This window comes from Lutra lutra, chromosome 11, assembly GCF_902655055.1.
Source record: "Lutra lutra chromosome 11, mLutLut1.2, whole genome shotgun sequence".
Taxonomy (NCBI): Eukaryota; Metazoa; Chordata; class Mammalia; order Carnivora; family Mustelidae; genus Lutra; species Lutra lutra.
Window position 1 is genome coordinate 90304620 of NC_062288.1, and position 72089 is coordinate 90376708.

The 72089-nt window shown below is 41.6% G+C and overlaps 1 protein-coding gene and 1 long non-coding RNA gene across 7 annotated transcripts; one reads left to right on the forward strand and one right to left on the reverse strand.

The window, feature by feature from the left end:
- Positions 1-11679: 11679 nt before the first annotated feature.
- Positions 11680-25009, reverse strand: LOC125081182 (uncharacterized). 4 transcript variants are annotated; one of them, XR_007121603.1, is made up of 3 exons: positions 24874-25009; positions 22146-22319; positions 11680-12103 (listed from the first exon to the last, which is right to left on the reverse strand). It is a non-coding gene; the product is annotated as an uncharacterized LOC125081182 (long non-coding RNA). The 4 variants fall into 4 exon arrangements; XR_007121604.1 differs by having other exon boundaries at positions 22146-22322; XR_007121602.1 differs by lacking the exon at positions 22146-22319.
- Positions 25010-25216: 207 nt separating this feature from the next.
- On the forward strand, positions 25217-58686 carry BPGM (bisphosphoglycerate mutase). 3 transcript variants are annotated; one of them, XM_047695480.1, is made up of 4 exons: positions 25277-25365; positions 32481-32648; positions 38663-39324; positions 51245-58685. In XM_047695480.1, the coding sequence occupies exons 3-4, from the start codon at positions 38724-38726 to the stop codon at positions 51424-51426; spliced, it is 783 nt and encodes a 260-aa protein (XP_047551436.1). In that variant the 5' UTR covers positions 25277-25365; positions 32481-32648; positions 38663-38723; the 3' UTR covers positions 51427-58685. The 3 variants fall into 3 exon arrangements, with proteins under 3 accessions (XP_047551435.1, XP_047551436.1, XP_047551437.1); XM_047695479.1 differs by lacking the exon at positions 32481-32648 and having other exon boundaries at positions 25217-25365; XM_047695481.1 differs by lacking the exons at positions 25277-25365; positions 32481-32648 and having other exon boundaries at positions 38703-39324; positions 51245-58686.
- The last annotated feature ends 13403 nt before the right edge of the window (positions 58687-72089 follow it).

Below are 72089 nucleotides of genomic sequence, written 5' to 3' on the forward strand. Positions count from 1 at the left end.
TATCAGAGCCCAGTTGAGAACTAGCTAAAGTCAGAGGAACTGACTGGCCCATGGCAGCTACAGTTTGGTGATGAGGCTATAGACAAAAAGTGAAGCAGTGGGTGGGAGGGAACAAATGCCCTGGCATCTCTTTCCTCCCACATTCTGAACTCCTGCTGGTGACTCCTACTTGCTAGAGGGTGACACAGTCCATAGAGGTCAGCTTCCCAGGGCAAAGAACACAACAGAGGAAAACAGAGCTGATCTGGGGGAGAATCAAAGAATAAGGAGAAAACAGACATACCTCAGATGTTGCAGATTCAGTTCCAGACCACCCCAATAAAGGGAATACTTCAACAATGTGAGTTAAGTGAGTTTTTTGGTTTCCTAGTGCATATAAAAGTTATGTTTACACTTGTCTATTAAGTGTACACTAATAGCCTTATGTCTAAAAAATGTACATACCTTCATTAAAAATACTTTATTGCTGAAAAGTGCTAACGACCAACTGAGCTTTCAGTGAGTCATCATCTTTTTGATGGTGGAGGGTCTTGCCTCAGTGCTGATGGCTGCTCACTGATTGGGATGGGGCTTGCTTAAGGCTGGGGTGGGTGTCACGATTTCTTAAAATGACACAACAGAGTTAGCCACAGCGACTGCCTCTTCCTTTTACAAATGCTTTCTCTGTAGCATGCAATGCTATTTGATGCTATTTTGCCCTTGATAGAACTTCTTCCAAAACTGGCAGTCATGCCTCCGTAACCCTGCCGTTGCTTTATCAGCTAAGCATGTGTCATATTCTACATCCTCTGTTGTCATCTCGACAGTCTTCACACCATCTTCATCGGGAGTAAATTCCATCTCAAGAAACCACTTTTTTTTTTTATTAACATATAATGTATTATTAGCCCCAGGGGTACAGGTCTGTGAATCGCCAGGTTTACACTTCACAGCACTCACCATAGCACATACCCTCCCCAATGTCCATAACCCAACCACCCTCTCCCTCTCCCCCTCCCCCCAGCAACCCTCAGTTTGTTTTGTGAGATTAAAAGTCTCTTATGGTTGGTCTCCCTCCCGATCCCATCTTGTTTCATTTATTCCTTTCCTACCCCCCAAATTCCCCCACATTGCCTCTCAACTTCCTCATATCAGGGAGATCAAATGATAATTGTCTTTCTCTGATTGACTTATTTTGCTAAGCATAATACCCTCTAGTTCCATTCACATTGTCACAAATGGCAAGATTTCATTTCTTTTGATGGCTGCATAGTATTCCATTGTGTATTTATATCACATGTTCTTTATCCATTCATCTGTTGATGGGCATCTAGGTTCTTTCCATAGTTTGGCTATTGTGGACATTGCTGCTATAAACATTCGGGTGCACGTGCCCCTTGGGATCACTACATTTGTATCTTTAGGGTAAATACCCGGTAGTGCAATTGCTGGGTCGTAGGGCAGCTCTATTTTCAACTTTTTGAGGAATCTCCATGCTGTTTTCCAGAGTGGCTGCACCAGCTTGCATTCCCACTAACAGTGTAGGAGGGTTCCCCTTTCTCCACATCCTCGCCAGCATCTGTCATTCCCTGACTTGTTAATTTTAGCCATTCTGACTGGTGTGAGGTGGTATCTCATTGTAAGAAACCACTTTCTTTGCTCATCCACGAGGAGCAACTTATCTGTTAAAGTTTTATCACGAGTTTACAGCAATTCAAATACAAGAATAATGAAAAAGTTTGAAATATTCCAAAGGACTATCAAAATGTTAAGTCAGAGACCTCAAACTGAACAAACATTGGGAAAATGGTGCCGATGACCTCATGTCACTCAGGGTTGCCACAAACCTTCAAACTGTAAAATAAATAAATTAATAAAAATGCAGTACCTGTGAATCACTTAAACCCAAGCATGATTGCGGAGGTTTACGAATGCTTGACCCAGTTTCCTCAGGGAAGAAAACATGGCAGGGAGGGAGGGCAAGAAAGGTGTGATGTTTATAAGGATATTGGTTAGGGAAAGTGTACAGTCTTTCATTGTTAATTGATCAGCAAAAAGATGGAGAATTAAAGAATCTGTGATCAGACCAGTAGGTTTCTTGACCCTGCTCTATGTTGACTTCAAGACTTTCTGTAAAGGCATCATGAGGTAAGCCTATGGCACTGGAGGGGATCAGTGAAATTAATAATAATTATTTTGAGGAGTGCTAGGCTACTTGAATTTATGGATTTGGAATTGGGATTTTAGAAGAAATATTTTAATGGATAGTGAAGCAAAACATACCTTGGTGCCAGAAGATTTCTAACACCTTGAGCCATAAAACTCTGACACTGTTTCAATTTTGTGATACTCTTCTGATTCTTGGCCTATAAAAATATTATGTGGAGCTATTTACCAAACTTAACTCATGACAGATCCATAAACCCAACCTTGCCAAAATATTTTAGGTGAGAGTGGAAGGCAAGGGATGCTGAGGACTCCTGGGTCCATATACATTCATGCCTACACATACACCAGCATTGGCGATCTTTCTTCAGCAAAATTATACTTCCTTTCCATTTTTGTTTCCAAAAATGGGCTAAAGTGAGTAAAACCCAAATATCCATGTGTTGAGGGTATCTCCTATTATACACAGAAGTATCTTAATATGCTGGGAAACAATACTATATATTATACCAATTTACTTTGAAAAATCAAGTAGCTGACTCTTCATCTGAGCTCGAATATGTGAGACACACTTCCCTGGTTTTGAGATTATCCCTTAAACCAGATCTTTTCCTAAGAAGAATTCTCAAACAATACTATTTTGGGGCTAACGCTAGGTAAACTCAATGGAAATGAATTCTAGGTCTTTAGGAATGCTGGATGTGAACCATTTCAAGTTATCAGAAGATTTACTAACAATATGTTCACACCAGTATTTTATTAGTGAGTTTGCTTGATATTAAGCTAGCCTACATTGGGTCTCTTTAGAACAGACCCTGAGACTAGGACGGAGGCTAGGAGTTTATCTAGAAGGTGATCTCAGGAAACATTGGGTGCGGGATTGGCAATGAGCCAGGGAAGGGAAGGAAGCCAGTAGATGAATTCATGAGTATGTTATAGCTGTGGGGAACTTGGGTTCATTTCTGCTTCTACTGTGCAACTCTGGGAAGTGGTGTAGAGCAGACCCAAGAGTTGTCTCACCTAAAGGATGAGAAAGATGGAGGACTTAGCCACTAACTCCCCATCTGTCATGAGTTTGAGGCTGCTCCCAGAGATGTCAACTCCAGGGCACTTCCGGCCCGCCTGGCCCCCAGAATGCTCCTGTAGTCAGATAACACTCTCAGCCTAAGGGATGCAGGTATGGGCAATAGAAAGCTTATCAGTATGCATAGGAATGTTGAGTGACAGGGGGATATGAATGGTGTGCCCAAGTACCCGCTCAGAGGCATAACTGATTATCAACGCATTACTAAAGCTTCCTCTTAATGGGAGGAAACCAAAGGCCAGCTACCGAGACTGCCAAGAGATGAGAAGCACAAACTGTAACCCTTCTGCTATCACTTTCCTACTTTGCTCCCACACAGGATCCTTGCATGCTTCTCCTCCACCCCCAGGCAGTCCCTAGAGGTCAGACCAAGGGAGGCCTGAGAAAATTTTTTGCTTATCTTCTCAGAAGACACTGGGAGAAGGTCAGGGAAGAAGCTTTACAGAGCACAGCAAAAGCATCCAATGCTTTTCTAATCAATGGTAACTTAGATTCCATATTCCAAAGAAATAATATTTCTTGCTCATGCTATAAAATTCTAACCACCCTATTTTTCTACAGGCTTGAAAGCCATGGGATTATCGCTTCAAAGGGAAATACTGAAGACAAGATGTTCACTGTTCTTCAACAAGATTTCCAGTCTTACTGGTAATTGGAAATTTGGTTTCCTCCCATTAAGGGGAAGCTTTAGTAGTGTGTTGATAATCAGTTATGCCTCTGAGTATGTACCTCGCCACACCATTTACATCTCCTTATCACTTCACATCTGATAAGCTTTCTGTTGCCAATAATTGTACTTTCCTTTTAGATGTTATGGTACGTCCCTGTCTTCACATGAGTCCCAGCCTTGCAAGCTTCTTGTACCTGGTAATGTCAAACTGAATGAGCAACTATGACTAGGGCTGTTTGTATTTCTGAAATTGGGACTTAGAGGAGGGTGCAGGAAAGGAGAGTTTCCCCTGCCCTAAGGTTCCAGGGTGCTGCAAAATGACAGTGGTTGATGCTGATTCTAGAAAACTGGCTCTCATGGAGCTTTTAGGCTGATATCCTCATCTCATTTATGGAAGGAAGGATTTATCCTCATTTATGGAAGGAAGGATTCCTTTCAATAAAGAGAGGACTAGATAAGGAGTAAGTAGTTAACTAGGAAGTCGTGGTAGGTAGTAAGTGTTCTGGGCAAGGGAACCACCCGTGAAAAATACATTATAAAGTTAAACGTATACCTACCTTAAGAGCCAGCAATTGTAGGTCTAGGTCATTGTCCAAGATAAGTGGAAATATATGTTCACAAAATGACTTGTATAAAGAGTGTTCAAAGCAGTTTTATTCACAATAGCCCAAAACTGAAAATAACCCAAATGTCCACCAACAAGAGCTGGGTAAACAAGTGGTGGTATTATATTATCACTCTGTATTAAAAGGATGATTTATTGTACTGATACCTGCAACATGACCAAATCTCACAAGCCTAATGCTGAGAAAAAAAGCCAGACACAAAAGGGAATATAAATACGGTATGTTTCCACTTAGATGAAGTTCTACAGTAGGCAAAAACTCACCTAGGGTGAAAAAAAAATACTGGTTGCTTTTGGGGGATTTGGGAAGTCACCTGGGAAGGGAGGTGGACTCTTTCTCATGAGATGGAACTCTGGTGAGGTCATACGCACACAGGTGTATCTGGTTGTGAAAACGGTTCAATTAACTGTGCATTTCAATGTATGTAAATTTTATCATAAAAACTCCAAAAAGTAATGATAATCAAATAGAGGGGCTGGAGAGTGGGTGGTACAGATAAAATAAGAGTGATAGAATATTCATAGTTGAAGTTGAGTGATGAGTAAGTGGGGTTCATTACACAATTCAGTTTATCTATGTTTGAAATTTTCCACACACACACACACACACACACACACACACACACACACACAGGTAAAAAAACAAACAACAAAAACTCAATAAGAAAACAACATCAAAAAGCTTTCAGGCAACTAAAAACAGTGCAGAATGGCTGAAGTGGAGAGTGTCTTTTCTACTCGTTCATCTAGCAGGAAGCTTCCAGACGGCGGTGGACTGAAGACACCCGTCTCTTAGTCACATCTCACTTGAGAGCACGGATGGTTACAATGCTTAGCTAACATGAACCAAAAGGTGTGGTGGGAAAAACAGACATTTATATCTCACGTGTAAACATAACTCACCAAATATTGTTCCTTGAGGTATCTTGCAGCAGCTGGAACCAGCATTTAAACATGAGCCATTTAGCTACCATGGAATATGGGCATATTTACTGGTACAGGCTCAGACCAGTATAATCCCCTTTCTTAACCTGGTAAAACTCCTGAAATTGCAGTAACTAAAATACACCACACCCAATCAACAACTAATTTTTCAAAAGCTATACGTGTCTTATAAATCAAAAATCATGTCTGGAAATATACACTATGCTCAATAAATCACCACCTCTCATCACTTCCTACTTTAAAAGATTAATGCCAATGTTGTGAATGTTTCATAAGAGTCTATGTTAAATTTCCTTCATCTTGATGCAGTGTGGTTGTGTGTGTGTGTGTGTGTGTGTGTGAGAGAGAGAGAGAGAGAGAGAGAGAGGGAGGGAGAGGGAGAGAGAGAAATCAGGGGTTTGTGTAGACTTGTTAGATGAATTACAGATTTCCTTTTTAGGAAAAACTTAAAGTTCACTTTAATTATGCAGATGAGGGACTTGAAACCAGGACAAATGAAGTCACTTGTCCAAGATAACAAGAGTAAGACCATCAATCAGATCTTCCGATTTCTTCAAACTGAGACACACTATTCTGCCTATGAATATGAATTTGAAATGAATATGAAATTCTTTCCATTAGCTGCATCCATACTGAGTAACTCAAGAGAACTTTATCTTGGCAATTTACAGAACACTATACAAATTCAGAATTGTTCAAAATGTTTCCAGTGCATTAGTAGAAACACACTTTTGCCCCATGGAGATTACCATACTGGAATATGGCGACATCGTCAAAAGATTGTGGAAAATACTGCCAATTCACCATTTGCATTTGCTTGCTGACCCAGAATCCCAGCAGATACTGAACAACTCAAGACTTTTTCTTTTTTTTTTTTTTTTTCTGGCCCACATCTTTACATGGGTGTCATCACACCCTCTTTATACCAGTTTTTTTTTTAAAGTAGCACTTTATAATACATTATTGGTTTATGAAATAAACTTAATGGGACACAATTAACATTTTTAAAATGAAATTAATTAGAATAGAAATTGGTGTACAACATACATAGTTAGGGCAAGGACTATTTTGTGAAATTTCGGTTTCGGTCATATACAAAGTGTGTACACTGGGTGACAACAGAAGACACTTGCTACTGTCAATCACAGTCAAAAGCATTTGAGAGCCAATGGCTCTCATAGGGTCTCTCTTCAGGACTTTAATTCTCTGATTACTCCTTTCTCAACTCACATGTTTGTGTTGTCTACAATTTTAATTTTAATTTTTGGAACCACAGAAATGAGACATTATTGTCATCATCACTTATATTACACAATGTCTGGATTTACCTTCATGTTTGCTAATTTCTGTGTGTCTGCAAAAAAAAATTTTTTTTTTGTAGTGAAGGGGAGAGAGAGAAAGCACATACATGTGGGTGGGGTGGGGTGAGAGTCAGAGGGACAGAGGGACAATCTTAAGGACCGTCTGTGCCTAGGCATGGAGCCTCATACAGGGCTTGATCCCACAACCCTGAGATCATGACCTGAGCTGAAATCCAGAGCCAGATGCTTAACCAACTGAGCTGCACATGCGCCCCTGATTTTTGTATTGTGGTAAAATTCACATAACATAAAATTCACAATTTCAGCCATTTTAATGGGTATTATTCAGTGACAGTGCATTTACAACACTGTGCAACCATCACTTCTATCTGGTTCCAGAACAGTTTTATGATCCCAAATGAAGCTTCATACCAATTAAGCAATCACTTCACATTCCTTCCTCTCCCCAGCCGTTGGCAATCAGCAATCTTCTGTCTCTATGGCTCTGCCTATTCTGGATATTTCCAATGGACTCATATAATATGTGACTTTCTGTGTCTGGCTTCTTTAGCTCAGCATAATGTGGTTATTGTAAATAGTGCTGCTATGGACATTTGTGTACAAGTATTTGTTTGAATACCTGCTTTCAATTTGGGGGTTTATAACTAGATGAGGACTTACTGGTTCATATGGTAATGCTATGTTTAACCTTTGAAGGAACCACCAAAATTTTTTCCATAGCAGCTGCACCATTTAAAATTCCCACAAGCAATGTACAAGGGTTCTAATTTCTCTACATTCTCCCCAACACTTGTTATTTTCCATTAAAAAAATTATAGCCATCCCACTGAGCATGAAGTGGGCATCTCATTGCAGTTTTGATTTGCATTTCTCTAATGAACATCTTTTCATATGTTTGTTGGCCATTTGTGTCTCTTCTTTGGAAAATGTGTATTTGATTATTTGCCTGCACTTTTTAACTGGGTTGTCTTTTTATTGTTGAGTTGTAGAAATTCTTCCAAATTCTGAATACTAGACACATGATTTACATGATTTACAAATAATAGTTCCCAATTGTTCTTTCATTTTTGATCATGTCCTTTGATGCACAAATCTTCAATTTTGAAGGCCAGCATGTTTTTTTTTTTTTCTTTTGCTGCTTGTGCTCTTGGTGTCATATCTAGGAAACCATCCCCAAATCCAAGATCATGGAGATTTACTCCTATGTTTTCTTTCAAGGGTATTACAGTTTTAGCTCTCACATTGTGGTTTTTCATCTATTTTGGGCTAATTTTTGTATACTTCATTCTTTTGCATGTGGGTATCTGAGCTTGCTTTTAGAACCATTCTTCTTTTTAAAGCACATTCATTTTTAAAAAATATTTATTTATTATTTGAAAGAGAGAGAAAGAAAGGAGGGGGGGGCAAAGAGAAAAAGAGAGTCTTAAACAGACCCAAGGCTCAGCATGGAGTTCGATCTCACAACCCTGAGATTATGACCTGAGCCAAAACCAAGAATCAGATGCTTAGCTGACTGTGCCAGCCAGGTGCCTCAAAGAACATTCTTTAAAAATTCCTTTACATAAGGTTTCTTGGTTGCAAATGCAATCTATCCTTATCTGAAAGTGTCTTTATTGCCTTTGTCCTTGAAAAACAGTTTTGCTAAATCCAAGAATCTAGCTCAAAAGTCATCTTCTCTTCAGAACTCTGAAGATATTATTCTGCTGTGTTCTGGTTTCCACTGTTGCTATTGAGAAATTGATATCTACATGTCCTCCTTTGTAAATTATCTACTTTCTTCCCCTCTGTCTACTTTTAAGATCTTCTCTTTGTCTTTGGTATTCTTTGGTTTTACTAACATATATTTGGGTGGGAGTTTCTTTTTTTTAAATTTTTTATAAACATATATTTTTATCCCCAGGGGTACAGGTCTGTGAATCACCAGGTTTACACACTTCACAGCACTCACCATAGCACATATCCTCCCCAATGTCCATAACCCCACCCCCCCTCCCAACCCCCCCTCCCCCCATCAACCCTCACTTTGTTTTGTGAGATTAAGAGTCACTTATGGGGGGCGCCTGGGTGGCTCAGTGGGTTAAGCCTCTGCCTTCGGCTCAGGTCATGGTCTCAGGGTCCTGGGATCGAGCCCCACATCAGGCTCTCTGCTCAGCAGGGTGCCTGCTTCCCTTCCTCTCTCTCTCTCTGCCTGCCTCTCTGCCTACTTGTGATCTCTGTCAAATAAAATAAATCTTAAAAAAAAAAAAAGTCACTTATGGTTTGTCTCCCTCCCAATCCCATCTTGTTTCATTTACTCTTCTCCTACCCCCTTGTTGCATGTTGCATCACCTCTCCCATGTTGCACCTCCCATGTTGCATCTCCTCTCCCTCATATCAGGGAGATCATATGATAGTTGTCTTTCTCTGATTGACTTATTTCACTAAGCATGATACCCTCTAGTTCCATCCCCGTCATCCCAAATGGCAAGATTTCATTTCTTTTTATTTATTACTTCTGTTTTGGACCCCTGTTCCCTCTATCTGTGGATTCATGTCCTTTCAATAGTTTTGGGAAAATCTCAGCCTTTATGTCTTCAAATACTGCCTTTTTTCTATTTCCTCCTCCTGGAACTCAAATTAGATATGTTATACTTATTCATTATACTCTCCATGTAGTTTAACATCTCCTCCATATCTATTTATCTATGTGTTAAAGCATATTTCCTTCAGATTTAACTCTCTTCAGCTGCATATATCCTGCTGTTCAACTCGTCCACTGATAATTATATGATATCCATAAATGTTCTAAGTGTTTTTTCAAATGTGCCTGGTATTTTTATTAGATTTATATTTTGACCCTTTTTCAGTTTTCATTCCATCTTTAATTTCCTGAAAGACTTGATCCACAATTATTTTACACTCTGATAGTTTCAATATCTAAATTCTCAGTTATTGTTTTCTCCTGATTCTCATTCATGGTAGGTTTGTTAATTTTTTTATTATATTTGATTGTTTTTAATTTTAACAAATCAGGAGGTTTCAACGGAGGATTTATATTTATTCTCTCATGGATCCGGGACAGGGAGGAGACTGATCTGGGACCACTCTAGACCCATTCAAAGACTCTGGCTTAGGGGAAGAGTTTCACTCTCCACGTCAGAGAAAGCCTACAACTTTAAAGGTCAGATAGTTAACATCTTAAATTTACAGACAAATAACCTACATTAGTTTTAAGCAATTTATCCCAAGGTCACACAGCTAGTTTAGTAAATCGTGGAAGTAGACCCAAAGTCTCCTAACTCCAAGCCATGCTTATGTATTACACCACACTCTACCATTGAATTGACTTGATACGAAGTATTCAAGAATGTGACATTGCATACCAAAAAGAAGGGGGGGGGAATGCCCTCTTTGAACTAGTTGTTTTCTTCCTTGCCTTTTACAGAACTGATGACTTCATACATAACCTTGCTTGCTGAAAGAAGCACATTTTCTTGATGAAAATAAATCCTCTATTGTGTATTTAAAAGAAAATAATTTCTGCTATAAGGACAAAAATCTTTTCTTTTTTTCCTTCTTCTTCTTTTTTTTATTTTGGTGATAGTTCAACTCCTAACTTCAGTAGATAAGGAATGATACTACCCAAGATTAAATGAGAAATGCAGTTCTAGTTAGAGCCCAGAAAAAAGCTCATTTGTGCATTACAGTCAAGGTGTTTCAGAGATATAAACAGAAAATATATGATGAGGGAGGTTAAGAGGGAAAGGAGGAAATGTACATGTATGGAGTGGGGCAGGGTGAGATCTGAAATTCCAGAAGTTGTGTATGCTTAGCTGATTTGGAGTAGATTTTTTTTCCCCCCAAGATTTTATTTATTTATTTGACAGATAGAAAAAGAGATCACAAGCAGGCAGGCAGAGAGAGAGGGGAAAGCAGCCCCCCCCCCCCCGCCCCGCCAAGCAGAGCCCAACACGGTGCTCTATCCCAGGACCCCAAGATCATGACCTGAGCTGAAGGCAGAGGCTTAACCCACTGAGCCACCCAGGCGCCCCGGGGTAGGTTTTAAAGGGGTAAAGACTCAATGTACATGAACATTGTCTACTCTTCTACCTTCCTTCAGGCTGAGTAGAACCAGATTGCAGTTTCTTTAGTGATTTATCATGACCTGAACCTAAGGCCGACGCTTAATGCACTGAGCCACTCAGGCGTCCCAATTTTTTTCTTTTATGTTTTTGAAGACTTCGCTACTTTTTTGAAGTATTATTCTATCGGTACAAGTATTTCATTCTGTCCTCACAATAACACAGGGAAACACAGAGGGCAAAGTACATCGTTCCCATTTAACTGGTGTGAAAACCGAGTCTCAGAGAAGTATAGTGATTCGTCCAAAGCCAAACAGATATTTTATGTCAGAATTTGAACTACCACTAACTAGATCTTAAGATACCACATACAGGAATGCTTTTTTGTTTTTCTTTCCTTCCCTCCATCTTTCCATCCTTTCTTTTCCTCCTCTCTTCTTTTTCCTTCCTTACCTCCAGATCCTCCCCACCTTCATTATGCAATATTTCACACATATATGCCTGCCTAAATGCAATGAGTATCCAATAACCCATCTTTCAGCTTAAGAAATATCACCAATACCTCTGAAGGCCACTGCCTCCCACCCCCTACCTGTAACCACTTTCCTGGATTTTGTAGTTATCATTCCCTTTTCTTTTCAGCTTTATCATCTGATCATTTGTGCATCCCTACAAATGCCCACATTGTGTCATTTTGCATGTGGATAGATTTTAAGTAAATGGAGTCATACTGCAGATACTCATTTTGGGGCAGTATTATGTGTCTGAGAGTCACTCATGTTGGTGTGTGTAGCTGTATTTCATTTCCACTGCTTTAAAGGAATCTGCTTGAAGAATATAACACACTTTATTCATCTTTCTTCTGACTGATGGCCATTGGATTATCTCAGTTTTGTGCTGTTCTGAGCAAAGTTGTGCGCACTCCTGTTGCACACGGGCGAGAGTTTTTCCAGTGGAATTACTGGTATTTAGCTAATGCTAAATTGTTTTCCAAACCAACTGTACAAATTCCCATAGGCATATGAATTCCAATTACTCTGAATTTTCATCAACTTGTAATTGTCAGAAATTTTAGCCAGTGTCACATCTCGTGCTCAGATCTTGGTTTCCAAACACCACTCTAAGTAAGACAGGAATCAGAGCTCCTTGCAGAAATAGTTGATTCCAGGGCCTGGACGGGTAACATGTGAGATGAACCTGGAATGTCTTGTAGCACCAGAAAGTAAGAACATGTGTCAAAGCTGGAACAATCTGGACAGCAAGATAAATCACCACAGTGTTAGAGTTTAATCCATAAACATAATAAATATCCATGAGTCCATACTGATAAAAGTAATTAATTAAGTAAGTGGGGGAGATGGGGTAGCTCTTCCTTACAGTAGAATGTGAGTGAATAAGTATAAAAGGAAAGAGAAAAATATAAAATTACCATGAAACACCCACAATAATAATGCTTGCAGACAAGCTCCATCCATAGATGACAAAGTTAGTGGGTCAGAGTTTGTGGAGAAATAAAGTTTGCATCATTTCAAAATATCTGCCCCAAGATATTTACCAATTACAAAGGGAAATTCAGTAACTTTAAGTGGAGAAACTTGGCAGAAACCACCTTAAAGCAAGTGATCAAGGTTAATACCACTGATAAGATACATCAACATCCCGAACCCCGTATGAGAAGAACACAGTACTCCATGGTATTCTCACCGAACGTGCATCACCCCAGGTCAGTTGTAAGTAAACATCAGGCAACTCAAACTGAGAGACATTTGACAAAATCATCTGTACTCTTCAAACACATCAAGGTTGTGAAAGACAAGGAATGACTAACGAGGGATTACATACTGCAGGGCACTCAGGCCAACTGCCAACTTCTTTGCTCCCCCAGAGCCTGCTCTACACACACGTAAGCATCCCCTAGCCTTCCACCAAAACACCTCAGTAATTGCACTGGCATTTATATTTGTTGGGCTATAATTTAAAATGCATGAATTGGGTCTCTCTCCTATTGGGCATGCTCCTTAAGGACAAGGAAAATGCTTCATTTAGATTTAAACCTCTTGCTCCTACCACAGTTCATGGTAGGCACTAAAAGCACTGTTAACTCAATTTATTCAAAATTCTTACCACAATTTCTTTTTTTTCCTAACTTTTAAAAAAATTTTAATTAATTTATTTTTGACAAAGAGAGAGAGAGAGAGAGAGAGAGAGAGAGTGTGTGTGAGTGCACACAAGCAGGGCAAGGGGCAGAGGGAGAAGCAGACTCCCTGCTGAGCAGGGAACCTGACAGGGGACTCCATCCTTGGACTCTGAGATCATGACCTGAGCCGAAGGCAGACGCTTAATCCTGGGTGCCACCTAGGCACCCCCTACCACAATTTCTTTTTTTTTTTCTTTAATATTTTATTTATTTATTTGACAGACAGAGATCACAAGTAGGCAGAGAGGCAGGCAGAGAGAGAGAGGGGGGGAAGCAGGGTCCCCACTGAGCAGACAGCCCAAGGGGGGCTCAATCTCGGGACCTGAGCCAAAAGCAGAGGCTTAACCCACTGAGCCACCCAGGAGCCCCCCTACCACAATTTCCCAAACATTAGGAGACATTTAATGAATAATTGGTTACTTTTGGCTTTGATTAGCAGGTTGAGAACAAATCCTGTGCATTTCTAAAGTTTTTACTGTTTTTTCATTTTTCCTTTTCCTTTTTTGCACTTCTTTCTCCTCTATTTTTAGAGAAGGCAGAGAGATAGCATAAGGAAATATAGGAGTTTAAGTAAAGAGGAATATATATATTTATATATTATATACCTAATATAATAAAGTATGCATATATTTGTTAAATTTACCCTTTGGGGGACTAAAAAATATAACTTTTCTACAATACTTTGTTAAAAGTTGGTCTGTTATTAATATTTTGCCTAATATTATTGGGGTTGGAGCTGAGAACACAGGATCTTTCCTATTAGACTTAAAAATACTTTTCAGGGCAACACCTGCGTAGCTCAGTTGGTTAAGCATCCCATTCTTGATTTTGGCTCAGCTCATGATCTCAGGGTTGTGGATGGAGCCCAGGTCAAGCTCCGCACTGGGTGTGGAACTTGCTTGGGATTCTCTCTCTCCCTCTCCCTCTGTCCCTCTCCCCTCCCACCCTGCTCTTGCATGAGTGCTCTCTCTCTCTAGAAAAAAAAACAACAACCAATAATTTAAAAAACAAGATCCTAAAATTTGTATGGAACCAGAAGAGACCCTGACTTGCTAAAGAAATGTTGAAAAAGAAAAACAAAAGTGGGGGCATCATGTTGCCTGATTTTAAGCTTTACTACAAAGTTGTCATCACGAAAACAGCATGGCACTGGCACAAACAGACACATAGACCAGTGGAACAGAGTAGAGAGCCCAGATATGAACCCTCAACTTTATGGTCAAATAATCTTCGACAAAGGAGGAAAAAATAAACAGTGGAAAAAAGACAGTCTCTTCAATAAATGGTGCTGGAAAAATTGGACAGCTATGTATAGAAGAATGAAACTCGACTCTTCTCTTACACCATACACAAAGATAAACTCAAAATGGATAAAAGACCTCAACAGGAGGCAGGAATCTATCAAAATCCTAGAGAAGAACATAGGCAGTAACCTCTTCAACACCGGCCACAGCAACTTCTTTCAAGATATGTCTCCAAAGGCAAAGGAAACAAAAGCAAAAATGAACTTTTGGGACTTCATCAAGATCAAAAGCTTCTGCACAGCAAAGGAAACAGTTGACAAAACAAAGAGGCAACCCATGGAATGGGAGAAGATATTCACAAATGACAAAGTGCTGATATCCAAGATCTATAAAGAACAGACAAAGGGCTGATATCCAAGATCTATAAAGAACTCCTCAAACTCAACACACACAAAACAGATAATCACATCAAAAAATGGGCAGAAGACATGAACAGACACTTCTCCAAAGAAGACATATAAATGGCTAACAGACACATGAAAAAATGTTCATCATCATTAGCCATCAGGGAGATTCAAATCAAAACCACACTGAGATGCCACCTTACACCAGTAAGAATGGCCAAAATTAACAAGACAGGAAACAACATGTGTTGGAGAAGATGTGGAGAAAGGGGAACCCTCTTACACTGTTGGTGGGAATGTGAGTTGGTGCAGCCACTTTGGAAAACAGTGTGGAGATTCCTTAAGAAACTAAAAATAGAGCTACTCTATGAGCCTGCAATTGCACTATTGGGTATTTACCCCAAAGATACAGATGTAGAGAAAAGAAGGGCCATCTGTACCCCAGTGTTCATAGCAGCAATGGCCACAGTCGCCAAACTGTGGAAAGAACCAAGATGCCCTTCAACGGACGAATGGATAAGGAAGATGTGGTACATATACACTATGGAGTATTATGCCTCCATCAAAAGGATGAATAGCCAACTTTTGTAGCAACATGGACAGGACTGGAAGAGATTATGCTGAGTGACATAAGTCAAGCAGCGAGAGTCAATTATCATATGATTCCGCTTATTTGTGGAGCATAAGGAATAAAACAGAGGACATGGGGTGATAGAGAGGAGAAGTGAGTTGGGGGAAATTGGAGCAGGAGATGAACCATGAGAGACTGTGGACTCAGAAACAAACTGAGGGTTTTGGGGGGGGGGGGTTGGGTGAGACTGGTGGTGGGTATTATGCATGTACTACACGGAGCACTGGGTGTAGTGCATAAACAATGAATTCTGGAACATTGAAAAGAAATTTTAAAAATTTTTTAAAAGATTGAAAAGACAAAAAATAATAAAAGAAATAAAATTTAAAAACATAATTTTCAACACAAGGGAAATTTTAGCAGATATAGATGCCTGGTCTTTACACACTTGCTTAGAGTTTCAAAGATGAAGACATGTAGGTCATTCGGCATTGCAATTCTCTGCTTCCACTGGCACTGAGTAATCATGGATCACAGTAATCCCATGTTTCAGCATGTCAAAAATCATCAGCATTGGTGCCTTTGCCATTATTCACCTTATAAATCATAACTAGTTTACAGAATAACCTTTTTTGCAAACTTTTACATCCTGTGGTTAGCAACAGGTGATTTCCCTGTTTCTCTTATCTGACAGCTCACTAAGAGATGATGTCAGGGACTAGTTATGGTACTCAACTGGCATAAAAAGACCAATGCTCAGTTGCTGGTACTGACTGATGGTCACAAGACTGATAACGAATTGCTTAGTCTCATTATTCCATACTTGAAAACTCATGATAAACAAAGCCAGTCAAGCTATTTTCTAAATTTAAGTAGTAATGATTCTATGAAGATTCAGATGGGGAATATGAAGAGCTTTGTCTCACTCACATTGGAGTCACAGAGCTATAGGTAAAGTAGCTTTTCTCTGGACACAAAACAGCACTTAGAAGTAGCTACAGAGGGTCACCTGGGTGCCTCAGTGGTAAGCATCTGCCTTCAGCTCGGGTCATGATCCCAGGGTCTTGGGATCAAGCCCCACATCAGGCTCCCTGCTCAGTGGGGAGTCTGCTTCTCCCTCCTCCTCTGCTCCACCCCCTGCTCCTGCTCTCTCCCTCCAATAAATTATAAATAAAATCTTAAAAAAAAAAAAAAAGAAGTAGCTATAGAAATGACAGCTCTGGAAGCCACCAGAAAACATTCTGTTAAAAAATTCTAGGACCTCAGGTAGCCTCAAAAATGTCTGCTACATTTCACAAAATACAGCATCCTTTCCTGATTAAAACTCTTCAGAGTATAGGGATAAAGGGAACATTCCTCAATTTCATAAAAACCATCTATGAAAAGCCAACAGTGAAAATCATTCTTAATGGGGAAAAGCTGAGGACTTTTCCCTTAAGATCAGGAACACAACAAGGATGCCCACTCTTGGCACTATTGTTCAACATAGTACTAGAAGTCCTAGCATCAGCAATCAGGCAACAAAAAGAAATAAAAGTATTCAAATTGGCAAAGAAGAAGTCAAATTCTCTCTCTCTCTTCACAGATGACATGATACTTTATGTGGAAAACCCAAATTACTAGAACTCATACAGCAATTCAGTAATGTGGCAGGATACAAAATCAATGCATAGAAATCAGTTGCTTTTCTATATACTAATAATGTAACTGTAGAAAGAGAAATTGGGGAATTGATTCCATTTACAATAGCACCCAAATCATAAGATACCTAGGAATAAACCTAACCAAAGAGGTAAAGGATCTATACTCTAGAAACTACAGTACACTGATCAAAGAAATTGAGGAAGACACAAAAAGATGGAAAAACATCCCATGCTCATAGATTGAAAGAATAAACATTGTTAAAATGTCTATGCTGCCCAGAGGAATTTATGCTTTCAATGCCATCCCAATCAACATATCAATGGCATTTTTCAAAGTGCTGGAACAAACAATCCTAACATTTGTATGGACCCAGAAAAGAACCTGAATAGCTAGAGGAATGCTGAAAAACAAAAACAAAGCTGGGGGCAACATGTTGCCTGATTTCATGCTATATTACAAATGCTGTGATCACCAAGACAGCATGGTATTGGCACAAAAACAGATACATAGATCGATGGAACAGAATAGAGTCTCCAGAAATGGCCCGTCAACTCTATGGTCAACTAATCTTCAACAAATCAAGAAAAAATATCCAATGGAAAAAGACAGTCTCTTCAGTAAATGGTGCTGGGAAAACTGAACAGCTATGTATAGAAGAATGAAACACGACCATTCTCTTACACTGTACACAAAGATAAAATGGATGAAAGACCTCAATGTGAGACAGGAATCCATCAAAATCTTAGAGGAGAACATAGGCAGTAATCTCTTTGACACTGGCCACAGCAACTTCTTTCATGACACATCTCCAAAGGCAAGTGAAACAAAAGCAAAAATGAACTTTTGGGACTTCATCAAGATAAATAGCTTCGCACAGCAAAGGTGTGGCAAACCACAGAATGGGAGAAGATATCTGCAAATGACATTACAGATAAAGGGCTGGTATCCAAGATCAATAAAGAACTCAGACTCAACACCCAAAGAACAAATAATCAAGTCAAAAAATGGACAGAAAACATGAACAGACATTTCTCCAAAGAAGACATACAAATGGCTAACAGATATGTGAAAAAATATTCAACATCATTAGCCATCAAGGAAATTCAAATCCAAAGCACCTTGAGATACCACCTTACACCAGTTAGAACAGCAAAAATTAACGACTCAGGTAACAACAAATGTTGGAGAGGATGTGGAGAAAGGGGAACCCTCTTACACTGTTGGTGGGAATACAAGTTGGTACAGCCTCTTTGGAAAACAGTGTGGAGGTTCCTCAAAAAGTTAAAAGTAGAGCTACCCTGTGACCTGGCAACTACACTACTGGGTATTTATCCCAAAGATACAGATGTAGTGAAAAGAAAGGCCACATGCTCCCCAATGTTCATTACAGCAATGTCCACAATAGCCAAACTGTAAAAGGAGCTGAGACGCTCTTCAACAGATGGATAAAGAAGATATGGTTCATATATACAATGGAATATTACTCAGCCATCAGAAAGGATGAATATCCACCATTTGCGTCAACATGGATGGAACTGGAGGGGATTATGCTAAGGGAAATAAGTCAAGCAGAGAAAGACAATTATCACATGGTTTCACTATTATGTGGAACATAAGCAATAGCATGGAGGACATTAGGGGAAGGAAGGGAAAACTGAAGGGGGCTAGAAATCAGAGGGGGAGATGTACCATGAGAGACTATGGACTCTGGGAAACAATCTGAGGATTTCAGAGGAGAGGGGGGTAGGGGTAAGGGGTAGGTCAGTGATGGGTTTTAAGGAGGGTACATGTTATAATGAGTACTGGGTATTATACGCAAATAATGAATCATGGAACACTACATCAAATACTAATGATGTACTGTATAGTGACTAACATAACAATAAAAAACAGTCTGTTACACAGGGAAAAGATACTTTACATAACAAGGTTTGGTTTAGAAGCTTATGATAATTTCACTTGTAAACAGACTTGTTTACAAGTGAAATTATCATAAGCTTCTATGTTTGCTGTTGTGATTTCTTTATACCATTTTAGATTTCTTTAGTAATTCCCCCCCTCTGTATTTTTAAAAACCCCTAGCTTCATGTTATCTCAATACACTGGCATCTGTGGCCTGGCACTTGTTTTCATAAGTAATCATATGCCTTACTCTCCGTAGTGTGGCCCCTGCAACGTTATCTGCTAGGACCAGCCTTCACCTTCCCAAGGAGGGCCTCCCAGTTGCTTGCTCTGTCTGTTTTTCTCCAGAAGAAAACAAGAGAATATCAGCAAGGTTGATTTTACTTTATACATAAGAAATAATATTGGGTCTTTAATGTATCGTGGAGACTTTTTAAAGTGAAAATTTATTGGGCTCCTTTCCATGTGTTAACTTACATAAATAATACAGCTTTATAAGGTGGGAACTTTTACTGTGCTCATTATACAACAGAAGAAATGAGGCCAGGATGCTCAACAAGTTGCCCAAGTTTGCATGGTTAGTACAGAACAGAGCCAGGATTGGAACGCAGGCAGACTGGCTCCAAGCCCACACTCTTACACTTCTTTTGAACCTCCAAATCATATTGTCTTCCTGATGGATAATTATTAGTCCCCAGTAATATACTTGCATTAGAGAGTCAGCCTGGGAGTTAGGAAACTTGGATTATTGTTCTGTGCTTTAAGTTGGGAGGGAACAGCGTTCTACAAGTACACATACGAAGGCCTAGTGGTCCTAGGGACAAAGAAGGCAGGCCAACGTTAGGAACAATGGAAAACCAGTGCAGTGTTTTTTGTTTTGTTTTGTTTTAAAGATTTATTTATTTGCAAGGGGGTTAAGGGGCAAAGGACAGGGAAAGAGGGAATCTCAAGCAGACTCCTTGTTGAGTGTGGAGCCTGAAAGGGGCTGGGGTTCCATCTGACAACCCCAAGATCATGACCTGAACTGAAATCAAGAGCCAGAGGCTTAATGGACTGAGCCATCCAGGCTCCTTCCTCCAATGAGAAGATTTATTTACTAATGCAGTGTTTTAAACTAGACAGGCTGTGAGGTTAGTTGTCATATGACTACAAAGATACTCTACCCATATCACCTTGGCTGCCTAAAAGAGAGCAACAGTGGAATCAGGAAAATTTGGTTAGGAGTCTACTGAGAAACTCCAGGCAGGAGGTAATGGTAGCTTGGGTTAGGGTGTTGATAGTGTAGGGGTGGTGGTGGGGAAGAGGAGGAATGGAAAAAAGGTTATTTTAAAACATGTATCCTTGATTGAAACTGATTTAGGTAAGACTGTATAAAGAGACTGTAACAAAACGTTCTAGAAATTACACTTCCAAATAAGCATTATTGGCTTAAAAGTGTCAGATTGGGATGTTATACACCCATTTCAAGAATGCTTCATGGCTCCAAATAATTCTGAAAACCCTTTTTCAGAATTTCCTCCAGAAACAGTTTATGAGCCAAACCAGAAAAACAGACTCATTGTTATACACATGCTTCATGTCATATATATCATACTTCAAGTCACATTTCATATTAAGTATATACGTATATGCATACACACACACACACACACACACACACTTATCCACATGCACAGTCATACTTCAGAACTCCCAAAAGCTAAGGGAACTATGTATAATGTTAAATTGTTGCAGGGTTTTAAGACCTTCCTTTTATGACTCTGACCTTCCAATGTATACAGTAAGGTCACTTATGTAAGAAAATAAGCAATATGTGGAAAAAGCTAAGTCATCTGACTATTCATCAAACATTGAAGACTGGGGCTCCTGGATGGCTCAGTTGGTTAAGCATCTGACTCTTGGTGTTCGATCAGGTCATGCTCTCAGGGTTGTGGGATTGAGTCCCACATCGGACTCTGCACTCTGCACAGAGTCTGCATGTCCCTCTCCCTCTGCTCCTCCTCCCTTCCCCCTGCTTGAGCTCTTTCTCTTTCTCCAGTAAATAAATAAACTCTTTAAAAAACCCTGAAGATATATTCTTCAGGCAAAGAGTGAGCCAACTCAGAAAATCCACAGATGGAAGGAATTCTTGGACAGTAGGGGATTTTGTTTTGTTTTGTTTTTAGGGAGTAGATAACAAATATATCCTAGAAGATTGACAACAAATTCCTCACAGAGAAAGAAAAGAAGGAAGTTGTATTCATCAGTTTTCAGAAAGAGTGGGAAGCTGGATGGGGAGAGAGTCCAAATTTCAGAACCAAGCATGGGAGGCAACCTCTGGTTCGCTAACGAGCTCTGTGGGCTTGGACAAATTCTCTGAGCCTTAGTCTCCTCATCTATAGAAAGGACATATCAACGCCAGGAGTCTGGCAAGGTTCTATTAATGGAGACCTGACTCCCACCCCCTCCCCAACTTTTCTGCCACTTAAACTCCTTTTCTTCAGGTTAAAGAACTGGAAACCCTGAGGGAAGCAGGGGTCAAAGGGCAACCCTCCTTCCTGGAACTTTCAGACTTACATGGCCTCAGTGTTCAGGTTCTGCAACACCTGGCAGAGAGAAAAAAAATTCCTGGCCACCTTTATCGTTAGCCTTGTTGAAAAAGAACTGTGGCCAGTAGGCAGTCCCTTCAGTTCACCAGACATTCCCAGAGCACCTTGTCACCGGGGGACAGAAGCAGCCCATTTAAATCCCTGAATCTTTTCAAGAAAGTGAAAACTCCTCAATGTCCAAGAGTAGCAGATGAGCTGAAGAGTGAGACATAATACTGGAAGGCACATGTACATGATGGAATTACATATTGAAAAGGAGTATTAAATGACAGGGAGACATGTTCATGATAAATGAACTAAATGTGACTATAAAATAGTATATATATTATAGATTCCCTTTTTTAAAATAATTGATTTATAGGGGAAAACAGAAGGAAATAATAATTATCAATGATAAATTCTGAGTGGTAGAGTTACAGGGGTTTTAAATATTTTCTTTTCTAAACCTTATATGATAAATGTAGTATTTTTTCAACATAGATTTATAATATATAAATATGACACAGCTATTAAACAACGATTCCACTGGGCAGAAATTGTGACTTTTTGCTCATCCCCACAGAAAAACAAGTGTTTTAAAGAAATGTGGCCTTTTCCTCAGCAGTGAGGTAAAGAATTTGTGTAGGGCAAGGTGCCTCTTGATTATCTACAAGTTTCCTCCCTTTCTCCCTTGTCCCACCTTTTAAAGAGTTTTGGGCTCCCACCCACCCTGAATGGAGAATGGAATAAAAAGAAAAATCAACCTGGCTCTCTTCCTGCCTGATGATGTTCTATGTCAAGACTTAGAATAGGGAAATTGCACATTGTTCAAGCTTCCCAATACTGGTGGCTCCTGGCTAAGCCAGTAGATCTGTGTGTACTTCTCCACTTTGCCTCCTGACAGTCACCTCCTGTATCCTCTGCAGGAGTTCAGGTCTCTGCTTGAGAGCAGGAAAGGGGGAGAAAGCACAAGGCCCAAACTTAATCTTGAGTTTTTAAAATAAGAGTCTTTCTGAGTAGTTAGAACACTTTACACTTATCATTTCCTGTGACTGTTCAGGATAACTACCATTTATTGAGCCCCTTCTATGTACCAGGTAGACACTGTATTATGGCATTGAATCTTCACATTAGTCACTTAGGGCTTCTCCCCATTTCACAGATAAAGACGTAGGCTGCGGTCAAGCGTCATGCCCAAGTTCCCAGTGCTCGAAAATGGCTGACGTCAGGCGCTTCACAGATTACAAAACTGTTTCAAAATTGCCTCTGTTGTTCCTCACAGTACTCTGTGAGAGGAGGATTCTGTGTTTTCACTTGTGAAATGAAGGGACAGACGGCTTTAAAGTCCCTTTGGTGGGTCTACACGACTGATTCATGAGAGCATTTTCAGCTTTAGGTTTCACTAGAGGCCACCTGTACTTAATAGGGCAATGGTGGGAGCCAAACATAAGCCTACTATCCTATTTAGATTTTAATCTGAATCTGAAGAAGGTAGGCTGTGGTGGGACACTAGATACTAGTAGCAAACAAGACTATGATGTGACCTGATAGCCATGAAGACGAAGAGACAGTTGTACATTGGCTACGGGGCCAAAGAATTCTGGAGTTTGCTAGTAGGAGGGTGTAGAGGAGGGAACCAATAGCTCTGCCAAGATAGAAAAAGGCAGAATAGCCTAGGTCAGTAGATGCTTTGATGCTTGGTGGACCAGCTCAACCCCACCTCAAAGGCCAGGGCCTCTGTACAAATAGCTGTGAAATTATTTGGGCCAGGTATGTGTGCTATCACAAAAGTATTTTATTCAGGTTCTGAATAAGACAATCCACTACCAATCTTTAATTACCACATGTGTTAACACTGACTAACACACACACACATAACAGAAAAACAAAGAGACAACATAGCTATAATAATTTACTGCATTTTCATTCCTTGCTTGGATGAAAGTAGGATTACACCAAAAGTTGCTGAAAGTAAAGTAATGAACTGAGACACAGTTATTTTCCTATCTACGCTGTTTGCTATATCAGAATTAAATTCCTCCTGATTGGCCTTAATGGAAGCTAATTTTAACACTAGTAATCTTGAGTAAACAAACAAACAAAAAACTATTGCTTTTTTGGGGGAGGGGGTGGAGGCAGTGGAAGAGAAGACATTTTCTCAGAATTATGAATTGGTAACCTTGGGTTCTTGTCACAGCTCTGCCCCCAACCAGCTATGTAACTGTGAATAAATCTCTTAAACTTCAAATTGCTCACCTGTACAATGAGATTCTAAAAGGCAGGTGATGTCTGATATTGTTAATGTTCTATGTGACAAACTAGCATTCTGTGGGTATCCACAACAAAACCAAATCCAGTGGCAGGTGCCCTTAAGTCCTATGTAAGTATCCCTAAATGTCAAATGCTCCTAAGACTCTGACACATGTATGGTTGTCTTTACCTCCAGAGTAGGGATGGTGGGCACCGAGAAGGGACCTCTGATGTGACACTACGGTAGAAAAGTTTTCCCCTCACTTTGTCCCCATCTGATAGGGAGAAGAGGAAAAACAAATGAGTAAGAGTATAGGATTTGGAAGCCACATTCCTGGGCATTGAGACTGGAGGCTGCCTCCTCCAGTTGCTCTGACCTGACTCTAGTTGATCTTGTGCAAGTTAAAAATTCCAACTATCACAAGGTGGGACCCATCACCTGCTGGAACCTGTCGGGCCTTGGATCTGTGCTCTTCCAGAATCGAAGATATGTTCTTTGAGATCCCAGGAGGAACTGTTATACTCTAAGACAGATAAATGAGATGAACTAACAACAAACACTTAAGCACTAATGAATTCAATACACAGTATGTCACAGAGTTTAAAACGTGGAAAGATTATCTTTTCAAACTTATGCTTATGCTTATGGTTGGTGGTCACAAACCTACTGAACTTGTTGTGGGGATGAAACAGGAAAAGCTCAAAAGACACTAAACACTAGGTAGGACAGCTTCTAGAAATCAAGAAGGGCGATCTCCCACGTGGCCAGACAAACATACAATTCCTTTTCTCACCCAACCAAGAGTTCCGACACTTGCTTCAGAGTCTTGTGGGATAAGAGTTCAAGCCTACTTAGATGCGCTTTAAGGGCCTTGTGCCAGGCTTTGGGTATTTTCATGGGTTTCTCTGGTTCAGTAATTGTGGCCTCCAAGTTTTTACAATTCTCCTCCTCATTCCATTCCATTCTCCTTTCAATTGTTCTATAAGCTTTAAGTGCAATCCACTTATCACTTTTCTTTCCCAACCAAAACAGTGTCAGGGAATTGCCTAAGGTGAGTCCCTATAAAAGTACTAAGAGAAGGGGGGGCGAGTGACTGCCCATAAATCGGGCACTTTAAAAAGCCTTTCGCTTTAATGACGATTTAAGACTGACAACCACAAGGAAAGCAAGAGCTTTCATCTGCGCGAACTCCCGCCTACATCCCCGGGTTGAAATTTCCCAGGAGTAAAAGAAGGTATCACCTCATCACTTCCTGGATTCCGCGGACGTTTCTCTACACTGGCAGGGATCTCCTCCGCGACCCGAAACTTTTGCTTTCTAGCACTTCAACGACTTAAACTCTCCCAACGCCTGAGGTTCCTCTATGGACCCGGCAAGGCTCCTGGCTTTGTTTTTTTCTACTTCCCCAGGCCCAAGCCCGCCCACCGGCGTCGAAGTCAGCTTCTTACTGGTCGAAGAATGTGCTCGTCTCCTCAGAAAGCCAATCAGAGCCTGGCCGCCCACCCCGGGGATTTGGGAAACGGAAAAGACCTCGACCTGTTCCCGGGAGTGGGGCGGGGCCTTAAGGGAGTGACAGCTGGACCTTCCAATACGCAGAGGGCTAGGACCTCCCCTTTGGGCTCCCGAGCTAGAAAAGAGCGTCGATGCCGGCGGCAGTGATGAGTTGTAGGAGGAGCTGGCTCCTCGGCGGCTCTGAGGAGCGGCTGCTGCTGCTGCTGCTGGCCTCCTTGCAGGTGAGTGGTTTTGTTTTAGAATTTTGCGGTTGCGAACCTTTCTGTTTTTAAGTGATGTGGTGTTTTAATTTGGAGTGCAGGAAGGCCAGTTCTTGACGCCCCCGATTCCGTCTTTGGAGGGAATCTGGTGCTCACTCGTCCGCCGCTTGAGCCCCCACCCTCACGGACTCCCCAGGTCCCTCTCAGGTCCCTTCCTCAGAATAAGCCTTTCTGGGACGTACAGATCTGTCAGCTGAAAGGAGGACTGCGCTTTGGTCGTGGTGTCTTGACAGCGAGAACAAACAGGAGTTGGAGGGAATGATGAACTGATCTCTCCCGGACGTATGAGGCACAGGGTGACGGAGCAGGGGTCCTGGAAGCAAACTCGGGTGTTTTCAGGGCCACCGCCACTCTATTTAGGGCGATGGCAGACCTGGCCCTAAACGTCTAAGTAGACAGAAAAAGCCTGCATGTCAGGGAAGGAGAAGGAGGCCAGTAACTGCAGTGGTTTCACGTAGCTCTCAAATCGAGCTAAATCACAGGTTCTTAGAATCACTAAAAATTAAAAAAAAAGAAAAAGAAAAAGAAAAAAGTAAGTCTATTTCTCCTCCATTCAAAGGGATGAGGGTTGTATGAGTAGAGAAGGACAAGAGAAATGCATCATGGAAGTACAGTTCACAGTTACTTTGAAAAAGTAAAGTTAAAGGGTAATTAGTTGTTTGCTAACTTATTATAGTCCTCTTCCCCTACCCACCTCCCTTCCAAATGACCGAGGCTTTACAGCTTGTGAGTGGCAACCAGAACGTGAACTGACCAAATGCAGCCTCTGGGTGGGGGGAAATCAAATGGCATCTTTCACCAGGAGGTACTACAGTTTTCTGTAATGAAAGCAGAACACATGTCAGCATGTACTTTGGTTTAAAACTCTCACCCCTGAGGCTCCCCTGGCCCCTGGTTTATTCCATCTTTTTTTTTCCTCATCCACCATAGATGCCCCTCATATGGTGGTGGGCTTTTTTTTATTATAAGCTTTTGTTGTTGTTGTTGTTGTTGTTGTTGTTTTTAATTCTAGTTAGTTAACACGCAGTGTTATATTTGTTTCAGGGGTACGAGGTAGTGATTCAACACTTCCATGCGTCACCCTGTGCTCACCACAAGTGCACTCCTTAATCCCCACGGTGGTGGACTTTAAAGAAATGTAATTCAAGTGAATGGTATAGCAGAAGGAGCTCTGAGTTGGAAGTCAGGATCCCCAGGTTTTAGTGTGGAAGCTGTTGTTAATTTGTGTAATCTTAAATCATTTCAACCCTCTGGCTTAATTTTTGCATCTTTAAAAAAGCGGAGGTTGCAGCAGATTATTTCGGAGGGGCCGTGCTTATGTTAAAAGTCTGTTTTAAAATAAAGATGATTAGACATTCTCCACGACAAGTACATAAGCAAAAATCTCATAGCAGTAAATTCTGGGCCAATCTGTCAGCAAATAAACGTTCCCATCTACAAAGGGTAGTACTTGTTCTTTTGTGCCTCTCTTTAAGCCACACCCAAAGGATCATTGTAGAAAATTTGATCATTGTACAGAATGACCATTATACGGAGTATAATGTGGCAGAAAATGTCCTCCTTTATTCTGTCACTCGGAGGTAACTATTAGTCTGCCCAGGGTTTGGGCAGATCTGCCAGTCTCTCTTCCTCTTTTGCCTTCTACAGTTGGTTGAGATTAAGTGGCATATTTCATTTTAAGTAATGACCGATACATCTAAATTCAGCTGTGCGTTCAGTTTTGTGGGTCCGGTGCTCAGAGAACAGAGGACACAAATATTTGAACCAACAGGTCTCTTGAACATCCTTGGAATGAAATCTGGTGTGAGAGAATGTTTACAAGGAGAAATAAGACCAAAAGTATTACTTAATAGTAAAACTCTTACACGGAAATTTGGCCACAAATACTGAAAAAAAAAAAACTTTATAAAACATAGAGGAAACCTTAACCACTTGATTAAAGCATTTGGATTGTAGAATACTCCTTAATATTTGGTATACTTCTAGAGCTGTGTCTTACCATCAACTCTCCACACCCCCAGCACATACAACATTTGGTTGTATTTCTCCTTCCACTACCTAATTTAGTTTTTTCTCTGTATCCCCCTCCTCATTTTACTTTATTCCCAGCTTTTACTTCCACACATACCTCAGCAAGGTAGGACCAATTTCAGGGGCCAGAGGTCTGGGCGAGTTTTCATTAGTCTGCTCCATTCAACCCAGACTACCTCTCACTCTTCGGCAGAGTGTTTGGTTTTGTTTTTTTTTTTTTTTCCACCATAATCTCATTTAGTCTCCCTAATAGTCCCTTGAGAACAGCAGTTATCCCTTTCTTTATGGATAAGGAACCTGAGGTCCAGAAAGTTTGAATTAATTGATCAACATCACACCATCAGTAAGTAGCAGAGCCGGGACTAATGTCCAGGTTTCTAGAACTCAAACTTCTGGGATTCGGTGGCAATAGCTTGTGTAGACAAAAGCTATTATCTGGGGGGGAATAAGTAACCAAAGTTAGGAAGGAGGTGTCATGAGTGGGTGTTGGGCTCATCAGTGATGCCGCACAGGCTGGAACAAGCAACGTGCCCCAGGCAAGCGCTCATCTCATGACCCAGGTAGATCTCTTCCCTATGAATAGGGGTCTACATGCATGGTTTGCTACCCGTGTAACAAGGGATCAGTAGGGGCTGCTGGTAGAGGTAAAGTTGGAGAATGACCAGGGTTACGGTGCCTGGAAAGCACCAGGAAGTGATAACATTTGCTCCTGGTAAAGAGTTGCTCTTAGAGCGCAAATGGAAAAGTTACTGTAAAGCTTTAGGGAAAGTAATAGGTGGTGGAACACAAGGTACTTTTACATACAGTCATGTTCAGACTTCTAAAATTGAGCTTTTTTGACTCTAAGGAACTGAACTCTGGATTTCATTTCCCCTAAGAACTGTTCCTTTTTTAATGTATCTGAAACATGATTAACCTTTTTTTCCCATCCTCAAATATGCCAGCCTATCTTTTATAGAAATAGATTCCTCTAGAGTTAGATTAAGAGTTGTTCAAAGCCATGCAATGAGGATTTGGACTAGGGAAAACATCTGACTGGTGAAGGGTGGCATTTGAATACCTAATATTTAGGGGAAGCTTTTGATCACAGCAACTCTGGCTCTGTATCCCTTATTTTACGTTACTTCAACATTCTATCACTGATCACACTTCTTACTCAGTTCTTAGAAGCAGAAAACGAAGTTTTTATTTTTAGACTGGTCTTTATCCTATCATTTTCCTCGCCTGTTCATGAGTCGTTATACTAGAGTATTAGATACTACTTTTCAGACACCCAAGGAAGGGAGGCAGCAACATCCCAGGAACATTAGTTTGGAAGATGGGACAAGTCTCAGTTATGGTGGGGGGTAGGGAAGGTATGTGAAAGTAAATGGTTTGATGAGGGGCAGGAGTAGGAGGCAGCAGCAGGATTGTCTAGTGCTACATTTACTGAAACTATCTAGAGATCCTGGAAATACGGTAGAAGTAACCTCAGTAAATGCAATGCCGTGTATTTGCACCAGTCCCCTATCCCCCTACCCACCTACTCTCTCCAGCCTTGCCTTGCCAAAAGGATGCTAAATATAAAAAAAATAAAAAAAAATTAACTTCAGTTTTATGGTGACATTTATGGAAAGAATATCTTTTGCTCTGTAGGCAATTGAGATGGAATTTCTATACATAGACATAGCGAGAAGTCTTTGAAAATATTTCACCTGCATAGTGTGTTTCCTTTGAATCACCCGTCTCTCTACTGCTCAGCCAGTTGCTCAGCGTGTATGCCTGAGCCAGCCTGCGTTCTCCTGAAGCGCGAGGCACTGTGACAATTTACGAAGATGATGTCTGAGAAAAGTAAAGCATGTCAGAATGACATATTTTTGAAGTTGGTTAACAGCATGAATACTTTTTCACTATAATTTTACCTTGAACCCATTATTAAACCAATTAAGCGGAAGTAAACAGACTGATTCGAATGTGCTCCGTATTGTCTTTTGTGAGGAATAAAAACAATTATGAATGGGATTCCATTACTCAAGGTACTTGCAGTTCTAGCCGAGAATAAAATCAGGTGATTTAATAATTCTGAGATTATCCCACGACAGGATGCTTAAAGGTTCAAAATGCTGATGTGATTAGTAAGTCTGAGTATGGTATCCAGCTAGGCCAAGGTTTGCCAAACTAAGGCCTTCTGGTCTACTACCTGTGTTTGTACAGCCCACAAGTTATGAATGGTTTTTAAGTTGTTGTTTTGTTTTCTTTTACCGGTTGAAACACATCAAAGAATGACAATACTTCATGGGCATGAAAATTATATGAAATTCTTTTTTTTTCTTTAAGATTTTATTTATTTATTTGACAGACAGAAATCACAAGTAGGCAGAGAGGCAGGCAGAGAGAGAGAGAGGGAGAAGCAGGCTTCCTGCTGAGCAGAGAGCCCGATGCGGGGCTCGATCCCAGGACCCTGGGATCATGACCTGAGCCGAAGGCAGAGGCTTTAACCCACTGAGCCACCCAAGCGCCCCAAAATTATATGAAATTCTAATTTCAGTGTCCATACATCAAGTTTCATTGAAATAAAACTTCATTTATTCATTTATATAGTTGCTTTCAGCTACAGTGGCAGAATTGAGCAATTGTAACAGAGACCATAGAGCCTAAAAAATTTACTATTTGTCCTTTTACAGAAAAAGTTGCCAACACCTCAGCTAAGCTGTAGTGTTTTTCATATCTGTCTCCTTCATTCCATCTCGTCAGCCATTATCTTGGTCCAGGTCTTCATTATATATTACCAGAATCCTTGCAAAAACTTCTCACGTATTCATATCAGTAGTTTTTCCCATCTCATTCTGTGTTTGTAAGTGCTGCCTGATCCTCCTAAAATACACATTATTTTATTTTATTTTTTTAAAGATTTTATTTATTTATTTGACAGAGAGAGATCACAAGCAGGCAGAGAGGCAGGTAGAGAGAGAGGAGGAAGCAGGCTCCCTGCTGAGCAGAGAGCCCGATGCGGGGCTCGATCCCAGGACCCTGAGATCATGACCTGAGCCGAAGGCAGCGGCTTAACCCACTGAGCCACCCAGGCGCCCCTAAAATACACATTATTAAATCTTCAGTGATGTCCCAATACTTATAGAAGAACCTATCTTCTTTGGCACAAGGCCTTTTGTGGGGCCACTATTCAATCTTATCTTTCTAGGTTTGTCTCCTCCTACTTCCTTGATATACCCTGTACTTTGGATAGAGATCATATAATTTTCATATGGGACACTGAAGTGTGAAAGGGGCCCTATAATAATTATGTTGGGGAAATAGGCCTATAGCAAGACTGTTCTAGGCAAACGTGGAAGTGTTGTCACCCTGTCTATACTCCAGACAGTTTGAATGGCTCATCATTCTCCATATGCACCTGTTTCCTTGCCTCTACTCCATATTCCTTTAGGCTAGAATTCCTTTTTCTTTTTCTATAAATCTACATCTTGAACATCTTTCCAAATCCAGCTTAAATAATACCATGTTCATGAAGCCTTACTCAGAAATAATCTCCCTTTTCCATCTCCCTTATGAATGAAATACTTTCTCATGGTATGGATTACTTTCTGCTTTAGTGATACACACACACACACACACACACACACACACACACACATCCCTTTTCCCCATCAGTTCCTTGAAGACCTAGTTGTTAGATTCTGTACTCCTCCCAGTCCTGCATTATACCCCATTCAAATGGGGTTTGCATGCCTGAAGAATGAGTTAATTGACTAGACTGGGGAGACTGATGAATATTTGGGGCTGTCAGTTTGTAAATCGGCCATTTTAATGTGAATAAAGTAGTGAGAAAAGATTCCAAGGACTGAGGACAGAGACTTAGGTGCCAATGTGGTGATGTAGCAGTGTGGTTCAAGGTCAAAGGGTAGGCTTGGGGGTCTAGCCTGCCTGAGACTGAACTCCAGCTCCCGCCATTTACAATCTGTGTCACCTTGGTCAAGTTGACCTTTCCTTCTAAGTTTCTGCTTCTGTAAAATAGGAGTAACCATAGAACCTTCTCCATAGAATGGTGGTTGAGGATTCAAATAGTCCCAAACATATGGTGAGCCCTCCATGAATATTGGCTGCTGTGACATCGTATGCTGTCTTCATCATCTTAGATAGTACTCTTAGTGGTAGGTAGGAAAATATGGAGACCCAAGACCAGGATATAAAAATGGAAGAGCTGAGACCCAAGACCAGGATGTAACAGTAGAAGAGCTGAGAGAAACATAGCACCAGAATCTTAGAATAATTCTAACCCCTCCATTGAGGTAGTCAGCTTCAGAGGGATCAAAGAGGTATGAGTCCTGAGAGAAGATGGTCTTCACTTAGTAAGACATAACTAATTGGTGGTCTCTTGAGAGATCATTTTAGTATAGTGATTAAGGCTCAGTTTAGGTGTCAGAGGACTGAAAAAATAATGGCCAGAAGGAGGGGAAAACAAAGAGGAAGGGGTGAGAAGATGAGACACAGAGTCATGTAAAAGATAGGTTTTAGTAATTTTTTTCTTTGAGCAACACCACACTTTAAAAAGGAAGAAACCTTGGGGCACTGGGTGGCTCAGTCATTTAAGTGTCCAACTCTTGGTTTTTATGTCAGGGTAATGAGATTGAGTCCTGGGTCAGGCTCCACACTCAGCAGGGGAGCCTGTTCTACACATTCTCTTCCTTTCCCTCTGCCCCTCCTCTCCCTACAAGTGTGCTTTCTCTCTCTCTCTCTTTCAAATATATAAATATATCTTTTAAAAAAAGGAAGAAACCCTGGGGTATGCTAATTCAGTGACCTGTGTGGCCTTTTCTGGTATGAAGTAAATCATTGACTAAAATTAGTGCTTAATTCAGGTGCTGGTAACCCCTTGCCAAGGGATAAACAAGGCATCTTGAGAACCAACTCCAGAGTGGTGAGCTTTACCAAAAACAACACAAAAAACAAAGCTGGATTTAAAAAAAAAAAGTTTTTAATTTGAGGTGGGGTGTGTATATTCATAGTGTGGTATCTCTTTGTAAATTGCCCACTTGACTTTGTGCCTTAAGGTTTTTCCCCAGAGCAGTCATAAGCTGAGCCCTCCTTCACACTCACCTTGTGTGCATTTTATGAAACGACTGCCTGGGTTTGGAAGAACAAGTTGTGACTGGAGATGGTCCTGTGAAGTGAAGCCAAGTGAGCCTGGATACTCCAACCCAGACTCTGAAGTCTCCATGGTGAGGAGGAAGAGCACGGGTATGGGCGGCGGATGTGGATGGCAGTTCCAGTTCGCCACTTAGGGGCTCCGTGTGTTTCATTGGTTTGTCTTTCAGGTTTTGGGTTTTTGTTTTTTGTTTTGTTTCAAGTATTTAAATTCTAGTTAGTTAACATATAGTGTAATGTTGTCAGTTGGAGTCTCCACAACTCTGTGGAGATGTTGGCCATTCGTGAATATGCTAAACCGTGAAGGATCCAGGAATGTAAAAGATGATCATGACTGGCTTTGGCTTTGCCATTAAATACACTGCCATGCTCGGATTAAGGCCTCCTAACCCCTCAGGCCTGCCAACCAAGTGTTTTTACTTTGGCAGTTACCACTCATAACTGCCAAGCCTTGGGCTCATTAGCACAATATAATCACTTCTCTTGACTTCGGTTCAGTCAACACACCTTCCTACTAAGTGCCCAGCATGTGTCACATGTCACACTAGGTTTTGGAGAGTGGGTGGTGAGTGAGGCCTGCCATGATGCAGCTGCCAGTGTAACAGGGCACGTAGATGCTGAACAAGTAATCCGTACGAGTGACCCATCACAACTGTACCTAGTGTTATAGAGCGGGTGCTTCAAGAGTGTAGACCAAGCAGGACTGACCACTTCTGGGGGGTGAGAAGGAAGGGCAGAGAAGTTGGCCTAGAGCCGAGGTGGTCTCAAACCAGCAGTATCTCAGCATCACCTGGGAGCTTGTTAGATTCTCAGAGTCTCAGGCCCATGCCGGAGGTACTCAGTCAGGCCTTGGAAGGGAAGCCCAGCACTCCTTTGTAACCACTTCTCTTGGTGATTCTGATGTATGTTCAAGTTTGAGAACCACTGGCCTAGAGGAAATAACCTTAAAACTCAGCTCTAAAGCTGTTCCAGTCAACATGGTAGCCACTGGTCACATGAGCCTTTGAAATGTGGCTGGTCCAAGTTGAGCTGTGCTTTACATCTAAAATCCACATCAGGTTTCAAAGACGTACTATGAAAAAAAGAGTGTAAAATTCCCCATGAAGAATTTTATAGAGCTCATAGGTCAGAATAATATTTTGAAACTGTAAGGTTAAATAAAATATATTATTAAAATTAATTTTATTTATTTTTCCTTTTTAACATGGCTTTTAAAAGATCTAAAATTATGTATGTGGCTAACAGTATATTTTGATTGGACACAGCTGATCTAAAGGAAGACTAGAAGTTACCTAAAGCTGAGTGGGACTGAGGTGGCAGTTGTGGAGGTGGGGGGGATGCTGGGCGAGGGTTCTGGATAGGGTACAGTGTGTGCAGAGATCCTGAAGCAAGAAAGAACACGGCATGCTCAAGGAAATGAAAGAAAACCAAAGCCTCACAGGTCACATGAAGGATTTTGAACTTTATCCTAAGACCAACCGAAAGTGATTGGGGATTTTATTTTATTTTATTTTTTTTAAAGATTTTATTTATTTATTTGACACACAGAGAGATCACAAGTAGGCAGAAAGGCAGGCAGAGAGAGAGGAGGAAGCAGGCTCCCTGCTGCGCAGAGAGCCTAATATGGGGCTTGATCCAACGACCCTGGGATCATGACCTAAGCTGAAGGCAGGGGCTTTAACCCACTGAGCCACCCAGGTGCCCCTGATTGGGGATTTTGAATACGGTGCTCACTTTTCAGGATGTTTGCAGCTAATCAGTGAGGGCATGAAAGCTACATCTGAATATAGCAAGACTTTCAGAATCCAAGCTTCTCCCCCCCACCCCAAAAGATGGTGGGGGTGGAGGCATTTGGTCAGGACCCAGAGGGAGCAGGACCGCAACCAACACCTGCCTGGGCCCCAGGATCCAAGGACAAACACCCCGGACAAGAGGGGGAAGCAGACACCTGGGAGAGGCAATTTTGCTTTCAGTTCACTTTCAGCTGGGTTAAAGCTCAGAGCTGGCAGACGCATTCTAGGAAGAGTACAAAGTTGAGTAGAAGTTTGATTCCAGAGCTGGGCTCTGCAGGGCCCTGGCCAAGGGTTTGGTGAAGGAGGGCCAGAGACAAGGAGGGCGGCACATGTGGAGGTGAGGGGCTGTTAGACAAAGCAAGGGAAAGCCAGGCTGGGCGTCTGACCATCTCCCAGGGTATGGTGGCCTCTCCCTTCATCTGCGGCCTGGAGGCGATTTCTCTGGAAGTCACAGTTCACATATTCACATGTTAGCAGACTCAATCTAGCCTCCAGACATGTTTCGTTTAGCTCATATTTTTCAAATATATCTACATTAGTCAGCAGTATTAATATCAGATGTCACATAAAAAAGGTGCATTTTTGGTGTTCTTGAAAATTAGAAGATCCGGGAACCCCAGTTCATCAGCCTCACAGAGAAATGGGGGAGCTAAGTAGTCGCTTCTCCTTTTAGTTTTATATGAACTTTTAGGAGTGGAAATGTCCCTTTTTATGTTTTTTGAAGACTTTTTTTTTAGCCCGAAGACAAAACTGAGTTCATAGGTTCTCTGTGGTCTGACTCGAAGTCTTACATTCTTACATTCTCTCCAGTGTTTACTTTGAGGAGTTCCATCTTCTGTTTGTTCCCCAGAAAGATCCTAAGAATGGGACCCTTGGTTCAGTGAAACGGCCTTATGCAAAAGTTCTGTCCATTTACACAAGAGTCGCATCCATCAGAGATTCTGTAAGCAGTTCTCTAAGGTTCCCATTACCCCTGTGGCCCAGCGTCACTGCTCTTCCCCTCTGTCTGGCCCCCCAGACGTGTGAGTTTGCAGCCCCTGCCTGAAACTTTAAATGAGACTGACTGGGCTGCTGTGTATTTGTTGGTAAACACTTGGTATACCAGCTCCCACGGTGATTAAAATCTTAAAGCTTGCAAACTCTAAACCTCAACACCTCCTCTGTAAATATTCAGCGTTAATTAAATAGGAAGTCAGTTGATAGCAGCAAGGAGGAGAGAAGGAAGTACCTTTGTTTACCCAAGATAGATGGACTAGTCTAGTACCTTATCCTGTATCCACCCCTGGAGGCCAGAGTGAGGGAAGGGTATATGTGTAGTCTTTCTGGCTATAGTATTGTTTCTCTGCTCCAGTGTATGTATTGGGGGGCTGAGTGGGGGGGGGGGGGGAGACTGGAAACAGAAATTGTTCTATTTCTCAAGCAAATAGAGCAGATTTAGAATACTGCCAAGCTTGGCAGTAAGTGCTGGGGTGTTCATGTTCTTGCTCTATTTTGTCCTCTTGATATAGTTCATAATCAAAGACAATGGAGAAATGCTTCTGCTTACAGAATTTGTGCAACATGCCCTTTTCCATTTGAAGGGAAAATAGCTTCATTAGCATAAGGAGGCTTCCCCCTTGACAAGACAGAGTAAGGGTTGAGCGGGCTTCTCTTTCCTCCATCCCCCTTCTCCACCAGAAGCAAAAACCAAAACGGTAACTGTTACAAGGGGGTGAATGCAGTTTTTGACTGATCAGAAGCTTCTACTTCTTGGGAAATTGGGCTCTTAAAAAAGCAATACAAAAAATGTCTTTCTTTTGCAAATTAAACACACACACGCATACACGCGTGTACACACACATACACACGTGCACACACACACACACACACACACACACACACTCACATTCATTATTTGGTTTCTCCCAGTGCCCCAGGAGGAGTTTGTTCAAGTGAAGGAGCCTGAAGCTTGAGCTTCATTAGCTTCGTGGTTATTCTGCTTCAGGGCACCAGTAATCACTCGGCAAAACGCTGCCCAGATGTCTTTCATCCTGTTCTCTGTTCTCCCGCCATCCCCGAAGGAGTGCTGAGGGAGGGTGGAAGCATCGCTCTCCCTCCAGAAATTCTCAGCTCTGGGAGGTGGTTTCGCCTGAGCCCCGAGCCCAGTCTCTTCCAGATGCTTCCTGCTTTTCGTGCAATAAAGCTTCAGACCTGATGCTTGACAAGAAATGGAAGTCCAGGGGCGCCTGGGTGGCTCCGTGGGTTAAGCCTCTGCCTTCGGCTAGGTTATGATCTTGGGGTCCTGGGATCCAGCCCCGCATCAGGCGCTCTGCTCAGCAGGGAGCCTGCTTCCCCCTCTCTCTCTGCCTGCCTCTCTGCCTACTTGTGATTTCTCTCTGTCAAATAAATAAATAAAATCTTTAAAAAAAAAAAAAAAGAAAGAAAGAAAGAAAGAAAGAAATGGAAGTCCAGGGGCACCAGGGTGCTCAGTCATTGGGCCTCTGCCTTAGGCTCAGGTCATGATCCCAGGGTCCTGGGATCAACCCCCACATCGGGCTCCCTGCTTGGCGGGGGGAGCCTGCTTCTCCCTTTCCCACTCTCCCTGCTTGTGTTCCCTCTCTCACTGTCTCTCTCTGTCAAACAAAGAATAAAATCTTAAAAAAAAAAAAAAAAGGAAGTTCAAAGGCCAACCACCCTCATCTTTCACCTACTTGCAGACTACCTCAGTCCGCTTCCTCCCTCAGGAGGTCCTCCTGGGTTGCCTTCACCTGAAATAAGATGAAACCTTATGGTAAAGGCTCTTTTCCCATCAGAATCTCTAGGAATTACTAAAGAAAGGAAGCAACTAGATACCTAGATTCCAGTTAACTTTGTCGCCGATGGTTACGTAACCGTGGGTGAATCACAGGGTAAGTGGCACAGAACAGGGCTTGCCAAGAATAGTAAAGGACCGGGCCCTGATGTTCCTATCATTTTTACTCCCCAGGGTGGAAAACCCGAGGGTGGAAATGGAAAGCAGTGGGCAAGGAAAGGGAGTGGCATCTGTCAGCATAAATATGTCCACAGCAAGGAGAGTGGAGGCAGCCTGAGGCGGCCAGAGCTCAGCCAGAACCGAAGGCAGCAGAATCTCCAGGGGACAGAGTGGGACCAGCAGAGCTTCTCGCCAGCAGCTTAACTTAGGGAATTCCGAAACACTTTAAAGTTGTCTGTGGCACTCTACCAGATTCTCCTGCTGAGATGCGGCTGGTTTCCGTGGGACAGTTTAAGGACCAGGGAGGAGGAGTCGGGGCTTCCTTATCAGCGTGCTTCCTCTCACTCCTGCCGACCTGCTCCTGCTAATCTGTCCCTACAGGCGGCATCTCTGAGCTGCTTGCATTTGATAGCTTGTTTGGCTTACGGATTTATGCCTGCGGAAAGCTCGATCTTGAGGCCGGTGAGATTATTTCAGTGAGTGCCACGTTCAGCGTTAATGTTCCTTTAAATCACTTTTAGTGTTGTTTGAATGTTGAACCTTAGATTTTCGTCTAGTTCATGGAGCTTATGGCATTGAAGAGCTAGCTGCCCCCAGTTAGTGATTTACATCCCGGATCAGTGTGGTGGAGTCATCGAATGAACCTGTTTAACTTCTATAATAAAGCGAGACTGGTAAATACTTCTTTTTTTCACCAGAAGAAAAGTGAAGTGAGGAGGATGCGTTCGACCCGGAGTCAGCTGCTAGTAGCTGGGAACTCCCAGCCCCTGGTCATCCTTTTAGACATCTATAACTCATTCCATTAAATCCTCTCTTCTGGGGGCGCCTGGGTGGCTCAGTGGGTTAAGCCGCTGCCTTCGGCTCAGATCATGATCTCAGGGTCCTGGGATCGAGTCCCGCATCAGGCTCTCTGCTCAGCAGGGAGCCTGCTGCCCTCTCTCTCTCTGCCTTCCTCTCCATCTACTTGTGATCTCTCTCTGTCAAATAAATAAATAAAATCTTAAAAAAAAATCCTCTCTTCTGTAAGCACGGAAGGCCTTTTTATCTGGCAGAAATGCAGCAAGCCATTACAATGACGTGTTCTGTTGGTTTACATCATGCAATTAACATACTGTCTCGCCTTCAGAAAATTTAAGTTGACTAGGTTCCCCATAATGAATTACTTGTAGGATATGCCTGTATGTGCCATAGTGTATAAGGTGTCTGATCTCTTGATGTCAAATCTGGTCAAAGGAGTGACTTCAATATAGTTCAGACACCGACTGTTGTAAAGTTGTGCTTCCGTTCCCAGGAGTCCGTTGAATGAAGAATATAACAATATACTTTTTGTTCCTTCTCTTTCTAGATGTATTGCTGTCATTGAGTATTGGCCTACCTGAAAGTGCTAGGGAAGCTCCGCCATCAGGATGTCCAAGTACAAACTGATTATGTTAAGACATGGAGAGGGTGCTTGGAATAAAGAGAATCGTTTTTGTAGCTGGGTGGATCAGAAACTGAACAGTGAAGGAATGGAGGAGGCTCGGAACTGTGGAAAGCAACTCAAAGCGCTAAATTTGGAGTTCGATCTCGTATTCACATCCATCCTTAATCGGTCCATCCACACGGCCTGGCTGATCCTGGAAGAGCTGGGGCAGGAGTGGGTTCCGGTGGAAAGCTCCTGGCGTCTAAATGAACGTCACTATGGAGCTTTGATCGGCCTCAACAGGGAGCAGATGGCTTTGAATCATGGTGAAGAACAAGTGAGGCTCTGGAGAAGAAGCTACAATGTGACCCCACCACCCATTGAGGAATCGCACCCTTTCTACCATGAAATCTACAATGACCGGAGGTATAAAGTGTGCGACGTTCCTGTGGATCAGCTGCCCCGATCTGAAAGCTTAAAGGATGTTCTGGAGAGACTCCTTCCCTTTTGGAACGAAAGGATTGCTCCTGAAGTATTAAGTGGCAAAACCGTTCTGATATCCGCTCATGGAAATAGCAGCAGAGCTCTCCTGAAGCATCTGGAAGGTACCATCTTTGTGCTACTACTTCCTAAAGGTTGCTAAGTGTTATATGTGAGCCTTAACCTAGAAGAGATGTGGTTTCTGAGCTTACAATGCACAACTGACATGAGACTTTCTTTACTATCCCTTTTTGCCTCTTTAGTCTTTAAGAATCATTTTGTTCTATAAATCAAAACCCCTGTGCCTTTCACATTCATATTATAGACAGCAGTGATTCTAAATCTTTAGCAAGCATCCAAATTACCTGGAGGAAGGGTTTGGTCTCCCACAGATTGCTGGCCCCATCCTTGGAGTTTTGGATATGTAGGCCTGGAGTGGGGAGAATTTGCATTTCTAAGATGTTTTATGGTAATGCCTATACTGCTGCTTGGGGTACTCCACTTTGAGGACTCTTGATCTAAAAGATTATATGGCTTTTGTTGTAGTAACTTTTAGGGAGGCTAAGAAGGGTATACATTTCTATAGAAATGGTATGCAAAGCCAGTTTATTTATTTGAGTCTTTCCAGATAAATAAAATTATCTAGACTTTGGTTTTGCCCATGCTCTTCTAACTTTAAACAGTTATGGTGTTTCAGACTTGGCCTTCTTGAACAGTTCCTTTGTTCCAGCCCTCTCTTTCCAGACCAGGCTGAGTCATTGCTTGGGAGAAAGTTAGGGAGACAGAAAAGAAAAGGATGGCTTATTACAGATAATCGGTTGCCTCCATTTTATTTTAACTCCTTGATGTTGTATTCTAAACATACTCCAAAATGTACACTATTGTTATCTTCCTCTTGAGTAACATGAACTAAATGAACTCTTGAGGACCTACGCTCACCAGTTTGGGCATCAGTGATGACCCTGTGACACCTTCAGGGGGTCTCTCCTTCCCCTTTCTCCCTTCACTAAGTAATCCCAGGCAACTGTGCATTTTGAGTGATCTGCTCCGTCCACCGTTTTCCTGTCTGTCCGCACTCTCAGCTGCTAACCCATGATACTAGAATCATCTCTCCAACATTCCCTTCCCATTCTGCTTTACCTTTTCTAAGAGCCAGTGAGAAATGAAGAGGTTGACATTGTTTGTGAAATAAGTGAAAGGTTATTAACAAAACAAAGTGATCTTTATGAAATTTCACTGTAGACTTTTTAGTATGTGTTTTTACCCCTGATTTTTAAGTAACATGGCCAGGAGCCAAATCATTACTCCTGTACCTGCATCCATTAGTTGTGCTGAGATCTAAACTCTACAGACTTTACTGGCTATTAAAAACGTTACTGGTTAGACATGGTGCTCAATCTGCTGGTGTATGTTTGTATATGTATCTTATTTACTCAACTCTATAAAGAGTTCTATTCTTCCTCTTCAGAATAGTCAGATACTGGATTAAATGACAAATAACTTCATCATTATTGGACTATAGTACTTTATTGTTTGAAGAAGAGTTGAGCCTTCTCTTAGGATAGCGACAAACTGAAATTGAGAGTCTCAGAGTTTCTGTTGAAAGATGTTTTCCGTCCCACGACACCAGTTCCTTTTTTTCCAAAGGTGGAGCTTAGAGCTCTTTGTGGCCAAGCTCCCTTCCCTAAAGAAAACGCCATCATCTCCTTTGGGATCCTCTTTTTGTCCCTGTCTTAGCTAGGAAATCCTCCCTTTAAAAACAATGTCTTACTGGGGCGCCTGGGTGGCTCAGTGGTTAAGCCGCTGCCTTCGGCTCGGGTCATGATCTCAGGGTCCTGGGATCGAGCCCCGCATCGGGCTCTCTGCTCTGCGGGGAGCCTGCTTCCTCCCCTCTCTCTGCCTGCCTCTCTGCCTGCTTGTGATCTCTCTCTCTGTCAAAATAAATAAATAAAATCTAAAAACAAACAAACAAACAATGTCTTACTGTTTAACACCATTTATTCTTCAACTGTCTTCAGGCTTAGATGTCTTTAAGATTATTCTGCATCCCCAGCCATAGCTCATCTTAGATACCCCCATTCTATTAGTGCATTGGTGACGTCACGATTTGTTACTGTTATTTTCTTAAAGAAAACAGGGAGTTTTACAGATGGTGGTGAGGAAGACTATCCCCATGGTGGGGATGGAGGCCAAACCACCTGTGGAGGGAAAGGTTACCCACAGAAGGCTTACTTTCTGCATTTGAGGGAGGTTTTGAAACCACTAATAATTTATTTAAAAAACAATCATTTGGGGTAGCTGCTGTGGAAAACAATCTGGCAGCTTCTTGATAGATTAAACCTCAGTTACCAGATGCTCCACTAATTCTACTCCTAGGTTAACCTGCATTTATTTCCTAATGCTGCTGAGACAAAGTATCAATCACTGCGTGGCTTAAAACAACACATACTCATTTTCTCACAGTTCTGGGGGCTGGAAGTCCTAAAGTAAAGTGTTGGCAGGGTCATATTCTCTCTAAAGACTCAAGGCGAGAATCCTTTCTTACCTCTTCTAGCTTCTTGTGTTCTTTGGAAATCTTTGGCGTTCCCCGGCTTGTAGATGCATCATTGTGGCCCTCAGTCTTCACTTGGTGTTTTCCCCGTGCGTCTCTCTCTTCCTTGTCCAAATTTCCCCCTTTTGTAAGAACACAAGTAATAGTACAGTAGGGTCAAAGACCTCCTCTTAACTTGATTACCTCTATAAAGTCCCTATTTCCAAATAAGGTCTTCTTAGGTTGGGACTTCAACAAACCTTTTTGGAGGGCTACAGTTCAACCCATAACAGTACTTAAGAGAAATGAAAACGTGGCCACATGAAAACTTGGTCACAAATCTTCATAACAGTATTACTGATAAGAGCCAAAACATGGGAGCATCTCATATGCCCATCACCTAGTGACTGGATAAATTAAATCTGGTATATCCATTCAATATAATATTATTTGGCAATGAAAACAAATGGAATAGTCTTATGTGCTACAACATGGGTGAACTTTGAAATCATTATTACCTAAAAGAAGCCAGTCACAAAGGAGCATATATTGTACAATTCTACTTAAATGAAATGTCTGTGTGGCCAAATCTTTAGAAACAGAAAACAGACTGTTTCCTAGGCCTGGGGTTGAGGTGGTGGGGGGTGTGGAATGAAGAGTGACTGTAGTTAGTAGGTACAGGTCTTCTCGTTGGGGTGGTGAAAATGTGCTAAAATAGACTGTGGTGATGGTCACACAAGTCTGAATGTACTAAAACCTACTGACCTGGGTAAATGGTATGGTATATCATTTATCTAATTAAAGCTGCAAAAATAGTTTAATCCATGGGATTGAAAGATGAAAGGATTTGATATTGGCCTAGAAAAAAAGATTTCGAGGCAAATATATGGAAATGCTATCAAAGTAGGCATGCATAGATGTGGAGTACAGAATAAAAAATAAAAATAAAATACAACTTTGACCACTAAAGCAGAAATGGATTTATAGGGATTACTGAGAAATTAGCAGACATTAGTCCTCAGGCTTCATTTTAACTTTCTTCTGAAGGTTTGTTTTTTTTTTTAAGTTGAATGTGTAGAACTAAATCACCTTTCAGAGCTTATTGAAACTGAAGCAACCTTAAATTATAATTCCTCTCCCTTTTACTATAAATAGGCCTTAGACAAAACGTGTTTATTTGGGAGATAATTAATTTAAAAGAGCGGTGTTCATGCTAGAAGAGGTAACTGGTACAAGGAGATTCTAGTCGGAAGTATGAAAGCGGAAAAGGTGTGGAGTTGGCTGATGTCTGCAGCCGAGGACAAGGGAGGTAGAAATGAGGGAGACAGGGACTGGAAACGGGAAGGCGGGTGACTAGGGAGGATGGTAGACATTCAGGGGAGAAAAATGCAGAAAATCCAGAATGTGCTATTGGCACAGGCCCACAGGTGGGGAACCAAATGGAGTGGATGGGAAGATGGGGGTCTGTCCATAGGCTGGTATGTAATCTTGGCTCACCCATCTTGGGTAGGAGAACAAGTTTGTTCCTTTTTGGTCTGTAGTACCCCCTGGTGGTGGTGGTGTTAAGATTCATGGAGCCCTTTGATGTCACTGTGATTTCCTATAATGACTTCCACGTCTAACATGGAAGAAATTATTTCATGTATATAAAATGGACTAAACTAGATTTTAGGATCACTTGGTAAGTTAGTTATCATGTCTTATTTTAGGAGTTCTCTAAGTACCAATCGCCACTAAGAGATATCTGCTCTGGTGTATACTGAAAAATAAGATGCAAGTATTCTATGTCACAGCTCTAAGAATTACGTATACGTGACTTTCCCAAGATCAGAAGAAATCATGTGTTATTTCTCCCATGTCATTTCTATTAATGAGATTTTAGGTTTTTAAAAGTTTATTCTAAATGTACGTGATCACTGGAATAGGAACATGAGTCCTCTTACCTCGCATGTCTGACCTTCAGAAGCCAAGCTACAGGGCATAATGTGGTACCTGATAAATTCCCAAACTAAAAGAAAATATTCCTTTGAATTTGGATGCTAACTCTTTAAGACTCCAAAATATTAGGTGACTCTCCCTTACTTTAAGGGGGGGAAAAAGAGATTTTTATCTGACAGTAAGGACTACTTGCAATTTACTGGGGATTATATGTGTTTAGTGTGTTAAAAACGTATCATAAAATTTACCATTTTGCTTGCCAATTTATTCTTACTGTAAAGTTACATGACTATATATATCACCATTAACCGTTTTCTGGTTAATACCTGTCATCCCAGTATAATTATTAATATCCTTTCCTTTCACTTTCAGAAGTGCCCTACGTGATTAATAAATTATGTGGTCACCTTACTATAAATATGTTAGCCTTCACTAGTATTAAGAATGATTCTTTAGGCACCTGGGTGGCTCATTTGATTAAGCAACTGCCTTTGGCTCAGGTCACGATCCCGGGACTCTGGGATCAAATCCCACATCGGACTCTCTGCTCATCAGGGTGTCTGCTTCTCCCTCTGACCTTCCCCCTCTCGTGCTCTCTCTCTCATTTTCTCTCTCAAAGAAACAAATAAAATCTTTTTAAAAAAGCAAAAAAGGAACAAATCCTTGAATTGGCTATGCCCAGATTCCATACTTCCTATAAACACAAAAGTTGCTGAATTCTTTGCATTGATTACAAAAATAAGAATGCTTGTGGTTGTAGATTCATTGGAGTCCTAGTCATGCTTTCTAGATATGTTTATATCAAATTCTCCTCTATAAACAGGATCCTTTGAAGGAACTGGGCAATGTTTCTATGTATTGTCTTTAAACTGTTTGACAGACTTAACGCTGTTACTTCCTGCTGGGGAGGAGTGTGGTAGTTGGTAGAATCCAACTGACAGCATACCATCGTATCACACAAATATGTTATTGTTTGAAGACTAGAACTTGGGGGTAGGAAGGATGACGATCCTATGAAATAACCACTTAGAATATTGGTTTACCCTGAAACCTCGAAGTGCCTTATGATCTTTTTACTTAAAAAGTATCCTAGTGTTCCACATCTATTCTACATTGTATCTACCTCAATTATGAAGAGTGTTGGTTCTTAAGACATTATTTTTTTTAAATTTATTTTATTTCTTTTATAAACGTGTAATGTATTTTTATCCCCAGGGGTACAGGTCTGTGAATCGCCAGGTTTACACACTTCACAGCACTCACCATAGCACATACCCTCCCCAATGTCCATAACCCCATCCCGCTCTCCTACCCCCCTCCCCCCAGCAACCCTCAGTTTGTTTTGTGAGATTAAGAGTCACTTATGGTTTGTTAAGACATTATTTTGTTTTTCAGCTCTTTGCTGCTATAACTTTACCCTATAAGCAGTCAAGTCCTGACTGACACTTCTTCCATTTGTGAAGAAGAACACAGGTGCTGTTGAAGGAAAATGAAACCCAGACAGACTTCAGATGACTTAGCCATGATCATGATAATTAGTTGGAGTCCTGAACTCCACCCAAACCCAGTTCACTGAGTCTCCACACATGATTACCCCCTCGTCTTTTTTGTTTCAACTTTTTTTTTTCCTGAAAAGAAGCCCTTCCCTTGATCTGTTTCTTGTTTGGAATACTATATTTTAAGAAGCTGAGTCAAGAGTATCCATGGCAGGTAAACCATTAAAAGTTAATTTGATGCAACTAACTGAGTCTCCAATTATTATTGCTGTTACCCTAACATTGTGGTTTGTGTGTGGTGTTCCCTAGTGCAGCTATAAAGGTGGCCTTATTTGGAGTGCATGCCGTGTGCTAAGCGCAGTTCTAGGCATTTTATCTCATATCCTGTTTAATACAGGAAATAGCACAAGGCTCTGCCCCGGCTGGAAAGCTGTGTTTCAACCCTGTGTTTTACTCTGCTGTTTGGTGTATCTAGGTCAAATTTTTTACTTCATTTGACCAGTCAATCATTGATCACTAAGCTATTTTGCTTAAAGAAACTGCTTTAATAAAAAGGAGAAGACTACTGATCTATCTTAACTTCATGGGTCAGTCTCAGCTGTATTATGCCAAGTGAAAGACGCTGAATTCAAAAGGCTGTATATTATACCTTCCTGCTGAAGTCTTAGCCCTTGGTGGTTCAGAATATGACTGTATTTGGACACAAGGTCTTTAAAGGGTAATTAAGTAAAAGAGGCCATTAGGCTGGCCCCAAATCCAACACAATGGGCGTCCCCAAAAAAGATCAGGACACAGACACAGAGGGAAGACCACCTAAAGACACAGGGAGATGGCAGCCATGTACAGACCAAGGAGAGAGGCCTCAGACCTTGTTATCTCCACAACTGTGAGGAAATAAATATCTGGTTTTTTTTTTTTTGTTTTTTAAGCAACAAACAAACCAGGCATTGTAGACTCTATTTATTTGCCATTCTGGAAAAGGCAATACTATTGGGTCAGAAAACAGATCAGTGGAAGAGGGGTAGGCCGCAAAGCAGTACAAGGAAATTTGGAGGGTTCATAGAACTATTCTGTACACCCAGAAGGGTGAATTTCATTGTGCGTAAATTATACCTCAGTTTAAAAGTCTTGCTTTTATCCAGCAAAATGACCATTGCCCCAATGGGGACCATGCCTTTTGGTGCACAAAATAATAGACTAGATTAGTTTGATTGTCAGATAGTAGAATTAAAGGAAGGTTGCTACATACACCTACCTTTGCCTTTGAAAACTAACCTGGAGGGCACCGGTATGCTTTCTCGGGAGCAGATGGTTCTGTCTTTACTCAGCACCCAAACCATGGACAGCATAGGGAATCGCCAGTCCAAGCCCAACTTCATGAATTATCTATAAGCTATGGGACCACGAGGCTTTGTACTTAGGATAGTGAGTTCCTCTAGTAAAAGTTTTTCTGCCTCAGAATGATTTCTCCTTACTTGCCACCAAATTCTCTAATCATCCTGGGGTCTTCTGACTTTTTATCCTTTTCACAACCAGCCAGCCCAGTAATAGGTCAACGTAGGAGAACGCACAGTACAGTGAGGCAAGGGTTACTGATTCAGAGCAAGGCAACACTCTCGTATAGGAATTACAAACCCAGGACCCACATGTCAGCACCCAGCATACACTTCTTGCCTGATTGGGACAGTCTCTACCCTGTTAATTACTTATATAATATCTCCGCTTTTCAATTGTAGATCATTGGGGAGATTTCATTACCTTTAACTTGAAAGTAGCTCTTAATACTTTCAGAAGAAAGAAGACTTCAGACAGACTTAGGAGATACTATATAGTAAGAAAATGCCTACCTACGGGACGGCTTTACCTATTTTTAACAGTGTAAACGATTATCAGTGCTGGGCTAATAAGTCCAGGCCAAAGCGTCCAGACCCACTTCTCCCAGAGCAGCACCATAGGAAAGCTCCTGACGTAGGCTTAGTATCTAAGAGCATCCTGTTCCGTAGAGTTCCAGACAGGCGTGTGTTTCTTTCTCTGTGGTTGGCATAGTCACTTCCTGTTTGTTTCCTGCTGGCCCACACTGAAGGAAAAGCCAGGGACCGAACTGGAACGTTGGATGTAGTCTGCCTCTTGCCAGCGGAAGTGGATTGTTTAGTCTGGGTTCAAGCACAGGGCTAGGCAGTTTCAAGTTTGGAATCAGAGTGGCGTGCAGGAGACTCATGAACGACAGGCTTGATCCCTGAAGAATTGTGTGCAGCTGTACACATGGCCAGGCAGAGAAGCCTTGAGGCGAAATTAGAGAACCAGGGAGGGCAGGTCAGCTGGGGCCAGCTGTGGGGGCGGGGCTGAGGAGTGCCTCACCTTTGGCATTTTAGCGGGATATTTTCAGAAGCAGCAAATTCGGGCCTCTCTCTGGTGGAGCAAATGCTTGCCTGTTGGTATGGTTAAGCTTTCTCTTACTAGAAGAAGCATCATTGACTTACAAAAACCTTCACTTTTAAAAGCTGTAGGCTATTTTCACTATAAAATTCAACGTGGAGTGGATTCTGCCCTCTGTCTTATTCTAAATTAGAGGCTGTGATCCTATCATCACATTACAATATTCAAATAACCCCTTTCCAGTTGCTCCCCAGCCTATCTTTAAGTTGCACATAATGGCCTCCAACCCTAAAGGAATTCTAATTAAAATAGGCAGATCATCTAGGAAATTGAGAGTCTCTTGTATCAGCTCTTATTTTTTGCAACAGAATACAGACCTCTCCCTGCAAATCGCCCATTGGCGGGGTTTGAATTGTGACTTACTTGCCTGGGAGAGGCACCTCGGGGCCGGGGTGGCACCTCCCGGTCCAATGAGCTGATCGAAGTGGTTTCCCTCTTTTCCTAGATTCCAAAAATATGCACTATGTATTTGGGGTTTACTCTCATCCTGTGACAGATCTGCTTCCTTGAACATCTTCCCTCCTATTTCCCAAGATTCAAAGGTTTTAAGCAAACCTTTGAGAGGAAATCAAAGAAACTATATGGAGGACAAATTTAATTTGAGCTGTTTATTAGCTCTAAATATAAACAACCTTTTCTTCAAGGCTAAGAGCCTTCTCAGCTCTCTTCTTTTCTTAGTAAGGTTATAAAGGAAACATAATCTTTCACCAAGGTTCTTGGTGCAGGATACAGCCTCTAGGATTGGACACACGAAATCTTTACTTTTGAGGAGATTTTGTCTCCGTTTTGACCTTGTTCTGAAATTCGGCCAATACCATACCTCTGGCAAAGTCTTCAGAGTGCTTTCGTGTATAGGCTTTATGCAGTAGAGTTTTTAGTTAATATTTTATTCCTTATTGCTTGTATATATATTAAGAAGTAGATTCATGTATACAGTTGTAATAGTGGATCATAGAGCTAAATGATTTCTGGATCCTGGCACCCAACACATAATAGGGTTCTTTACAGTTGAACAAACCATTTACTAAATTCTCACAGTGACCAAGGCACTGTTCTAGGATCATAGGTGACACAGGGATGGATGAGACATGGTTCCTGTTCTCAAGGAAGTTTGTAACCCTGGTAGGAGAAGCAAGCATTTGCACAGCCACCTCTAACAGAAGGTCAAGTGTGAGTGCTGTCGTATATGTACAGTGATCTTAATATCTGGCTGTGTTTCCTGTTCTTGCTGTATTGACTTGGGGGCTGGGGCTCATAGGTGCAGATTTGACTTCCTGAAGTTAATCCTCTATGCAGAAAATGAAATTGTTTGAATTTCTCTCCATAGTGGCATTGAGTTACTCCTTTGACTTACCATAAATGTTCATTATTTCTTACTTGAAATGTCCCAGTCATTTAGACTGATTGTAGTTAACTCCTAGATGCTCCTATGTGAAGGTTCAAGAATTAAAGACAGGGACCCCTGGGTGGCTCAGTCGGCTAAGCATCCGATTTTTGACCTCAGCTCAGGTCTTGATCTCAGGGTCACGAGTTCAAGCCCTGCGTTGGGCTTCATGCTGGGCATGGAGCCTACTTTAAAGAAAGAAAAGAAAAGAATTAAAGACAATGGTTGGGGTTTCAGGAAGGGGTGGTTGTGGAGGGGGAGAGACAGAGAGGGGTAGTTGCAGAGTGAGATCTCCAGTGATTGCCTTCAATACATTCTTGGATGCCAGATAAAAAAAATCTAAGCCAGTTATCAGACAGGGCTTGTGTTGTTTGTCCACTCATTTTAACCTTCATATGATGTTCCAGTTAATGAATTTATAATATGGTATTGCATAATATAGTATTGATTCAGTTTGGCTTACTTCAGTGCAGATGCATTGTTCTAGCCTTAGGACCTCTGCTTGCTTAACTTTCTCAGGACAGAGAGTGGCTTATGCCAAAATCAAGTAATGAGTAATGGCTTCACTGTGGTTTTTCCTAATTTGCTATTTTAAAATTTCAGTCCTTAAGTCTCATGGACTGATTATTAACCAGTCTAGGTATTTTAAATATGTGTAAGTAATTAGTCTGCTGTGTGAACGATTTGAGTAGTCATTAAAGTGGAATGTCAACTTTATTTATTGGAAATGGTTCTATTTCTGTTGAGCTCTCCTTCCTTTGTAGGGGAAATATTCTAGTACTCATGGCTTTTGTTGAGTTGGCTCTTTGATTTGGCCCTACACAGAACTGGATTGTTATCTAAGCCATAGGCATGAGCTTGAGGGCCGTGCTACTAAGGAGAGGACCTGTCGAGATCTGGCTAGATCTGGGGCCATGGTCAAACAAGAGAGCCCCATGTGTGCTCCAGCCCCTTTCCAGAGAGCTAGAACTCTTTACTAAGGTCACAGACCACAACCCCTAAACCTGGCCCACCCATCACGATCCCAGTGTGTTAGCTGTTTCAAAGAGCTCAGACGAATCTGTTCATGCCCTTTACCAGTCCTGAAAACAGGAGAACACTAGCTGCTACAGTTAGTACCCAGTCCTTCACAGGGGCACAGCAGGGATACAGACATTCTCCTCTCTCCCTAAACTGTCATGGAAGTAGCCTTGGACAACCAGGGTTGAAGTCCTGGGATTTGGAAATAAAAAACCCGGGTCCAATTTTATTGCTTTAACAGTCTTGTGATTTGAGAAGCTTTATTTAACTTCTCTCGTTCTGTTTAGTATTTTTTAACAACTCTATTGAAATATAATTTACATAATATACAGTTCACCCATTTAAAGAGTACAGTTCAGTGACTTTTAGTATGTGTACAGAATTGTCCATCTATCACCACAGTTAATTTTGGAACAATTTCATTATTCCCAAAAGTAACCTTATACAAGGCTGTCACTTCCAACTTTCTCTATTCCCTCTAGCCCTAGGCAACCACTAATCTCTTTGTCTCACTCTAGATTTTCCTATATAAATGCAATCACCCAACATGCAGTTGGTGGCGACTGGCTTCTTTCATTAGCATAATGTTTTTAAGATTCATCAATGTTTAGCATGTATCAGCACTCAATTATTTTTCATTACCAAATAATATTCCACTGTATGGCTATACCACAGTTAATTTCTCCCTTCATCCTTTGAGGAACATTTAGGCTGCTTCCACTTTTTGGCTGTTATGACTAATGCTATTATGAAGGTTCTCCTACAAGAATTAGATAGGAAACATGAAGGAATAACAGGTTACCCCAAAGGGTATCTGTTATCCTACAATTTGATGTGATGCAACTCTCTGTCTAAGGTGTTTTATTCTAATTTCTGGGAAGTTTTTTCCTTCCAGGACCTATAGCTGGAATCCCTCCCAGTATCTGATATATTTCCAGACATGCAGCTAGTATGGGACTCAATAAATGTGCAGTGGGGCACCTGGGTGGCTCTGTCAGTTAAGCGTCCGACTCTTGATTTTGACTCAGGTCTTGATCTCAGGGTTGAGGGATCAAACCCTGCATCAGGTTCTGTACTCTGTGTGGAGTCTGCTTGAGATCATCTCCCTCTGCACACCCACCCCCCCACAAATACATAAATAAATAAAATCTTAAGAAAAAAAAATGTGCAGTTACACAAGTGAAGAGAACCTCCTCTTACATTGCCTTCAATGTCTTGTCTGTTCCTCTCCTGATCTACAGGTATCTCTGATGAAGACATTATCAATATTACTTTACCCACTGGAGTCCCCATTCTCCTGGAACTGGATGAGAACCTGCATGCTGTTGGGCCCCACCAGTTCCTGGGCGACCAAGAAGCTATCCAAGCTGCCATTAAGAAAATAGATGATCAAGGAAAAGTGAAAAAACGAGCTGAAAAATGAAGGCTTTCCCAATTGCTGGCTAGGAATAGCTGCAAAAGAAGTAGCATGCAGTGTTTGATGGGTGCTGATCTCTCTCTCTTTTTTTCCCCCCTGTTTTTCCAGAACTGGGCTATGGGGTAGAGTTTATATAGGTAACTGCGTAACTTATGTTGCTCAGATAAAGGCTGTAGGATGCCTGAGTAGGCACGAGTACTCACTAGGCATGAGTAGGATGAACTCTCCTGCTAGTCCTATTTGAGTTAGTCATTTGTGGGGCTAATTAGTAACCAGCAGGGCTTAATCAATGTCCTAAATATCCAAGATAGGAGAGTAACAAGTAGAGGTGAAGTTTAAGGTATTCATCATTCAATACATCATTACTGAGTCACTATTGAGAGACACTACTTATTCTAGTAAGTAGTTTACGTTTATATTTACTAAGACTTTCTGGGATGATAGTAAGGTATATTAGAAATATACTCTACTTAAGTATTTATTATCAGGCTTCTCCTCTGGGAAAAGGGATGCTTTTCCAGTTAAAACCAGAGGCCCATTAAATGGGGGAAATCATATATGGGTTTCTTCAAGAAAGCCAACAACAAACGATAAGGCCCTTTGCCTTGTCTCTAGTCCAGAGACATCCTTTCTTTGACATTTGGAAGGATTGCCCTTTGGCTGCTAGAATTAGCAGCATGGACACAGCCCTAGCTATTTGTGTTCTCCTTTTGTTTCGTTCTGTTAAACTTCAATCTTTGGGTACTTAAAATTGGTTTAAAAATAAAGGTCTGTGACCAAAAAATGAATATCCCCAAAGCATCTCCATATATGTATAAACATTAAGCAAAGGCCTCTGAACTAGTCTTTGGCTCAGAATCTTCCTGGGACACTCACAGAGTTGCACGGACACTCACAATTCTCTACAAATCGAACATCCAGGTCCGAGGGAAGGTAGAATATAGTGCACGTAATTTATTCACATGAGCAGGGAAAATATGGTACATTGGGGCTTGTCATGTACATGAATTGTTCACCAGCTGAGAGCAAACAATTATGGTACATAACATAGAGCAGCATGGGTAGGCCATGAGCAGACAGGATTCTCAATCTCAATGACCCTGTTTTCTAGATCATATTTTTAAACGTCATGGGTACGCAAGTCCTCTTTCTTTAAACTCTTGCCTTATTTCAAGGCAGGTGACCTGTAGTTCAGTGATAAAGTCATGTGGGAAAAATTGTAGCTATTTATCAGTTTTTCATGGTTTTTTCCTTTGGCAGACTAATCTGTTTGTATCCGTTTGGTGGTAAATGGCCATAGAAGAAAACTAATTTAGAACCCTCGCTACTGCTTGGTCTTCATTTAGTCCTTACAGTAGGACTCTTCCCGCACTGGCAATGAACATGGCTGGGAAGAAAAGCTGGACTGTGGATGCTTTACGTTTCTGACCCACTCGTGGTGTCTACTGTAGCCCTTCATTTTAATCCAGTTGCTTAACCAGTGATACTCTTTAGAATTCAGAGATCAGATCTTCCTAGAATACCATTCTTTAACCGTTTCATCTCTGGAACTGACCTCTGAATTTTCTAACCCAACCGGTGACCATATCTTAATGCGGCTCGAGACCCTAGAGTTGGAGTCTTCCCTTGTCCTGCCGCGAGATGTTCACTCCCAGGGTACCCCCTGGCCCGATGAAATACTTCTACACACAAAGCTACACTCACAACCAGGAAGTTGGGAATCTTGCCGATTTCCTCCGATAGGGTTTATTTTTGCCCACACTTTTCTGCTATAATTTGGCTTATTGTTTTTGAGATCTTGGCTGAAATAAATAAGACATTTCTGAAAACCTCATGTAAAAATTTTTTTTTTTTTAAGATTCTATTTTTTAAGTAATCTCTACTCCCTGCACGGCCCTGGAACTCACAACCTCAAGTCACACAGTCTACCAACTGAGCCAGCCAGGCGCCTCATTTTTTTTTTTTTTAAACATGCAAAATTATTTCTAACAACTCCAACAGTTCAACCTTAGACCGCCTGATATTCCTGTTTTCTTCACATGCTTTACAAGATATCCAGAATTTTTGATGTAGAAATCTTGAAGACTGAAACCTGCGTCCTAATCTTGGCATCCTTCTGTTCTCTGTGAAGTTGGGACAAAAAGAGGGGGAATTTTTTTTTTTTATTAAGAAAGTGGTAGATAGCCTGTCTAGAAATTTGGCCATTAGAGAGGGCACACCGTCCTGCTGCCCAGTTGGGCTAGTCCTGGACCCAGCGAGACATTTGTCCTCTGCCCAGGCTGAAATAATTGTCCCAGTGTGGAACGAGTGTGATAAGATGAGGGCAAGAGCAAGGTGCTCCTCCTGGAGTTTTAACTTTTAAATATCTCAGACAAGCACCATATCCCAGTACACCACGAATTCCTTTTTCCCAAAGAGCAGGAGTTCTCCAGAAAAATGGAGGTTGGCGTGTCATCTAACACTGGAGCCCCGACAACAAAGCATCCCTGGAGGAGAATACATCCGTGTCCTACATTTTTCTTCGCTAAGATGTGCAAGAAAGATGTCTAAATGCAATCTCAACGCGATGGTTTCGCCTGAGACTTGTAGGCCATTTCTCGTGTGGGAGCACGATCGCTTTTATTTGAATGCTGTTACTGCACGTGCACAGGAATGGTGGTGGTTATTGGTCCTCTGGTCTGGGAAGCCTCCCCGTGCTCTAAAGATTTTCGGGGGTGGGAGTGATGGGTGGGATTTATTTATGTATTTATGTAAGTATTTATTTTTGGGTCCGCGCATGAGCCTGTTAAAACCAACCTCCAGGAAGCAGCACTTGGACAGCTTGGTGGCCAAACACAGAAAGCTGACTGGTCATGTTGCCACCCCAAGGGAAGAGAGAAGAAAAGGGTCAAATATTTCCCCACTCCTTCTTTCATGTAGTTACAGTTTTTTTTTCTTCTCTGACCCTTCACCACTTTTGTCAGAATGGGCTAGGGGAAGCATTTTTCCTAGACAGAGATTTTTGTCATTCCCTGGTGTCATGTTTAATTCATTTGCTTGCTTTTACAAGCCACAGTCTCTTCAAAGTTCCGCTTCCCTGGTACCCGACAAGCCTTCCTTAGGTTCTTCTTCCCTCAGAAACATATCGAATTGCCTCAATGTTGCGGTTCCTGATGACGTTTCCTGCTTTTGTGTTTTGCATAATTGAATTTTGCAAGTGTTTGGCGGACGGGTATAATACCGTTTGTAGTATTAAATCATGGCTCACCTTGCAAGCAGATCTGGCTATGGCCTGAGAGTCTAACACAATGGACTATGAAGGGAATTTAAACCACCGATTCCAAGAGGAAAAATGAAACATCCAAAATATTAGAATATTTTAATCCTTCAGTCTCCCTCTGATGACAAAGTTAGTTGGCCAAGTGATAGGGAGAATGAAAGTCACTCTTTTTCCACGGGTTGTCACGTTTTATTTACTGGAGGATAATCTGGCTGCATAGTCTAGCCTTTAAGACACTGGGATCTTAAGTTGCCAAAATAAATTTTGACTTTCTTGGACAATGTTCTAGAGGTAAGCTAGAGTGTCACCTTCTCTTCCTACGTATCCATAATACAGCCACAGAGCTCTTGCTTTTTAAAATCAGAGCTGGCCATTTAAGCTTCCACTTACTCTGATTTGGCAGGAATACATTTTTAAAAAGTCATCTAAAAAATCTTCTTAATATAAAAAGCTTTAAAGAGCCACAAAAACAGAGACTATAAATAGCACGAAGAACATTCCTATGCCCGTCTAGCCCCCAACTGCCACCTCATTCACTTATGACCCCTGTTCTATATAGCTCCCCTCTCTCTTCCCTGGCCTGCACTGGATTATTCTGGAATAAATGCCAAACATCAAGCGGGATAGATTCCAAAAAGGAAAACAACTTAAATAGTCTTTGCACAGTTAGAATGGAAGCATCAGTATTCTGTTTTGAACTTTGCCTTTTCTTGGTACTTCCAGAGAAACCTCACGGCAGCCTTTGCCAAGTTGTCCAATTTGAGTCTTGGCTGGTATACAGTCTGTATTCCCTCTGGTTGCTGTCTGGAGACCTGTTAGTCTGTTACGTGTGATTTCTGCTGAATAATGCGAGATGATTTGGGGACTCTGATGATAAATTCAACTGTTTTAAAGATGAAAATGTTCCTGAGACTATTTTAAATAATTCTGAAACCAACTGCATAGGTTTAAGAAATGAGTAAATTTGTTGTTCTTGTAAATCAGGTTACTCACTATGGGAGAAGGGAGATAGAACAAGGAAGCAGATGAAGAAGAATGCTGTTTTATCAGTTTTGAACTGGAGCTATGTATATGAATGTGTGTGTGTGTGTGTGTTTTCCCTCCCTAACACCACCTCCTCTCACCCCCAGCTCTGTCCCTATCCTCTGAAATGACCTAGAAGCAGTAATATACTAGTAATGAGCACACCTACAGTCCTGAGCTTGCTTTCTAATTACTGTTCCAAAGAACCCGGGATTGTTTGGGAAAATGGTCATTTCCAGGTTTGGGACAGATAAAGTAGAGTCAGAAAAGGAAAAAATGCCCGAAGACTGATGGGACACAAAAGTTGGCTTCAAGTGCCGAATTTGGGACAATTTGCCATTAAAGAAAAGAGTGATGATCATGGATTATGGGACATTTGTCTCAGTCTGCTCAAACTGCAGTAACAGAAAACCACAGGCAAGGTGGTTTAAATGAGAGACATATGTCACAGTGCCAGAGACTGGGCACCAAAGATCAAGGAACTGGGCAATTTAGTGCCTGATGAGAACCCTCCTGGTTTTCAGACAGATGTCTTTTCGCTCTAGAGTGGAGGGGAGGGCGCTGGTCTCTTCCTCTTATGAAGACATTAATCTCGTCAAGGGGGAGATCGACCCTCACGACCTCGTGTAAATCTAAGTACCTCCCAAAGGCCTTCCCTCCAAATACCATCACGTTGGGGATCAGGGCCTCAATATTTGAACTCTAACTGAATATTTTAATTAAAAGTTATAAAGGACATTTGGGGGCTGCAGAATTTAAGGGTGATGTGTCATGTCTGCAACTCACATTCAAATGGTTTGGCCAACACAATGTCGCTGTATATTTAGAGAGCGACAGAAAGCAAATGCAGTAAATGTTATAATCCATAAACTGAGCAAAGAGTGTATAATGTACTATTGTACTATTCTTCCACCTTTTCTGTAGGTTTGAATTTTTTCAAAATGAAACCAGGAAAACTAAAGTGACAGGAGGAAAAAAAAATGGACAAAGGAGCAGCTAAAACCATCTCTGTAGTGACTGGATAAAGGTGTCCTGCTTTCTGTGCAGTTTCACTCTTCCTGAAATCTCAGGCCTTGTTAGGTAAGAGAGGAACTTCTCAGGTCTGTATTGTCAAGAAACAAGTACCCTCATTCTGTTCGGGGCTGCAGTTAGGCATTACACCAACAATTAGCTTTTCTGTTGATAGAGCAAATCACGAACAGTGTTGATTGCCATTCCCTTGTAGCCAAGCAAAGAGTAAATGGAATTTCTTCCACCTGATGCAAAACCTTCTAGTTTAATCTCCTTTATTGCCTGAGGGTGCCATTCCTTCTTACAGTCACCATTTGGCTCCAAAACCAATATGTACTGTCTGGACCCATGTTTCGTTGACCTTCCGCTTGGTGCAGCAGCAAGGTCACCAGTGTTCCTCGTGTCACTCATCTCAGTGGCCTAGCCCCGCCCTGAATCCATGTGACTCTGAAGCAGCCTTGGTTTCTACCGTTCCTCGAAGCCTCCTCCTACTAAGACTGCTAAGGGTCAGAGGCCTGCAAGGACTTCTCACTGCCCAAACAACACACAAATGGATTGTGTTGGTACTTAAGATGTGCCTTTTATTTATGTTGTGATTGGCCACTGAAGGCTTTGTTTCACAAAACAAAGTTCGTGAAAATATCCTATTTTTATGAAGGAAGCCCTACCCCTCAAGACCATTTTCTTGCTCAACCTGTTCATTTAATTCTTTGAACAGCCAAGTTTTTAAAGACTTCAGCATAGCCCAGGATGTGACACAAACACACCTCCAAAGAACTAAACCTAATTTCCAGTCTGCAGAATAGAGATGCCCGAGATTAACTTTAGCAACTGTTGGGCCAAGATGTTAAGTGGTCACTTTCTCAATAAGGCACCTGCAGCCTCAGAGTTGACTCAAGGATTTTTCATGAACTCACTCTAGCCACACAGCTACTGCGAAGGGAATGTCCACCAACCCTGCTGCCTCGTGTCCACTTGCAAGGAAACCTCATTTGACATAACGTTGACCTCGGTGAGGGATCAGAGGGTTATTAGTAAAATTATTGCATAAAACCTACCCTGTTAGTGAGAAGGTTCTTTGGAGTGATTGAAACTGGACCTTGGAACAAAGAGGGTGAAGTGCATCACATAATTAAGTGCCCATTGGCCGCTTGAATTGAGGCCCTTAATCCATTCTGACACGTGTTCTATAGAATGTCCATTAGAGTTCTCCAGGCAGCTACTGGCCATAGGTTAGCTGGTCAGCATTTTAATTTCTGAAGCACACTAGGATTCTGAACTGGATGGTAGGGAACGTGATTTGTAGCAGAATTCCAGGTACTCTCCTGGGAGAGTCTTGGTATTTTTATAATCTTGATTTTTTAATCCTTATTTAATCTTTATTTCTACACCCAGACACTGGGGGTCAGTATTTGCTCATAAATGCCTCTGGATTTGCCTACAAACCTAGTTCTGATTATTTACAAGAGGTCATGGCGGAAGAGGCCTGGAATGGATTGTAGGATCTCTCTCCCTGATCATGTAAGCGTAGAGCTCAGCGGATGTAAACACGAAATGTAAATAGAGACCTCAGGGTCCCCCATGGGATTGTAACTTAGGAAAGAGACATAAATAAATGCAAATTTAGATTTTTAATCTAAAATATAAACTAATACCAAGTCCTTGCTGGTTTCTGGAGTCTTGTTGGGGTCTGGCAACCGTGGTCCTGCCAACACACTCAGATGCTCAGCCAGCATCCTGGCCGTCACCCTAACTTTCCCTCTGATCAGTTACAGAGTCCTGTTGATTTTCTCTCCTCATTCCTTTCAAATCCATCTCTTCTGTATCCTCCCCGCTCAGGCTCTGGGTCACGTCCTCAGCTTTGCTCTCTTTAAACATTTCAGACATTGAGCTCCCTCCTTCTACTTTTACTCTTCTCCAGTCCTCTCCAAAAATTTGTCGGATGACTTTTCAAAAGTTCTGCCACACAGAACGCAATGCAGGCTTTCAGATACCAACACCTTTTTAAGGATCTGCCTTTGCCCTCATCATCTCTCTATCACCCCGCTCCTTGCCTGCCTAGTGTCTGCTCATCCCTCAGGACTCTTAAGCTCCCTTACGGTCCCTGACTTACCTATGCCAGACCTCACTTGTCCCCTTGTCCCTTCTCTTTGCGGCAGGAGAACTGAATGAATCTCAAGTCCTCTGCCTCCTGAAGTTGAGGGCCAGACAAGGTCATGAATATTTACTCTCCAACATTTCAAAAACATATACCCCTTAAGTCCTGGACTGTTCATTTTTATAGGTTCTAAATATTTGTCGTCTAGCAGATATTTGATCTTAATCTGTACCGTGCTCTGTGGCTGTCTTCCCGTCGGTCCACACGGATGTAGAAACCCGCCTGCTGGTGGACAGAGAGCCAAGTGAAGCCAAGTGGCCTGACAGCTCAGAGCATTTCTCCATGGGCAGCTGCTATCATGGTGTGGAAACAGGTTAATGATTTGTGTTCTTGCTTTTTAGTCAAATTATAGAGTTAAATGTAGCAGTATAAATATTTTGAAAATAAGTAGAGGATTCCTTAATCCTACCATCCTGAGAACTGTTTCATTTATTTCTTTCTATATACATTTTTTCACAGATATATTCTTAGTTTACATTCCATTGTGGGTTTTTTTTAATTATAAATATTTCTCCATGGTTCATGGGCTTCAAACTATCTTAATATATGGAAATATTGTCCCATCATTTGGATAGAACTTAAATGTCCCAACAGGGAAAAAAAGTAGATGCTTTCAATGTTCTGCTATAATAATTCTGTTTCTATAACAGGCCCATCTTGAATGGGTGTGAGCTTCAGTACAAGAGCACAGTGGTGGCCCACATGCTACTTGTATAAATATTTTAAAATACCAATCAAGCTAACAAACATACATAGAATGTTTTGTATGTTTTATATAACCTGACAATTATACCTTTAAAACAGAAAGTATTTTAAAATACATAGACATGGGCACCTGGGTGGCTCAGTGGGTTAAAGCCTCTGCCTTCGGCTCAGGTCATGATCCCAGTGTCCTGGGATCGAGCCCCACATCGGGCTCTCTGCTCTGCGGGGAGCCTGCTTCCACCTCTCTCTCTGTCTGCCTCTCTGCCTACTTGTGATCTCTGTCTGTCGGGTAAATAAATAAAATCTTAAAAAAATAAAATACATAGACATTTTATATGACTGAAACCCAGCAAACATCAAGAATGACTACGGAAGTCTTCTCTGAAAAGATGTCATACATACTAAACCTTGAATGATACAGTGTATATGTCAGAGTGTGCGTATGCACATATGTGTGAGTGCTAAGGCAGAAAGGGGTATTTAAGAAGTAGATAAGCTAAGGTCAAGGTAGCTTGGGCACAGTAATGAGCAGTGAAGCATCATGGGATAGGATTAGAGAAGTGGACAGATGCTACATTGGGCCATGGTGAGAGGGATGGAAGAAGAGAGGGATGGGGAAGGTCTTCTCAGCAGAAGAATGGTCCAGCGGCCCAAGCCCTTCTGGCCACAAAGAGCTTCAGCCATTTGAGCATAGTCTCCCCAAGGCAACGTTTTACTTTTCACTGTTGTAAAATATGATCCTTGTGAGAATCATAAATCCTATCATCTTTAAGATTTTTTTTTTTTTATTTGACAGACAGATCACAAGTAGGCAGAGAGGCAGGCAGAGAGAGAGAGGAGGAGGAGTCAGGCTCCCTGCTGAGCAGAGAGCCCAATGTGGGACTCGATCCCAGGACCCTGAGATCACGACCTGAGCCGAAGTCAGAGGCTTTAACCACTGAGCCACCCAGGCGCTCCAATCCTATCATCTTTAAAGAGAGATTAAGCCTCCTAAATATATAAATCATTGAGAGAACTGAAGGTAGAAATGGACAGCAATACAATAATAGTAGCAAACTTTAATACCTCTCCTTCAGTTAAGATAGAACAACTAGACAGAAGATCAATAAAGAAACAGAGGACTTGAACAACACAACAGAACCAATCGGACCTAAGAGACATATACAAAACACTACACCCCAAAACAGCAGAATACACATTTTTCTCAAGTGCACACAGAACATTGACCAAGATAAATCACATGCTAAGCCACAAAATAAGTCTTAACAAAGTTAAGAAGATTGAAATCATACAAAGTATCTTCTTTGACCACCTGAAATGAAACTAGGATTCAATAGCAGAAAGAAAATGGGAAAATCACCTAAAATATGAAAATATACAATTTACTTGAAACAATAAATCAGAGAAGAAATCACAAGGGGATTTCTAAGAAATCTGGAGGTAAAATGAAAATACAACATACCAAAAGATATGGAATACAGTAAAAACAGTACTAAGAAGAAAGTGTATAGTGACAAATGTTTAACATTAAGAAGAAAGATCTCAAATCAATAACCTAATTTTGCATCTCAAGGAACTACAAAAGGAAGAGCAAACTAAACCAAAAGAAGAAAGAAAGAAAGAATAAAGATTAGAGCACAGATAAATAGAGCAGAGAATAAAAGCAAAAGAAAAGTTAACAAGACCAAGAAATGGTTTTGAAAATATCAACGAAATTGGCAAATTCTAAGCTAGACTCAGAAAAAAAGAGATGAAACTCAATTAAAATTAGAAATGAAAGAAGGGACATTACAACTGATGTCATGGGAGTAAAAAGGATTATAACAGACTACCATGAGCAATTATATGTAAACAAATTGGATAACCTAAAAGAAATGGATACATTCCTAGAAACATACAACCTACAAACACTGACTCATAAGAAATAACAAAATCAGAATAGACTTATAACTAGTAAAGAGATTGAAGCAGTAATCAAAAGCCTCCCAAAAAAGGAAAGTCCAGACCCAGAGGCTTCACTAGAAAATTCTACCAAATATTTAAAGAAGAATTAATACCAACCCTTCTAAAACTTTCCCAAAGAATTGAAGATGAGGGAACATTTTCAAACTCATTCTATGAGGCCAAAATTACTCTGATGCAAAAAAAAAAAAAAAGAAATAAAAGCCACCCAAATTGGAAAGAAAAAAGTCAAATTATATCTGTTTCATAGACAACATAATTTTCTATGAGAAAACTCTAGAGATTCCACAAAAAAAAACCTGTTAAAATTAAGAAATTATTTTAACAAAGTTATAGGATAGAAAATCACACAAAAATCAACTATGTTTCTATACACTAACAATGACCAATCTGGAAAGAAAATTAAGACAACAACATTTTTCATAAAATCAGAAAGAATAAAATACTTAGGAATAAACTTAACCAAGATGAAAATCTTACACACTGAATGCTACAAAACATTGCTAAAAGAAATTAAGGAAGACACAAATATATGGAAAGATATTTTGTGCTCATGCATTGGAAGACTTAACATTGTTAAAATGTCCATACTATCCAGAGTTATCTACAGATTCAGTGCAATCCCTATCAAAATCCCAATAGCATTCTTTGTAGGAACAGAATTAAATATCCTACAAATGAATCTCAAGAGACCCATAATACCCAAAGCAGTCTTGAGGCATTGCACTGCCTTATTTCAAAACATACTTCAAAGAAACAAGACTCTGTAGGACTGCCACAAAAATAGGTACATACACCAATGGAACAGAATAGAGATCCCAGGAAGAGAGCTTTGCATGATATGGTCAAACAATTATTGATAAACATGCCAAAACTACACAATGGGGAAAGGACAGTCTCTTCAAATGGTATTGGGAAAACTGGATATCCAGGTGCAAAAGAATTAAGTTGGACCTTACCTTACACCACACATAAAAATCAACTCAAGGGGCGCCTGGGTGGCTCAGTGGGTTGAGGCCTCTGCCTTCGGCTCAGGTCATGATTCCAGGGTTCTGGGATCAAGCCCTGCGTTGGGCTCTCTGTGTAGCAGGGAGCCTGCTTCCTCCTCTCTCTGCCTGCCTCTCTGCCTACTTGTGGTCTCTGTCTCTCAAATAAATAGATGAAATCTAAAAAAAAAAAAAAAAAAAAATCAACTCAAAATGGTTTAAAAACCTATCCATAAGAACTAAAATAAGAAACTCCTAGAGAAAATGTGGGGAGAAAGATTCAGAACATTGGATTTGGCAATGATTTCTTTGGTATGACACCAGAAGCACAGGCAACAAAAGTAAAAATAGGCAGAGAGAACTATATGAAATGTAAAAACTTCTGTGCATCAAAGGAAACACTCCACAGAGTGAAAAGACAACCTATAGAATGGTTGAAAATATTTGGTTGCAATATTTGGTTGCAAAATTTGGTTGCAAATGGTTGCAAAAATATTTGCAAATCATATATATTAGAGGTTATATCCAAAATATGTAAGGAATTTCTACAACTCAACCTCAACAAAAAACAAATAACCCAATTTAAAAATGGGCCAGGGACTTGAAAAGACAATTCTCCAAAGAGAATATACAAATGGCCAACACACATGAAAAGTTGCTCAACTTATTACAAGAGAAATGCAAATCAAGGGGCACCTGGGTGGCTCAGTTAAGCATCTGACTCTTGATTTTGGCTCAGGTCATGATCTCAGGGTTGTGACCTTGAGATCCCCATATTGGGCTCTGCGTCGGGGCATGGAACCTGCTTGTGATCTTCTGTCTCCCTCTGCCCCTCCAACCCCTCTCTCCTCCTCTATGAAAGAAGGAAGGAAGGAAGGAAGGAAAGAAAGAAAAAAAGGAAGGAAAGGAAAGGAGAGGAAGAAAGACAGACACACAGAAACAAAGAAACAAAGAAAGAAAAGAAACTGCAAATCAAAACTACACTGAGATATCACCACACATCCATTAGAATGGCCACTATCAAAAGAACAGAAAAGAGTGTTGGCAAAGATGCAGAGAATTCTTTGGCACTGTTGGCGGGGATGTAAAATGGTACTGCCATTACGGAAAACAGTATAGAAGTTCCTAAAAAAAAATTAAAAATAGCATTACCATACGGTCCAGAAATCCTACTTCTAGGTATATATCCAAAAGAATTCAAACCAGGATCTTGAAGAGATATTTGTACACCTGTCAATTACAACATTCGAGAGATGGAAATAACCCAAATGTCCACTGAGAAATGAATGGATAAAGAGAATGTGATATATACATATAATGGAATATTATGTAGACTTAAAAAAGAAGGAAATTCTGTCACCTGCTACGACATAGATGAACCTTGAGGACATTCTGCTAAGTGAAATAAGCCAGTCAGAAAAAGGCAAATACTGTATGATTCCATTCATATGAAATATCTAAAATAGCCAAAATCATACAAGTAGAAATTAGAAAGGTTACGGGGAGAGGGAACTAGTATTTAATGAGTTTTTAATGAGTATTTAATGAGAGTTTCAGTTCTGCAAACTGAAAAAGTTCCAGGGATCCCACTGCACAACACTGTGAATATACTTAACTGTACTCTTAAAAATGGTTACATCAGTAAATTTAATGTCATGTGTTTTTAGCAAATATAAAAAAGAGATGAAGGGAAAGATTCTACACTTTTTTATTTTTTTATTTTTTATTTTTTTTTAAAGATTTTTTATTTATTTGACAGACAGAGATCACAAGTAGACAGAGAGGCAGGCAGAGAGAGAGGGAGGGAAGCAGGCTCCCTGCTGAGCAGAGAGCCCGATGCGGGACTCGATCCCAGGACCCTGAGATCATGACCTGAGCTGAAGGCAGCGGCTTAACCCACTGAGCCACCCAGGCGCCCCAATTCTACACTTTTTTAAAAGATTGATTTATTTTAGAGAGAGAGAGAGTGTGTGTGTGTGTGTGTGTGTGTGTGTGTGAAAGTGGGGAGAGGAGCAGAGGGAGAGGGAGGGAATCTTAAGCAGACTCCCCGCTGAGTGTGGCACCCAATGCGGAGCTTGATGCCGGGACCCTGAGATCACAACCTGAGCTGAAATCAAGAGTCAGACGCTCAACCCACTGAGCCACCCAGGAGTCCCAAGACTTCTAAACTTATAAATGCACTCCTGCTGGAAATGATGTCATGACAAGCATCAGCATGAAACAAAAAGGACGATGGTTATTTTTATGATCGTCAAAGTCTTGCAAAAGTAGCAAGTGTACCGAATTTAAAATTTGGATTTTGAATTTTATCATACAGGTGTCATAAATTACTCCCCAAAAGGATTCTCCAATGCAAAGTAAGCCTGGTCTTTGATCTCATTAAATCCGCGAAGCAATAGTGGGAGGATACATTATGATGTGACAGAGGAGCCTCAGAGAAGCTGAGGAACTGGCCCAAAGTCACAAAGCTAGTATACAACTGCCACAGGATTCAAATCCAGGGCTCACTACCTCCACCGCCCATGCCCTTGACCGCTACACCAAACTGCTGCTAGCTTGAAAAATTTTTTTTAATTGAGAGGTCTGTTTAAAACTGGCCAAAGGTAGTCCAGTGAAGCAAATCCCATTTTCATTCTCTTACAAACGAATATGGTGCCACCAAGAAGTCCAGCAGAACAGTGAGTGGAGCTAGAGAGCTTAGATTTTTCACACAAAATTTCAGGGTTTGCTTTTCTCTGTGAGACAAATAGAATTCACTTTCCTTCTTTTCTCAAACCATCTGCTTTGATATTTGGGGAGTCTGGACCTTGTGTGTTAAAGTCTAGCTGGATTATATGAATACACACATAGGAATAGGCGAGCTGAACATTTTATTTGCCGAAAAGTAAAACAAACATTGTGCCTTCTTCAGTATGGGGAATTTAAAGCCATAGTGCTCCAGCCTTGGGAAACTATCAGTGTCAGAATCCTCAGTCAGAAACAGTAGAAAGCATTCTCACTAGCCTAAACAAAACACGAATTTGTTAAAGGATATCAAGTGCCTCGCAGACTTCTTGGGAAGGCCAGAGAATTAAGCTTGGAAGGTCCACTCCACTGAGAATAACACCCAAAGCACAGAGTGGAATGGCTCCAGCAAGGACTCCAATGCCCCTGCCATTGGGCACAGACCCTGTAGCTCCCAGCCATGACTTTGGACACGGTTCTAGAACATCTGCTGCTACTATCCCAATTGGCAATGGTCTAGTAGATTGCAAAAACGGCCATCAATTCTTTTTTTCTCCTGTATCCATCCATCCATGCTCCTTTACCAGGATACTTTGAATGACCTCCCACCTGATTCGGGGCTCAGCCAATGGGATGTCAGGAAAGTGACGCTAGCAGAGACTTGTGAAGCCTGTGCACTATGGAGCTTGTCTTCTTTTGGAACCCGGAAGCTGCCCTGTGGAGAAACCCAAGCTGACCTCCAGGATGATGAGATAGACATGGCACAGTCACCCCTGCAACCCAAACCTACAGCTTGTCAGCCAGCAGACATGTAATTTGAGGCCGACCTAGATCTCCCATCTATTAGATGGCTTGCCAGTTCACCAAGGACACAGGAGGGAGCCCAGCCATGATCAACGAAGCTGGCACAGACCACACAGTCTGGCCAACCCACAAAATCACAAGCTAAATAAATGATGGTTATTACAAGTCAGGTTTGAGGTATCAGCAGCAAAAGGTACCTGATATTAGTTTACTAAATTCTTTCACATACCTTTTCTCACTCTCTGCTCACTACTCTCTAAGGCAAAAGAACAGGTACCTTATCTACATGTGCCAAGGAGGAAGAAATTGAGCCTCTCAGAAGCTTAATAACTTGCCAAATATCAAACTGCTAATAAATAAATAAGGTAGATTTAGAATGGAGGTTACCTTGACCCCCTAGTCAAAATATACACATCGACCATACTGTTCTGTTTGAGGCAAAGTAGTAGTGCCATATGGCTTCAGCTTAGCCAATGGTTCTGCTAATATATTCCTCTCTCCTCTGATTATCATCTAAACTCTGAAAATTCAAGAGGGGATCCCTCTGTCGAAATCTGTTCCATCATTTAGACGCAACTTTAAAGTAGTCAGACTGGACTAGAGTTTAAGGGGATCGTAGGGAATAAGCAGGGAAATATCTCTTGTGAGGAGCATACTTTAGAGGACATCAACATTTCTTAATCTCTGTGGAGCTCTGCTCTGGTCTCCCACTTACTGATGAGCTCTTACAGATGCTAGCATAGTTAAAAGGACTGAACATGTCATAGGCAAAGATCTTAGGATGGAATTTGGGGTCAGTACTAATATGAAGGCAAGCTTTTGGTTCTATTAAGGAGCTTAACTCAAGTTTGTTATTAGCTATGGTTCTAGGAGGAATGTGCACAGTGTTATTACACGGGAATAATAAAATGCTGTTGGTGTTCGTTAGCAGGGCTCACAAAAGCTTTCATGGGGGATGTAGCAATGGAGCTGGACTCTCGGGACTGCAGCAGAAGGATGGGAGGACAAGGGGGTGGACAAGTCTGGCAGGAGACTGGCTAGAAGGAGTCTCAGAAAATAGGAAGACCCAAATAGACTAATGTAGGTTTTAAGCAGGAATGACCAGAATAACAACTGAAACAGAGAAGTGGTTCATAAATGCACCAGTTCTAGGATTTGCTAGCAATGAGAAATCAGTGAAACAGGTATTACTTTAGAGTCTAAAGAAGAAAGAAGGGGGCTGGTATAGGGAAACATGATGAGTTTCATTTTGAATATGTTGGGCTTGAAGTATCAGTAGATTATCTTTATGGGCATGTCTGTGACCAGTTAAAAACCTAGCCTTGGACCACAAAAGGGAAGCCAATGGGCTCAGCTGTGATTCCTACCTTGTAGAGTTTTGTGAGAATGAAATAGGATAATATGTCTACATGTCTAGTGGAGTGCTTGGCCACAGAAGAAAGTTTAAATTACCATTCAGTTCCTAGAATAAACAATTTCCCCACTTTTTCCCTCTCCTTTGGCAGTGGGGAAGCCTGACTTTCAATGTTTCCTAAGACCTACCAAGACTACCTTTGCCAAGTACCCATCATCAAGAATGGTTTGGGAACCCCATTCTAGAGAAAACAGTATGGTGGTTTAAAAAAAAAAATTTAAATAGCATCACAATATGATTCTGCAATTCTATTTCTGAGCATGTGGCCAAAATAATTGAAAGTAGGGTCCTGAAAAGGCATTTGTACATCCATGTTCTTATTCAAAATAGCTAAAACATGGAAACCACCCAATGTCCATTGACAGATGAGTGGATAAACAAAATGTGGTATGTACATACAGGGCAGTATTATTCAGCCTTAAGAAGGAAGGAAATTCCGACACAGGCTACAACACGGACAAAGTTTGAAGATACTATGCCAAGTGAAATAAGCTTGTCACAAAAAGACAAATACTATATGATTCCACTTATGAGAACTCAGAGTAGTCAACTCATAGAGACAGACAATAGAATAATGTTCGCCAGGGGCTGGGGGAAATGGCAAGTTCATGTTTAATGGGCACAGACTTTCAGTTTCATAAGATGAAAAGAAATTTGGAGGTGAATGTTGGGGATGGCGGCATAGCACTCTGAATGGATTTAATTCTACTGAACTATACACTTTAAAATGGTTAAGATAGTAAATTTCTATTCCATTTGACCACAATACATTTTTGGGAGGAAAAAAAAATCCCATGACCAGGAGAGCTAGGTAAAATACAGATTCCCAGGCCTCACCCAAAAGGGTGCAGGTTCAATAGTTCTAAAGTGGAGCCCACAATCTGGAATCTCTAACAAGCTTCCAGGTGATGCTGCTGCCGCCCGTGCCTGGGCCATACTTTGAACAGCACTGCCCTAGAGGGAAACAGACTAACACAAGGGAGGTAAGTTGAGTCAGGAAATGATCTTCTGTAACAGGGAAGACAGCAGCTCTCTTAAGCCGCTGTCAGTGTGGTGTACGCCTCTTTGTCAACCAGCTTAGCTCCCATGCTGATTCAGTTGGTGCTCAATAATTGCTTGTTGAGGCCCCTGGGTGGCTCCGTGGGTTAAACGTCTGCTTTGGGCTTGGGTTGTGATCTCAGGGTCCTGGGATGGAGTCCCATGTCTGGCTCCCTGCTCAGCAGGGGGGGCCTGCTGCTCCCTGTCCCTCTCCCACTCCCTGCCCTTCCCTCTGCAGAGAGAAACTTCCATGGCTCCCCAGGGCCAGGCCATGGGCTCCAAGGGCTGTTGCTGCATACACCAGTCCTCTGAGCAGGTCAGACTGCCACCTCCCCCACCCCACCACGCCCCTGTTCCCCTATGCCTCCAGCTACCACCACTTCCCAGAGAGAGTTAAAGAACGACTTATCTCTCAGGGCACGATGGGGGCACAGGCTTTGCTGAGATCCCAATTCCAAGTCCATGAGCTGAAAAGACTCATGGGCAATGTCAGACCTGGGAGGCGCTGCTGCTGTGGTGGGAAAGAATGCTGGTCGAGACCACTTCCTTCTCTTTATTCTGCAGAGCAGTTAAATGCTGGCCTTGCCCGAATATCATGCTGAGACCTGGACTTCAGTAAGTCCAAAACACACACCCTTTTCAGAAATGTGTAATGTCATCATTTCTTGACCAAAGGACTCTGACCACAGAGAGGCACAAATTTTCCATTGGGATTGATTCTGCTGCTCCCTTTTGGTGGGTATGCTCTTTCCGTCTTGCTTTTGAAACCCCAATTCATTATATGAAGTATAGGTTTTTCAAACTGATTTTCAAGTAGCTTGTTATTAAATATACATATCTCGTCCCTCTGTCTTTCTCACTCCACTTCATGGATTTGAGAACTGAGACAAAGAACAGCCAATGGCTTAGAAAAGCTAACTTTGCTTTTTATTTGGACCAGGGACCATCATCTGGGCTTTGAAGTCTAAAGATCTAGGATTACCCACCCTCTCCCCAACCCTCGGTATGGCCAGACCCTGAAGCAAAAAGCCAGGAACCTCATTCCCCAAGTACAAGCAACTCAAGACTTCCAGTTTCTGGTTGCAGTTGAAGGCTAGTAAACGTGGAGAACAGAATGGAACTGCTGCTTGCACAGGCAAACAATTTGTAATCATTAAGAAGTATGAAGCTAATGAAAGGCAATTAGTCCAACGGCAAACCTTGCCATAAATTTTATTCCCAAAGTGAACACATGATTCCTTGATAAAGTAGAAAATGCGGAGCTATTATTAAATACAAAGTAAAATGACATAAAAAAAAAAATTCCAGAAGATAGAAGGAATGCAAGCAGGAGCCCTGGGGCAGAGGGAGGGGAGAGCTAGGGAAGGCGGATGTGTGGGGAGGGTGAGGGGCACTGAGGAGCCCTGCCAAGTGGAGCCGGTCTCCAGGCTGGCGATGCTGAGGGGCCAGGGACAGAACCGGCTCCCCTCCCCGCCCCCCAGAAGTCCTGAGCTTGGATCTCTGTAGCTCTGGCTGAGCCACTCTCCCTCCCCACCCTGCTGCCCCTTCCACAGGGAGTCACATGGTGCCCTCCCCCTACCGAGCAAGAAATAAAGAATGACTCCTCATTTCCTGGAACACTTGAGACCACAGGGGAGTTGGCAGAGGCAGGGGAAAGTTAAGATTTTTTGGTGGAATGGGGGCAGGGAGAGAGGGCACTGAAACTACCTATGTATCTCTCCCTACCAGACAGAATTCTGGCAAAATGTATGCGACGGCTTTTGAGATAGCCTATGGCTGAAAAAAAAAATCAGCCTGGGATGCTTTAAGTTTTACTCAGAGAACCAGACTGCCAGGGAGGGATATCTTCCTTTGAAAGAGCAGAATATAATTTGCCCTCAGGCCACCTTAAGCTGTACCTTGAATGAATACCTAATATGATCACAAAATCTTTCCAGCCGCTAAGAAAAAGGGTCTTCCCCTCTTTTCCATCCCAGATGCCTGACATTCCTTTAATACAGGACAAAAAAATCTTATGAAATCATTAAAGATAACATTTTAAAAAGCAAATACCACTAAGGAACAGAGCATATGGAAGACACTCACCTGTAATGGAAAGGTAGGCAGGAAGTTGAACGACAGGTGAAAATGATCGGTGGCAGATTTCCTTGTTTTGATAGAAGAAAGAGGTGCTAAAGAAGAGGGGGTTATGTTGAAGAAAGACCGAGAAAACAAAGTTACTGACTAACTGATTTTACTAAGGGTTGGCCTTGTTTCTCTTCAGTTGGGGTGGAGGAAAGAGAACAGTCCCTTTCCAGCGGGCTGGGAATATATCCTTGTCCCATGGGGCTGTCGACAATAGATAATCTTTTGTATGCTTTATGGAGATTTGAGCACTTTCTTTCTTAATGCTTTCTCAAAGGCCTTATTTGAGCATTCCGTAGCATCATTATTTGAGATACAATATGTACAGGAGACAGTTGGTGGCCCAGCACAGTGAGATGCAAAGGGCCTGGCACTGGAAGCCCAAGATTTGTGATCTACCCCAGGCCCTTGCCACCAACTAACTGAATGACCAACCTGGGACCAGTCACTCCCTCCCTGATGCTTCATTTTCTCAGTAAGTGTCCCGGATCAGGGTTTCCTTCCTTCCAAGTTGGGATGCTTTCTTTGAAAGCAGAGCTGCCCCTGTGGAGGTAGAGGAGGGGTCCCAGAAGCCTGCCCACCCAGCTCCCAGTACCCCCCCACCCCCTGCCCCCTGAAGCACCTCATCAGAACCCCGGAGAGTTTGAACTGCCCTGCCTGAGACAGCGACTAATGTCTCTAGGAGTCTGTCAAAGAGAATCTTCTGCTGGAGGACTGTTACAGAGAATCTGGCAATCCTGTTCTAGAATAAGTCACATATTCTATGAGCCTTTTTCTGCTCATGGGAGTCAGAGGAAGCTGCTGTTAGTGGGCCTTGGGATGCCCCCCCAAAAGGTAGATAATGTCTTTCTTAGCTGCTCAGGCTGCCAGAATATATGGAAGGTCTAGGAATTTCTTACTAATAATCCTTTTGTTCTGAACAGCTCTACCCATTACATCTTCTATGAACAATTCTGTAATCTGCCTTCCAGGTCAGCCCCTCCTTGCTCGCCTAGGCTGCCTCTTGTCCTTTTTCATGTCTGCCATCCTGCTGGATCCTGATGACAAATGTCCCACCACGTGTCATGGATGATTTACACGGTTCGAACGACATACTTCCTGTCTTCCCTGACAAAGTTATCATCCATCCACACACTCCACTCCCACCAGACCCAGAGGAAACAGAGAGGAGTTCTGTGCTCTTGTCCTGAAAATTATGAAGCACTGGAGGAAATAAGAAATGACATAAAAAATGAGAAGCAATGGAACTGGTTCTTTACTTCTCCCTGAAAATCAAAGGCACGTCCAATGCCACATCACATACAGGAAAGAAGCCCTGTAGATCCTTGAACATTGGAGTGGGGGGAGAGAAAATTGTATCTGAGAGAAACTACTCTGGCAAAGAGATGGTGAAGGGATCAGAGCAGGGAAAATTCAAAACAGGGAGAATGATGGCAGCATGAATCCAGACCCTGGGTGTGG

Excerpts from the sequence above, each read along its gene's own strand:
- BPGM (XM_047695479.1), top strand. The coding sequence starts at position 38,724 with ATGTCCAAGTACAAACTGATTATGTTAAGACATGGAGAGGGTGCTTGG. Across the intron at positions 39,325-51,244 it reads TCTCCTGAAGCATCTGGAAG|GTATCTCTGATGAAGACATT; the intron begins GTACCATCTTTG and ends CCTGATCTACAG.